Source organism: Zea mays, chromosome 5, assembly GCF_902167145.1.
Source record: "Zea mays cultivar B73 chromosome 5, Zm-B73-REFERENCE-NAM-5.0, whole genome shotgun sequence".
Taxonomy (NCBI): domain Eukaryota; kingdom Viridiplantae; phylum Streptophyta; class Magnoliopsida; order Poales; family Poaceae; genus Zea; species Zea mays.
Window position 1 is genome coordinate 161,997,643 of NC_050100.1, and position 70,771 is coordinate 162,068,413.

At 49.2% G+C, this 70,771-nt stretch overlaps 2 protein-coding genes and 1 long non-coding RNA gene across 4 annotated transcripts; 1 reads left to right on the plus strand and 2 right to left on the minus strand.

Annotated features, from left to right (window-relative positions):
* Positions 1–16,406: 16,406 nt before the first annotated feature.
* LOC100192919 (uncharacterized) lies at positions 16,407–18,492 on the minus strand. 2 transcript variants are annotated; one of them, XM_023302412.2, is made up of 2 exons: positions 18,257–18,492; positions 16,407–18,129 (listed from the first exon to the last, which is right to left on the minus strand). In XM_023302412.2, exon 2 carries the CDS (start codon positions 18,112–18,114, stop codon positions 16,636–16,638), a length of 1,479 nt encoding a protein of 492 aa, XP_023158180.1. In that variant the 5' UTR covers positions 18,115–18,129; positions 18,257–18,492; the 3' UTR covers positions 16,407–16,635. The 2 variants fall into 2 exon arrangements, with proteins under 2 accessions (XP_023158180.1, NP_001335854.1); NM_001348925.1 differs by having other exon boundaries at positions 16,421–18,126; positions 18,257–18,389.
* Positions 18,493–38,794: 20,302 nt separating this feature from the next.
* Positions 38,795–39,712, plus strand: LOC103627140 (uncharacterized). The gene is made up of 3 exons (XR_553408.1): positions 38,795–38,879; positions 38,980–39,114; positions 39,327–39,712. It is a non-coding gene; the product is annotated as an uncharacterized lncRNA (long non-coding RNA).
* Positions 39,713–41,991: 2,279 nt separating this feature from the next.
* On the minus strand, positions 41,992–45,331 carry LOC542701 (cysteine protease 1). Its single transcript, NM_001371648.1, has 4 exons — positions 44,807–45,331; positions 44,580–44,699; positions 42,616–42,859; positions 41,992–42,513 (listed from the first exon to the last, which is right to left on the minus strand). Exons 1-4 carry the CDS (start codon positions 45,269–45,271, stop codon positions 42,227–42,229), a joined length of 1,116 nt encoding a protein of 371 aa, NP_001358577.1. The 5' UTR covers positions 45,272–45,331; the 3' UTR covers positions 41,992–42,226.
* Positions 45,332–70,771: the final 25,440 nt, after the last annotated feature.

Genomic DNA, 70,771 nt, shown 5'->3' on the forward strand with positions numbered 1-70,771 from the left:
ACAGCCCTGCATGTATTTCTTTCATCAGCTCTATACCTTCAGCTCTGGATAAACATTTGAGTAATGGAGAACAGACTCCATGCTTGTATAACTCCCCTTCTATTATTACATATGGACAGGCTCTTGCCGCTATTCTCTTATTATAAGCTTCGTCATCTGAAAGGAAATTGCCCTAGAGAAAAGACATGATCTCAGTTCTCCAATCTTCGCTATAAACAAGAGATATATTGAACACTGCTCTTTCAAGAAGGTCGACCGAAGGTGCTTTTATTGTTTCAAAGAATACTTCCGAAGGTAAAGGCAGTCCCTGTGCTGCTGACTTGGCTAGCAGATCAGCGTGCTCATTTTCTCCTCGTGGAATATTCTTGACAGAAAACCCTTCGAAGGAAGCTTCAAGCCTTCGAACTGTATCCAAATATTTCTCAAGCTTCGGATCTCTTGCTTTGCAACTCTTGTCAACATGACCAGAAATAACTTGGGAATCAGTTTTGAGAACCGCCCTTCTTATCCCCATTGCCTTCAACTTCCGAAGCCCCAAAAGCAAAGCTTCATAGTCAGCAATATTATTTGTGCAGCTGAAATCAAGTTTCACTGCATAGCATGTTCTAACTTTGGAAGGTGCGATTAAAACGACAGTTGCACCTGCCCCGAAGGATCCCCAGAAACCATCGTAGAACACTGTCCAAGCTTTGGCATCTTTACTTGCTTCTTCCTCCTGAGCCCCTGGCGTCCAGTCAGCGATGAAGTCTGCTAGCGCCTGGGACTGAATCAAAGATCTATGCACATAATCAATGCTGAACTCGTTGAGTTCCGCAGCCCACTTTCCAATCCTTCTAGTAGCTTATCTGTTTCTCATAATATCCTTCAAAGGCTGTGATGAAGGAACAATTATATGGTATGCTTGAAAATAATGTCGAAGCTTCCTGGAGGCCATTAAGACAACATACAACACCTTCTCCAATTCTGTATAGTTTTTCTTTGATAAACTGAGAACTTCGGAGACGAAGTATACTGGAGCCTGCTTTTTCAATTTCCCTTCAAGATTCTCCTGGACAAGCGCCGCACTTACTGCAGAGTGCGAAGCTGCCACATACAGCAGCAGAGGAGCCCCTGGCGCTGGTGGAGTTAGGGTTGTTAAATCTATCAGATACTGCTTCAGCTCTTCGAAGGCTTTTTGCTAAGCTGATCCCCATTGAAAAACTTCGGCTGACTTTAGCACTTCAAAGAATGGTAAATTTCTCTCTGCTGATCTAGATATAAATCGATTCAAAGATGCCAGTCTTCCTGTTAGCCGTTGAGCCCCTTTCTTTGTGCTTGGCAGCTCCATCTGAAGGATAGCTTCGATTTTATTTGGATTAGCTTCGATCCCTTTTGTTGAAACCAAACAACCAAGGAATTTCCCCTTCTTTACTCCGAAGACACATTTTTCTGGATTCAGCTTCAGACCAGCTTGCCTAAAATTAGCGAATGTCTCCTGCAGATCAGTAATGTGATTTTCTTGCTTCGTGCTTTTTACTATGATATCATCAACATATGTTAGCACATTTTTGCCTATCTAAGAATGAAGGACCTTCGCTGTCATTCTGCTGAAGCTTCCTCCAGCATTCTTGAGCCTCTCAGGCATCCGAAGATAACAATATGTACCACTAGGGGTTATGAAGCTGGTTTTTTGGCTCATCTTCTTTCTTCATCCAAATTTGATGGTAGCCTGAATAACAATCTAGTAGACTCATGAGCTCTGACGAAGCTGCTGCGTCTACTAGAGAATCTATTCTTGGTAATGGAAATTCATCCTTCGGACAAGCCTTATTAAGATCAGTAAAGTCAATGCACATTCTCCATTTACCATTAGCCTTCTTCACCATAACAGTGTTGGCTAACCATTCTGGGTACTTTACTTCTCTAATGACGCCAGCACTAAGAAGTCTTTTCACTTCGTTCCGAGCACCTTCGGCTTTGTCATCAGACATCTTCCGAAGTCTCTGCTTTTTGGGTCTGAAGGATGGATCAACATTGAGCGAGTGCTCAATGACATCCCTGTTCACACCACAGAGATCATTGGCCGACCATGCGAAGACATCTTTATTGTTGAACAGAAACCTTGTCAAGGTTTTCTCCTGCTCCTCAGACAATTGAGACCCCAGCAACACCTTCTGCTCTGCTATATCTTCACATAAAAGCATGGGCTTTGCCTGACCAGCCGAAGCAGCCTTCTCCCTTCTGTACTTGTATTGCTCACAAGCTTCAGCTCCATCTATATTATGGATTGCTTTTGAATCAGTCCAGTTTCCTTCGGCCTTTCTGGCAGCTTCTTGACTTCCATGAATAGCAATAGGCCCTTGATCCGAAGGTATCTTCATGCAAAGATATGCTGGGTGAATAATTGCTTCAAAAGCATTGAGTGTCCCACGACCAATGATTGCGTTGTAAGGGTATTCCATGTCAACAATATCAAACATAACTTGTTCAGTCCTTGTATTGTTGATAAATCCGAAGGTCACTGGCATCGTGATCTTGCCGAGCGCTACAATCTGCTTTCCTCCGAAGCCACAAAGGGGATGTATAGCATCATGGATCTTATCTTCGGGCTCTTGCATCTGTCTGAAGGCCTTAGCAAATATAATATCCGCTGCACTGCCTGTGTCAACCAGACCATTGTGGACCAGAAATCCTTTGATAACACAAGAAATAACCATAGCATCATTGTGAGGGTAATCCTTGAGCTGAAGGTCCTCTTGAGAGAAGGTAATTGGGATGTGGGACCATCTTGACTTGATGAAGGGTCCTTGCACCCCGACATGATGTACCCTTCTCTGTGCCTCCTTCTTCTGCTTCTTGTTAGCTGGCTCTGAGCATGAACCGCCTGTTATCGGGAGTACCAGCTTTGGAGCCGAAGCAGCTCCAGCTTGGTTGTTGAACGAAGCCATCAGCTCAAAAAAGTGGAAGTGAGTTCACCGGAGGTGGGCGCCAATGTTGGGGACTTGTTCTCAAATGCTATGAATTAAGAACAAGGCAACATAAAATGTTAAATAATAATGCCCTTCGTTCGTTGAAGCATTATTTCCCCATGGATTTAATGAACTTCGAACGAAGGCCACGGACAGAATACCACGAAGGTCATACCTTCGTGGCCAGACATTCATCAATGCGAAATAAAATATAATATATTAAACATTAGAGGAAAAACAAATTACGTTATTCATACATTTCATAATATGAACTTAAATGTCAAAACATAATATTTAGGTACAATTATACCTTCGCTTCTGACAGAAAATAATTCCAGCGTAATGCGTTAGCGATTTATAGGATTGCGTGAATAGTGCCGGGGTACTGTTCACCTATTTATAAGCACAGGGTGCAGCCTGTGTAAAATTACATTTATGTCCTTTACAATCGACTACAATAATGACACAAAACATCATGGGTCTTTAAGTCAATCCATCTTTAAGTCGGTTTGACCCTTCGTCTTGAGATCTGTCATTATGCCGAAGCTCTATAGGTGATAGCTTCAGCTCTTGCTCCTAAGAGGATTGTTGGAACTTGCTCTCCCGAGCAAGTTGATCCAACGGGGGAGCGAGAGCAACGTAAACAAGGTTTCAATTTGAGATGGCAATAGCTCTGTTAATCTAGCCTCTCAAGGGCACTGTGCGGGGGTATTTATAGGTATCTGAGTGCCCAGCATCCTGAGTTAAGGACGCATGTGCCCTCAGGCGCCTAGGTTATTCCCGGAATATTCCCATAAAGCAGGGTTACATACTGTAATTACAAGGAGACCTTTACAAATTAGGCTTGTAATGCGCAGAGGCCACGCAGGGCCTGTTACAATGGGCCGGATCACACGTGGGCCTCCATGTTGGACGAGGCCGCGGGATGGGACGACCTCGTCATAGGCCTTCATTTGACGACGCGTGGGACGAAGGGTAAGTCTGCCAGTCGTCCTGTCTTCGTTGGTGCAGCGAGGCTGGCGAAGGCATCGAGCGAAGGGTGGCGTCTTCGCCTTCGCCCCAACATTTGCCCTCCGAGGGACCAGTTCAACTAAGTCATCTGGTGCCGAAGGCGTCGCTAGATGGTGGAGACGCTGCCCTCGCTCGAAGTGGTTCCGCGGGGGTTTTTGACATGACCGTTGATTGACGCCGCACTGTTGGATTGCGGGCTTCCCGAAGCGTCGCGCCCTGTGTATATAAAGGGGGCGGGGGCGGCGCGGATTGAAATTTACCTTTCTACGCGCCACGAAAACCCTAGCCTCCCTTTCAAACTGCTCGCTTGCTCGTCTGCCCTTCTTGCTCCTGTTCATCGGAGAACTGGCCCGCGTGAAGTAGACCGCGCGCCGCCGTCGACGGTACGTAGCCATGTCGTCTTCCTCCTCGTCTACTGCGACCACACCGACGGCCGAGGCGTCTTCTGAAGATCTCTCGGGCACTGTGGCGGCGGCGGAATTACGACCAGGTGATACAGTGGAATTCGGTGTTTCGCGGATGTCGTTGGTCCGCGTGCAAGATATGCAACGGTTGGGGTATTTTGGCGGCGGGGTTGGTCGGGTCCCAGGGGTGGAGGAGGTCCCCGAGCCCAAGGGCGAATTGGTTGTTTTTGAGGCATTTTTCATCGCCGGCCTTCGCCTGCCTGTGCATCGTTTTGTGTCGGAGGTTCTGCAGAAGTTCGAAGTCCAGGTTCATCAGTTGACACCGAACGCCATGGTGGCGTTGGCGAAGTATGTCTGGGCAACAACGTCGTATGGCGGTCAGCCTTCGGTGGAGGTCTTCGCCAAGCAATACTGTCTGCACTGGCAGAAGAGAAAAATTGGACATAAGATTGCGCAATTCGAATCGTGCACTTTCACGCCGAAGTCCGGGAAGACTTCGATGGAAGTTGTGGAGCTGGTCCCCTGTGCCCGAAATAAGTGGGGCAACTGGTGGGACTACTGGTTTTATGTTTCGGAGGCTAAAGTCAAAGATAACCCAGGGCTCCCTACCGCCATTATGTGTTCTCATTATTATGTGGCGTACCCGCCATTTGAAGTGGCGGAGGATGATGAAAATGAGAGGGCCCTTCGGATTGCTGCCCGCACGAGTAGTGGGCGCGATCTGGTTGAGGAATTCATAGGATATGGGGTGTGGCCCTTGGCGCATGGATGGGCGCTGGGCGAAGTATGCCCTCGCGAGATGCCCTCCCTGGGTGGACGGAAGGTGCGAAGTCCGCTTTTTTGCTTTGGATGTGCGAGGGCGGGATCCTGCCGCGGTTGTGCGTGAGGCGGAGGATGGAGCGGTGAGAATTGTTGGGCGCTATGTGCCGAAGACGGAGGCCCAGCGGAGTTGGGATATACGTGGATCCAACGACCGCCTGAATAGGGTCTTCGAGTTGAATTGTTTGCCGTATGGTGGTTATCCCGGGGAGGACGTCGTCGACCGCCGCGGGAAAAAACCAGCGGCTGCGACTGAGGACGACCCCGCGTCGAAGGCCGCCCCATCCACTAAAAAGAGGAAGCTAGGTACTGCGGTGGGAGAACTGGGGGTCTCCGATAGCTTTGCTATGGAGTTGATGGGGACATGCGCGGCCCCCGAGGGAAGGATGTCTTCGCCCGAGCTCCGGGAGTCTTCGGCGCGGATGCTGGAGGTTACCGGGGGTCGATGGCCCAAGCACGTTCCTATCCCTCGTGCAGCTGGCGAAGACTTCTTTACGTCTCGCATGGCTCGTGACTTGAGAGTGTTTCCTTACGGATGGAATATTGCTGTTGTTGTGTCGGCAGTGATGAACAAGGATCGCCAGGATGCTGCGCAGAAGCGTCGGGCGGTCATCAGGCTCCCCGAAGCTAGGTCGAAGAGGGCGCGGGGGACTGCGAAGGCTACCGTCCCCGGTGGTAGCCAGCCGACGCCGGCTGCGAAGCCGGCCGCCCCTGGGTCCAGCAAGGTGCCGGAGAGCGCGAAGGCGGTCGGCGCCGGCAGAACCAAGTCTGCCCCGGACGGAGCTGCGAAGGTCCGGGAACTGCCTTCACCGGGGAAACGCGTTGTCGACTTTGGCACAAATATTAGCGTGGACGACTATCTCGTTGGTAAGCATTTTTTTGACTGGTGATACGTTGCAGGATCGGGCGAGGGGCAACTTGTTGTTGTCCCGCCTGCGGTGGCAACCACGGCGTCTACCATGGTGCTTGGGGTGAAGGGTAGCGCTTTCAGCGATGGCGGCGAGATTTCGGCGGCCACTGCCGTCAAGGACGAAGCGGGCACTGTGTCCCGCCGGCTGAGGGAGGCGTCGCAGCAGCTGTCGCAGCAGCTGAGTCAAGTAAGTTGAGCTCGACTTCGGTGTTTGCCGCTTTCATGGGGATTGTGGTCTCATGTGTGTCTGTTAGGCGGCCGACTTCGTCGACCGCGTAGCGTCGGGTGCCCTTACTGCAGATGTGTCTGCCGAATTCGAGAGACTTCGGGCGCAGCACGCTGACGCCGTCCGGGAGAAGTCGGCTGCGGATAGCAAGAGCCGCAAGCTGGCGGAGAAGGTGGCCGCCCTGGAGGGCGAGAGGACGGACCTCCGGCGCCAGCTGGTGGAGGAGAGGAGGGAGGCCAACCAGGCCATCGCCAAGGCGCAGGCGGAGGCCAAATTGGCGCGGGTGGAGGGGAGTCTCGCCAGCCAGCGCGCTGAGGAATGGGAGGTGCGGTTCAACGCTCTGCAGGCCCGCATGGAGAGGGCCGAGGCCTCTACGCGCTCGGAAGTTGAGCAGACGCGCAAACAGCTCGTAGACTCATACCGCGAGCTGGGTGCGCGGACTGCTGACTTCGAGGTGCCCGACCGAGAGGCGGGCCTTCGCTTCCTCGAGTGGCTGCAAGAGGAATTGTTGGCGCTCCCGACCATCATGGAGGGATTCATGTTCTTTGCCTCCCTCGTCACCTGCGAAGGGGCTATGAATGCGCTGTCCCGCGAGGGGTGCAGTCACTATGAGGGCTTCGACCGATCCGATGAAGATTTTGGGCGCGAGATTTTTAAGGTCGAAGACCCTGTGGTGAAGGACTCCGCGGGGACCCTCTTCGACCGGATGTGGGGCCCCTACGGTCGGGAGGTGGTTAGGGAGCGGTCTGACCGAGCGAGGGATCAGGTAAAGTTTGTCTTTTGTTTCGTGTCGTTGAATGTGGGTATACGTGGGCTTGCTGAATCGGTGTGCTGTGTTGTAGATGGCGCGTGCCGAGGACGTGGAGGACTTCGGACCTCTAAACAGTGCGCAGCCCGAAGCGGAGGTCAACCCGGTGGTGGCCGAGGTTGAGGTCGACCCGGCACCGCCCCTGGAAACCGGTGAAGGCTCCCTCGCTGCCCCTGCGTCTACTGTGTCCGATGGAGGCTCGTTGCTAGCCACTGGGCCGATGGCGGAGGATCCCCCGAAGGCGGCGACAGAGTTGGCAGCGGAGGATCCCGTGGCGGCGGCTAGGTCTTCGCAGGTGGCTTAGTGGGTGTGGGGTAGTTAGAGAATTTTGTCTATGTTACTGAACCTTGGTTGCTGCGCAGGTTCAGGATTTTGGGCCTGCGCACGCAACCACTACTGCTAATTTTGTGGCGGCTTCGACCGTGGTCGCTGGAAATGAATCAGATGAGTCTACGTCTAAGTTTTCTGAGTTTGATGACTCTGGGAGTTCAGTTGTGTGGACGGAAGAGTCTTCAGATGAGGACTTGAATTACTTTGCGGCCTTGGATGTGGCTGCGGTGGAGGCTTCTCCACGTGTTACGGATGCTGAAGTTTTGCCTGGTCCGAGTGCTGGGCGTAGGCGGCGAAGGGCGGTGGCGAAGCGTAGAGTGAGTGAAGTGGATGGCGGTCGACTTCGTGTGGGCAGGGCTGGCAAGCGGGAATTGTTATCCTCGCCGGTTGGGGCGAGTGTAGGTGAGGGGGAGTTGCGAAGTCTTTTTGAGGGTGAGGAGCTTAGAATAATGCTATTTAACTATAGGGAGATGGGAATCATTCCGAAGGTTGAACCAATGTAAGGTGTGATGCCCTCACTATACGTGTGTAACTATAGTTTGTATGATGAGGCTGTGCGCCTTCGCGCATCCGGCTATGTCCATAGGGGCGTTGCACACTTGGTCTAGCACATTTATTATGTCGGTCCGGCTGCGCCTGTAGTCGGTCTTTGCGCGGACAGTTTCTTGGTGTAGACTTTTGCACGGATGTAATGCGCCTGCTATTTTGCGCGCTTGTTGAGCTAGTCCGACTGCACCCTTAGGCGACTTTTGCGCAGATAGTCTTTTGAAGAAGACTTCGATTTTGCGTGCTTGTTGTGCTAGTCCGGCTGCACCCTTAGGCGACTTTTGCACGGATGGTCTTTTGAGGAAGACTTCGATTTTGCGCGCTTGTTGTGCTAGTCCGGCTGCACCCTTAGGCGACTTTTGCACGGATAGTCTTTTGAGGAAGACTTCGATTTTGCGCACTTGTTGTGCTAGTCCGGCTGCACCCTTAGGCGACTTTTGCGCGGAGTGTCGCACGCGAGGGTAGCCAGCGCTGCCCCTCGCGTGACTTTGTATTGGTCGAATGTCGAAGACCATCGATGCGGTCTTTTTTTCGACGTAGATTTTTGCGGGGGATTTTTCGCGTGTATATTACATGGCTCCGCCTCGTTAAAAACCTCACCCCCCGGGAGGAAAAGAGTGCGGGCCAGAATAAAATTGTTTTGCGAATTACAAGGGCGAGCTGGCCCTGAGGAGTCAAAGAAAAAATTTGCGGAGATTATCAATGTTCCAAGAATGCTCTAAGTCCTCGCCGGATGGCGTTGTGAGCCTATACGCGCTGGGGGACGCCTTCGTCTTGACGATGAAAGGGCCCTCCCACTTGGGCTCTAGCTTGCCCCGGGACTCCGTCCGTGCTGTCCGGACGAGTACGAGGTCTCCTTCGTTGAATTCCCTCGGGATGACTGTGTGGTCGCGCCATGCTTTTGTTTGAGCTTGGTATTTGTTTAGAGCCTGTAGAGCGAAGACGCGGTCTCCGTCGATGAGGTCCTTCAAAGTGGGCTCGTCCACGTCGGGGACGGCTGACGGGACTGTCCGTGGTGACCCATGTTTTATTTCTTGCGGGGTCATGGCCTTCGATCCATATAGAAGGCGGAAAGGGGTGAACCCAGTCGCCCTGCACTCAATCGTGTTCAGCGCCCAGACCGCTTCAGGTAACAGGTCGGCCCACTTGCCCTTTTTGTCGTCGAGGAGCATCTTCTTGACGGCTGTGAAAATTTTGCCATTTGCGCGTTCCACAACTCCGTTGTATTGCGGGTGGTATACTGAGGCGAAGGCAAGCTTGGTGCCAATGGAGAAGCAGAAATCCTTGAAGTCTTGGCTGTCAAATTGCTTGCCATTGTCAACTGTGAGTTCGGATGGGACTCCGAAGCGGCAAACAATGTTTTGCCAGAAGAATTTCTTGGCAGTCTTCGATGTTATTGTGGATACAGCCCTCGCCTCGATCCATTTGGTAAAATACTCAATAGCGACGAAGGTGAACTTGAGGTTCCCCTGGGCCGTGGGCAGGGACCCGACAATGTCCAGGCCCCAACGCTGAAGAGGCTATGTGTGGGCGATTAGCTTCGTGAATTGCGAAGGGCTTCCTGAGCGTGGAGAAAATTTCTGGCAGGCTTCGCAGGACCTTGTGACCCGATTTGCGGCACAGATCATGGCGGGCCAGTAGAAACCTTGACGGATTACCTTTGCGGCTAGGGCCCTAGGCCCTGCGTGAGAGCCGCAAGTCCCGCTGTGGACTTCGCGCAGAATTTGGATGCCTTCGGTCTCGGTGACACATTTAAGCATGGGTTGACTGACCCCCTTCTTGTAAAGCTGGCCGTCAATTAGTGCGAAGTCCCGGCTTCGATGTTTGAGGCGCTTGACCTCATTGATGTCGGTTGGATGATAGTACCCCTGTAGGAACAGGGTTATTGGTGCCCGCCAGTCTTCGGTCATGATAAGGTTGACTATGCGGTGGCCCTTGCTGTCATTGGTTATTTGGAGCCCCTCTGGGCTGCGGACGGCTGGCGTGCCGATGACATGGTAGAATACGTCGGAGGGCAGGGCCTCGCCTCTGGCGGCTGCCTTGGCCAATGCGTCGGCCTCCTCATTCTTGGCTCGGTCCACATGCTGCAAGGTGAAACCTTTGAATTGCCTCTTGAGACTACGGATAGCTGTGAGGTACTGCATAAGTGCGGGGTCCTTTGCTGCGTAGTCTTTCTCGACTTGGACGGCGACTACCTTGGAGTCTGTTCTGATGATGCAGGTGGTGACGCCAAGTGCCCTTAGCTTGCGAAGGCCGAGGATGACAGCTTCGTATTCTGCTATGTTGTTAGTGCATCTGTCAGACTCTAAAGCAAAGCTGAGGCGTGCTGCGTATCTGTGCTTGACCCCTGTGGGTGAAGTAATGACTGCAGCGGCGCCTGCCCCCACATGGCACCATGCCCCGTCGCAATGGATTGTCCACACCTTCTCTACGGACGGGTCCGGCTGTGTTATTGGCCTAGTCCAGTCGACGACGAAGTCTGCTAGGACTTGTGACTTGATGGTTGTCCTGGGTTCAAATGTGATGTGGTAGCCGGAGAGTTCGGCTGCCTATTTAGCAATCTGGACTGATGCCTCCGGGTTTATGAATAATTCACCGAGTCCCCTATCTGAGGTGACCCGGACCTTGAATGCTTCAAAATAATGGCACAATTTGCGCGAGGCCATAACAACTGCATAGGCTATTTTTTCCAGTTCCGTCATATTACATTTGGATGTCGTAAGTACTTCGAAGACGTAATAAACTGGACATTGCCTGATTGTGCCCTCTCTGCTCTGCTCTTGAACCAGCGCTGCGCTGACCGCATGCGGCGAAGCCGCGACATAGAGCAACAGGGGTAGCAAGGGGTCGGGGCTTGTAAGAATCGCCAATTCTGACAAGTACTGCTTCAATGAAGCGAAAGCCGCTGCCTGCTCTGGTCCCCATGCGAAGTCTTTTGCGCCGCAGAGTGTTTTGAGGAAAGGGAGGCTTCGCTCTGCGGATTTGGAGATGAATCTGTTGAGGGCAGCCAACCTGCCTGTCAGTCGTTGCACGTCTTTGGCTGACTGCGGGGGCGTCATATTGATGATAGCCTGGATTTTGGTTGGATTGGCTTCAATCCCGTGGTGTGACACCAGGTAGCCCAAGATTTTCCCCTGGCGAACACCGAAGACGCACTTTTCGGGGTTCAAGCGAAGTCGTGCGTCCCGCATGTTCGCAAACGTTTCGGCGAGGTCAGCTAGATGGTCTTCCTTGCTTCTGCTGGCCACGACGATGTCGTCCACATACGTGAATATATTTCTGCCAACTTGGCCCTCGAGCACCGTTTTGGTGAGCCGAGAGAAAGTGGACCCGACGTTCTTAAGTCCCTCTGGCATTCTAATGAAGCAATACGTGCCGAAGGGTGTTATGAAGCTGGTGCTCGCCTTGTCCTCCTCCTTCATGTATATCTGATGGTAGCCGGAGAAGCAATCGAGGAGTGACATGACTTCGCACCCGGCCGCACTATCGACGATTTTGTCGATCCGAGGCAGCGGGAAGTTGTCCTTGGGGCAGGCCTTGTTAAGACTGGTGAAATCGATACACATTCGTCATTTGCCGCTCTTCTTCTGCACCATCACTACGTTGGTGAGCCACGTAGGGTAGGCAATTGGCTCGATAAATTTGGCCTCAAGCAGGCGATGTACCTCAGCCTTGGCGGCCTCTGTCTTCTCAATAGACATCTTGCGCATCCGCTGTTTCTTCGGCCTTACTGAAGGGTCAATTCTCAAGCTGTGCTCGATGATGGAGCGACTGACTCCGACCAGGTCGAGGGCGGACCAGGCGAAGACGTCTTTATTCTTGGACAGACAGCAGAGGAGTCTCTCCTCGTCATGCGAAGTGAGGTCTTCGCTGATGGTGACAGTCTGCTTGGGTGTCGCCTTGTCGAGGGGGACAGTCTTGGTCCCGTCGTTGCTTTGCAGCTGTGCTTTGTCATGTTCTTTGGCAGTTGGGCTGGCAGATTCGGGGACCTCGCGCTGGGCCGTGAGGCAGTGTACATTTCTTTGCCCGGGAATGAAGTCTCTTTCTATGTTATGCGTAGCCTGCTGGTTGCCGTAGACTGTGATGGCGCCTTGCGGACCTGGGATCTTCATGCACAGATAAAGTCCATGAATGGCTGCCTCGAACTTGTTGATGGAGCCCCGGCCCATTATGGCGTTGTACGGGTACACCATGTCGACGATGTCGAATGTGACTTACTCACTTCGGGCATTGGGTGCTACACCGAAGGAGAGAGGTAACTCTATTTTGCCGACAGGGAAGGTGCCCTTGCTGCCGAAGCCGTACAACGGGTTGTCCGAAGGCTTGAGTAGGTTGTGGCTTATGCCCATGCGATCGAAGGCATGGAGGAAAATGATATCTGCCTGGCTGCCATTGTCGACTAAGACTTTGTGCAGATCCCATCCTGCCACGCTGCAGTTGATAACCATGGCGTCAATGTGTGGTGCACTGCGCAGGTCGACGTCGCGGGCGTCGAAGGTCAATGGCACATGGGACCGCTTTGTCTGCATGACTGGACCGGTGACGGCTACGTGGTTGACGCTGCGGTAATGGTCCCTCTTCTGCCGCTTTGTGTCGAAGTCGGTGCTGGACCCCCCAGTGATCATGTGAATGACTCCGCGATACGGTTGATCGGCGAAGTCTTCTTGCTTTGGGGCTTGGGGGTGGTTGTGGTGGTGGACGTTTTGCTGTTGCTGGTGTGGGGGTGGGGGTGGGGGAGGTACGATTTGTACCTCCTGGTGATGTTGGTATGCGTGGTGCGGTGGGTGCGGAGCGGGGCCGTGGTTGTATGGCTGAGGGGGTTGCTGGTATGTGTGCACGACAACTCTAGGGTTGTCGGCTGGTTGCGCTCGTGCCATCCTATCTCTGGTTGCCTTCGTTTCTGGGCAATCTCTTGTAGGGTGGGCGCAGTCTTCGCCGTGGAACAGGCAGTAAAATCTGCGCGGCTGCTGTGCGCGTCCCCGGCCCCGACCGTGAGTTCCGTTTCCGTGGCCCTGGGGGGATACTCCTGGCGGCGAGGGGCCTCGCCAGCGGGGTTCTGGTTGGCGATGTTGTGCACCTGCTGCTGATTGTGGCCGTCCCGACCGGAGTCTGCCTGCGAGGGCCTCGTCCACGTGCGGCTGGACTGTGGAGTGTCTTTGGGTTTCCTCTGACACTCGACTTTCCGCTGGTGGAGCTCTTTGGATCTGGCGTATTTTTCAAATAGCTGATACAGCTCCTATAGGTTCTTGGGCGGATCCCTGATGCAGTGGCTGTAAAGGACGCCGGCCCGAAGGCCGCTGATGGCGTAGTGGATGGCGATCTGGTCATCAACCGAAGGCAGTTGTGACTTGAGGGTCATAAACTTGCGGTAGTACTCCCGCAGAGTCTCTTTTTCCATCTGCTTGCAGAGTGAAAGCTCAGCCAAGGCGTCGGTGTCTGGGCGGTACCCTTGGAAGTTGAGCAAGAATTTGTCCCGGAGACTTCTCCAGGAGTCGATGGACAGTGGGGGCAACCTAGTGTACCAGGTGAGGGCTAGGCCTTCGAGGGCGATGATGAATGACTTGGCCATGGTGGCGTCGTCCCCTCCGGATGATGCAACGACGACCTGATAACTCATGATGTACTGTGCTGGGTCAGTGCTGCCGTTGTACTTGGGATAGGTCCCTGCCCTGAAGTTGGCGGGTCATGGTGACACTTGCAGGTGTGGCGCTAGGGGACTTCGCTCGTCAAGGTAGTTGACACCTTGGAATGCCGCGGCGTGTGGGATGGCGTGGCCGTGCTGAGGGAAGTACAGGTCTTCGACTTGTGCGCGCTGCTGTAGGGGAGGGTCGTGTTGCAGGCCGAGGTGGTCTTCGCGCTGCATGAGTGCGATTTCCTGTTCGAGCTCCTGGGCCTTCTGCTCTTCATCGTGTATCATCTATCGCACCTTAGCTTGTGCAGACACACGTTGGCGCTTGGCCTCGAGGATTTCTTTTTGCTTCTGGAGGTTGCAGTTCTTGATGCGCAAGGCGCGCAGCTGTAGCTGCTCTTCCGCTGAAACACCGATGACTTCGCCGTCCTCGATAACGTCCGCGCCCTCCGGTGGAGCGAAGCCTGGGAGAAGTTGCGGTTGTCCTCCAGAGCTGCAGGTGCGGAGACTGCCTTCGGGAGTGGGTTGTTCGTTGCGCTGCCTCTTGTTGAGTGTGTCGTCTTCGGTGGCCTCTTGGTGGGTGGTGTCGACGAGGGCCTTGCCCTTTTTCTCGGCCAGCAGTGCTACCTTCGCAGCCTCGTCAGCCTTCGAGCTAGCTCTCTTGGGTGCCATCGCGGGTGGTTTTTCCGTAGCACGAACGGTGGGCGCCAAATGTTGGAACTTGCTCTCCCGAGCAAGTTGATCCAATGGGGGAGCGAGAGCAACGTAAATAAGGTTTCAATTTGAGATGGCAATAGCTCTGTTAATCTAGCCTCTCAAGGGCACTGTGCGGGGGTATTTATAGGTATCTGAGTGCCCAGCATCCTGAGTTAAGGACGCATGTGCCCTCAGACGCCTAGGTTATCCCCGGAATATTCCCATAAAGCAGGGTTACAGACTGTAATTACAGGAAGACCTTTACAAATTAGGCCCGTAATGCGCAGCGGCCACGCAGGGCCTGTTACAATGGGCCGGATCACACGTGGGCCTCCATGTTAGACGAGGCCGCGGGATGGGACGACCTCGTTACAGGCCTTCATCCGGCGACGCGTGGGACGAAGGATAAGTCTGCCAGTCGTCCTGTCTTCGTTGGTGCAGCGAGGCTGGCGAAGGCATCGAGCGAAGGGTGGCGTCTTCGCCTTCGCCCCAACAAGGATCTTCCGAAGGTGTTCTCTTTCTTTAGGATCTTCGGCTACGAAACATACCCAACACCATAGAAATTAATAATTATTCTGAAAATAGATATCTTTATATTAAATAAGTTTGTAATAGTTAGATGAATATGTGGTACACTTTTGAAGCAACGAAATAAACAAAAGTAAGAAATATAGCTCAAATTGTGTAGTTGCAATTGAATGTCACGAAACTTAATGAGAGATGTGTCCATTTGTGAACCACCTATATTCATACTTTTGTATACTCCTCTAGTTTTTTATATAAAAAACTAGGACCAAATTATGACTCCATGCCAAGTTTCACTATTTTTACCACATTTGGTATTTATTTATTTTGGCTTAGAAAGGCATTTAAATCATAGAAACTAGTAATTATTCTGACAAATACATATCTTTACATGAAATAAATTTATAATAGTTATATGAACACATGGTACACTTTTGAAGTAATGAAATAAACAAAGTAAAGAGTACAGCTTAAATTGTGTAGTTACACTTGAATGTCACAACACGAGAGATGTGTCTATTTGTGAAGCTCCTATAATCATACTTTTGTATAGTCCTCCCATTTTTTTATGTCAGATAAGTAGGACCAAATTATGACTCCATGCCAAGTTTCACTATTTTTAACACATTTAGTATTTATTTTTTATTTTATCTTGGAAAGTCATTTAAACCATAGAAATTAGTAATTATTTCGAAAATTGGATATATTTACATGGAATTTTTTCGTAATAGTTTGATGAACACTTGGTACATTTTTGAAGCAACGAAACAAACAAGACTAAGAAATATAGCTTAAATTATGTAGTTGGGGTTGAATTCATGAAACTTAACGAGAGATGTGTCCATAGTGAAGCACATATATTCACTTTTGTATAGTGTTCTCATTTTTTTAATCTCAAGTAACTATGACCTAGCTCGTGCCGTCGGCCATGAACCCAGCTGATGCCATGCACCTGGGAGACCCGCCCGCGCCGCGCTCGCCAGAGATCCGCCCGCCCGAGCCGCGCTCGCCGGAGACCACCCACGCCACCGCACGCCGGAGATGGATGTGGTCTCCGGAGGCTCGAGGGAGGGCGTGGTGGAGGGCGATGATGCAGCCAGCCGCTGCTAGGGATTGGAGCGTGTGTGTTGCGTCTGAGAGCCTCGGTCGATTCAATTTGGGGGAAGAGAAGGGGAACGTGTGAAAAGGCCCTACATGTACGGCTTCAGGCCCACCTGTAAGAGCGTCGACGGAACTGAGGGAACCGTAAAGGTGGGAGGGAAAACTAAGTAGAGAATTTGGACGGGATATAACTGAGCAACACGTCCAGACTAGTAGATAAAATGTAAATGTCCTAAAAATGGGAAACATGTCGGTTTTGGAGTTTTTGAAGAAATGGTCAGAACGATGTGTGTGGGCCTGTGGGGTAGGGGTGGGGGTGAGGGATGTCTGAAGATGAAAATGTGCTAGTAGTCGGGTGCCTTTGGTTTAGGGAATTTGTTTTCATCTCATGCGTGGGACCCTCCCAAAACAGTATTTTGTTTTTTCATCACATAAGCACATTTTACAGAGAGCTTGGACAAGTGACAGGACCATGCAGGAGAGTCACTTCATTAAAAAGAGAAACAGGAGAAGCGCCATCAATATGCATCAGCAATCTTCACTCGCTTCCAGAACAACAACAGCCACATTAATTAATGAAACGAAACATACGAACCCTCCACGCCTGCACAGTTGAGTAGTACTCGTACACATTTTCATGAGCCAGAGCAGTCTTTTGACATCACCTCGTTCTGATCTCTTCTCAGCCAGACATGGCAGTCTCAAACCTCCCAACCAAGGCCATCACCTTGTTCTTCCTCTCCTGGGTGGCAGCAGTAGTGGTAGACTTGCCCCTGCCCTCCTCTGTGGCTTCGTTGCTCCTCCCTTCATCCTTCGTCCTCCACTTGGCAGATTCCACGGCCTTAGTTGGCTGCGTCGTCTTCTCCTCAGCTTTGGCCTTCTCTTCTTGTGGTGCTGCTGCTGCTGCTGCTGCTACTACCAGCGGCTCGCGTTCCATAGTAGCGGCATCGTCCCTTGACTCGGCCCCAGTACTAGCAACTTCTTTTGATGCAGTTTCGCAGTCGACTTGCTTTATTATCTTGGCTTCATCCTCAGCCTCCTTCGGTTCAGTCGTCGTTTCACCGACGACAGCAGCCTCATTGAGCTCGTTCTGACCAACGGCTTCGTTTGGCTCAGCTGGTGAACAGCAGACATCTCTCTTCAGCCCAGCTTCGTCCACAGCTTCCGCCGGTTTAACAGGTTCATCAACCGCTTCTTCCATCGGGATGTTTATATCACTGCTCCCGAGCCCGACACAAGCCTTGTCGCCTGTGCTGCTCAGGTCTTCGCTGTCCTTCCCGTCACGCTTCTCCTCCAGAATGTCCCCCGTGTTCTCTTCTTGATCCTTGCACTCCTCCTGACTGGAGGAGGAGGACGTCGTCTTGCTGCTGTCGAGATCCACGGATTTCAGATCGACAGGGTCAGGGAGCCGTTCTTGCAGGTGCTCCTCAATGGAGGAGGTGCTTATGCTCTCCTTCTCGTCGAACTGCATCAGCAGCTCGTCGACCTCCTGTTCCTCGTTCTTGAGCGTCTCTGTTGGTCTCGCCGCCGGCACGCTCGTCGTCCTCTGGATGGGGACATAGTTCTCGGCTCCCGTACTCTTCTTTGCTATTACCGTGCCAGGAGGAGCACGGGCGGGAGGTGCAGCTTGAGTTTTTCCAGCTCCTGCCGTTGTTTTCTGAGGCTTCGTCTTCAGCTTTACAGAAGAAGACGCTGCTGCCTTCTCGACACCAGCAGGCCTCGTCTTCTGCGCGGCGGTGGATGGCGATTTTGCTGCCCTGCTGGCCACATCCTTAGACGACGAGGCGTTCGTAACCGCGCCGCCGGCCGCAGGCCACACGGATGTGGCACCGGGCTTCTCTGCTCTCCTTCTCGCCGCGTTTGTCTGCCTTGCGCTTGCACTTGCACCACCCACGGACGACGAAGCGGAGCGCATCGTCTTCCCGTGGCTTGAAGAGGCCGCCGAGCTAGATGTTGTTGTGGACCGGGACGAGGTCGTGCGAGTGTTGAGTGATGATGCCGGTCGGCTGGCGTTGTCTGAGACTGGGGCCGGGGATGGGGACGATCTGCGATCCGGAGAGGTCGGGACAGACCTTGCACGCCGTACTACCCCTTTGCCAGACTCGCTGGGTTTCAGGTTGACTTTATCAACCTGCTGAGGATCCTTCCTTGCGGTTGCCATTGCCTATGAGCTCTTCTGCCAACAACAACAACAAAAATGCATAAATTAATTATGCTCTTAGTCCTCTCTCTCTCTCTCTCTCTCTCTCCCTGTGCCTTTGAAACACACGCTGCCATCCCGCCAAGAAAAGAGGCGTACGTACCTCGGCGGCTGACCTCCGAGCTGCTCACACGCACCTCCAGAGAAGCCGATCAATGTCTTCAATCCATGGTCACCGATGGAATGGAGAAGGAAGGAAGAATGCTTGCGGCTACGAAGTGCCCCGCTTTTTAGGGCCTACCTCCACCCGGAGAACAATCTAGGCGGTTGCTGCGTTGAAATAGTCTGAGGAAGAGGCACTGGCTGGAATGGAACGTCTGGCCCTTGTGCTTCCGTTTGCTGTATTCGGATGGCGGTCCATAAATAGCGGGCAGAGACGTCCCTCCATTCCATTCATGGCTGTTCTAGACGTACGGCCGGGCAACCAATCCGTGTACCCTGCTGCATGTGTTGCATGTTTGACGAGCAATTGTATTCTATATACCGTGTGACCTAGCTAAAAGGGCATCTAACTGAGTTTTTGTCGAATTTAGGGCATCAATAAAGCATCTCATTCCAACATTAAAGACTCAAATCTAGATTACAGGGTAGACACATGCCTCAAACTAAGTTTTTATCGAATTTAGGGCATCAATAAAGCATCTCATTCCAACATTAAAGCCTCAAATCTTGATTACAGGGTAGACACTACGATGTAGTATATTCAAGACATTTGAGATAATTTTTTGACTAAATTTTATAGAACGAGACACTATTATAGTAGTTTTCTTCGTAGAACCCCATATTTTAATTTAAGACATCAGTTTGAGACATTGTTGGAAATGTTCTAACACAATATAAATCGTTGGACGATGAAAATTAGAGTACAGTTGCATTTTCATCGACCTAAGTTATTTTCGGTGGCCCAGCAATAACCGCCAAAAATAACTCATAATTTTCGTTGGTCGTATATACCGCAAAAAATAATACCTAATTTTCTACGGCCAAATACAGAACCGCCAAAATTTACTCTGATTTTTGGTAGCACGCGCCGAAAATAAGCCCGTTTATGGGCCGGCATCCGGTGCTTTATTTCTCTTTCTTCGCTCGCTCGCTCACTTCTTCCAGCGCACAATAGAAATTAGGGGGTGTTTGGTTAGAGGAAGTAAAAATTAGTCTCTAGTTTTTAGTCTCATTTAGTTCATTTTTTGTCAAACAATAGGACAAAAATATAAACTAAAATGATTTAGTATTTAGTCCTTTACATATGTGCTAAAAGGGACTAAACCATATTAATTCCACATTTATCTCTCATTTAGTTCAATTATACTAATAGTAGGAGAATGTTAAAGGTCATTTTAGTCTTCTTATGAGTCATTTAGTATATTCTTACTATTTTTAGGCTTTAGAACCAAACATGTTAGAGACTAAACTTTAGTCCCCTAACTAAACTTTAGTCCCTAGACTAAAGAAACCAAACATGGCCTTAGTTTATTTTCAGTCGGCTGGCAATCCAACCGACGAAAGTAACCCTATTTAGCCGACAATAATTGATGGTTTGCGGCAGTTAAAGCTAAATAGTTTTTTTAATTTATTTTCTCATATAAATCACATAAAAACTATTTGTCGGCGTTTCGACCCCGGGGGTCCCTGGACCGACGAGTAAATTGTCGCTGCGTGTCCCAGCCCAGATGGGTCGGCGCGAGATGGAACACAAGGGGGAAAAAAGGAACCGCGACTCGTGTTATCCTGCGCCCAGGGCAGATGCGCTTGCAGTAGGGGGTTACAAGCGTTCGCGAAGGAGAGAGAGAGAGGGAGCCTGTCCGTCAGCCCGTTCTCCCGCGCAGCCACCTTCTCGTACGAGGGTCCTGGACCTTCCTTTTATAGATGTAAGGAGAGGGCCCAGGTGTACAATGGGAGGTGTAGCAACGTGCTAACGTGTCCGGCAGAGAGGAGCCAGAGCCCTATGTACATGCCGACGTGGCTGTCGGAGAGGTGTTAGTGCCTTGTGCATGTGATGTCGTGGCCGTCGGAGGAGTGCTTGAGCCCTGTAGAAGCACAGCTGTCGGGGCTGTCGGGACCTTGCTGACGTCTCCTTGCTTCCGTAAGGGGCTGAGAACCGCCATCGTCATGGGAGCACGCGGGGTGCCATCATTACTTGTTTACCGGGGCGAGCCAGATGGGACGCCGGTCTTGTTCCCCGTAGCCTGAGCTAGCTAGGGGTAGGGTAATGATGTGCCTCCCTGTAACGTGGTCGGTCCGAGCCCAAGGTCGGGCGAGGCGGTGACTCCTCCGAGGTCGAGGCTGAGTCCGAGCCCTAGGGTCGGGCGAGGTGGAGACCGTCTTCCGGGGTCGAGGTTGAGTCCGAGCCCTGGGGTCGGGCGAGTCGGGGACCGTCTTTCGAGGTCGAGGTTGAGTCCGAGCCCTGGGGTCGGGCGAGGCGGAGCTTCCTATGGCGCCTGAGGCTGGACTCGACTGCTGTCAGCCTCACCCTGGCGGGTGGCACAGCAGTCGGAGCAGGGCACGCGGTGCTGTTTTCCTGTCAGGTCAGTCAGTGGAGGGGCGAAATGACCGTGGTCACTTCGGCCCTGTCGACTGAGGAACGCGCGTCAGGATAAGGTGTCAGGTGATCCTTGCATTGAATGCTCCTGCAATATGGTCGGTTGGCGTGGCGATCTGGCCAAGGTTGCTTCACTGCGAAGCCTGTACGAGCTGGGCCTCAGACGAGTCGAAGGTGCACCCATTGCTTGATGAGGCCCTCGGGCGAGGCGTGAATCCACCTGGGTCTACTGTTCCTGCCCGAGGCTGGGCTCGGGCGAGGCGAGACCGTGTCCCTTGAGTGGACGGAGCTTTGACCGGTATTGCGCCCATCAGGCCTTTGCAGCTTGTGCTGATGGTGGTTACCAGCCGAGTTTAGGAGTCTTGGGGGTACCCCTAATTATGGTCCCCGACAGTAGCCTCCGAGCCTCAAAGGGAGTGTTGGTACTCGCTTGGAGGCTTTATCGCACTTTTTTGCAAGGGGACCGGCCTTTCTCGGTTACATTCTGTTCCGGTGGGTGCGCGCGAGCGCACCCGCCGGGTGTAGCCCCCGAGGCCTCGGAGGAGTGGTTTGACTCCTCCGAGGTCTTAGTGCCTTGTGTGACGCCTCGGCCGGTCTGGTTGTTCCCTCATGCGATCTGATCGTAGCCTGGGTGCATGGTCAGGTTCCGAGTTCTCGGGCTGGTATGTTGACGCTGTCAACGGTTTGGCCGGAGCCTGGTTTTGCGAGAGCAGCCCCCGAGCCTCTGCACAGAGTGAGAGGACGGTCAAGGGCTGACTCGGATTTTATCATACGCCCCTTCGTCGCCTTTCCGCAAGGAGGAGGGGGGAAAGCGCCATGTTGCCCTCGGAGGGCGCCGAACATGGTGTCTCCAGTGAGTTGCTAACGGGTGATCCGAGTGGACGCCCGTGCCCCATTCGATAAGGGTCGGCTAGTGGCCCAGAGGCGCGCTCCAAAAGTACCTGCAGGTGAGTTGCCGGACCCGGTCCCGTTTGATAGGGTCCGAGGGCTCGATGCCTCCCTCTGATGAGATTTCATCACAGAATCGCTCCTGCTAGTCTCGGAAATGTCCTAGGGTACCTCGGGAGCGTAGCCCGAGCCTCGGCCATGTATCAGATGTACCCAGAGTCATCCGTCGCTCTGCGTGTTCTGAGGCGGCTGTCGAACCCTTCGGGGGGGGCCAGCCTTCGAACCCCAGATCAGTAGTGGGCGTGGAGCCCGAGTGGCCTAAGGCGGCTGTCGAACCCTTCCGAGGGGCCAGCCTTCGAACCTCTGATCAGTAATGAGCCTGAAGCCCGAGTGCTCTTGGGCGGCTGTCGAACCCTTCCAAGGGGCCAGTCTTCGAACCCCTGATCAGTAGGAGGCGCGGAGCCCGCTTCCTTCGCGGAGAAGGATCCCTTTTGGAGTATCCCCTTTCCCGGTCCCTGTAGCAAGAGAGAGAAAGGAGAAGAGGAAAAGGATACGAAATTTGAACGATGTGGCGCACCTTTTTTGACGTGGTCATTATGGCGGAGGTGAAGCGTCGCCCGCTTTGCCTGCCAAAGGTGTTGCCTGCCCTGCCGCGGAGTTAATGCGACGGGACGAGTGGTTCACGGGGCAGCCGTTGTGCGAGACGTTCGAGGGACGGAACACGGGCGCGTCGTCTTCACGCCGTGAGAGAAGGCTCCCCTGCTGCCCCAGGAGGGGACGTGAGCCTGCAGACGATTTGACTGCTGCCTCCGCCTGCCTGCTGCCGCCATTACTGCCAGCCCACTTTTGGCCATATCGATCGTCGCGCCTCCTCCCGCGGCTGACTGATCCGTGACCGATGCGCTTGGTTGGCACTATTGGGCTATGCGCAGGGTTGCCTCGAGTCGCGGCACTGGTTTCGCAGTCGAGAAGGCGCGGCATTAGCGTAAGTGGCGATGCGGTTTTTCACACATAGCAACCGGCGCGCCAGTTACATGACGTGTGGGCCTGGCCCTCCACGCTGGATGCGTCGAAGTCGAAAGGGTGCATCTCTGTGGTGTAGTTGCATGCCGCCTGCATGGCGGTCCGCCCTTTCACCCGCTGGTTTAGGCAAAGATGGAGGAGTGCTTGTAACCGCGGGGCGGTTACATGCTCCGCGCGCGGCGGTTTGGCTTCTTCCGTCCTGGGCCAGCTTGCATGTCGTGTGGGACCCAGCCCCCGTGTCGTAGGGGGAGGACCCTGGAGCGCGTTGGTGAAGACTTAGTCTGCGACGCCTGAGGACGCGAGCGGGGAGAGTCGCCTTTAAAAAGGGATCGACCCCCCGAGTGATAGCCATGCCTTCGCACTCTCCTCATGCATTGCGCCCTTCCACCTTTCGAGCCCCCGGATGGGGAGCGCCCGCGTTGCTTTCGTCTTGCTACTGTTGGAGGAGCGCAACTTCGTGGAGGTTGGCACCTTTCAGCCATTGCTCGGCTTCAAGGATTTTCATCAGGCAGCCCGGCTGCATCCCCTCACCAATGGTCACCCAAGACGGTGACCACCAGTTCGATGGTGGGGAGAAGCAAGCCGGGCTGCGGCCTCTGCCCCGCCCTCAGCTTCAAGGATGTTCATCATCCTTGCTGGGGCGGGGGGCGAGCTGAGCCGGAGCTCTACCTCCCGTACAGGTCGGCGGGCCACCTCCTCCTTCAACAATCAGGGGAGAGGGCGCTCACCGGCCTAGCGGAGGGGGCAGACTTCGACAACGCGGGGCCGATCGGCCGCAAGCGTCGTCAGCTCCAGCATGCCTGGTTCGCTGGCTCAGCTGGCTCTGGCACAGCTTCCGGTGCCACCTCCCACAGCCGGGCGGAGTGTGGCTATCTGCCCGCCGTACGGGCGGCTGTTGCGCCGCGCGCACCGGGGGACCGCCCAAGACGTCGCGCGCTGCTAGGGCGGCGTTCGTGTTCTTGGGTTGTCCCGCCCTCGCTCCGGCACGACGCCTCCGCGCGGAGGTCGGTGCTCGCCCGTCCGGGAGGACTCGAGTGGGGATCTGCCGGTGGGCAGGTGGCTACCGCCGTCGGTGCTGAGGTGGTGGCAGCCGGAGAAGGCTTCCCTGCCGACGAGACCGTCAGCGCCACCCGCAGACCGACCTCCGGCTCTTTGGTTTTGATAGCTTGTCCTCGCCCCTCGAGTGGGGACGCGGGCGAGGGCCTTGTCGCAGCAGCGTCTGCCCTGAGGTCATCGCTGCTGCTGTTTGGCCGCCCGGAGCGGAGGTCGTTGTCGCTGCTGCAGTGGTCGGCGGCGGGCCACCCGGAGCTTGTCGTCCCGCAGGCTCTCCGATGTGGGGGTCATTCGTACTCGCGGGAGTGGAACCGGAGTTCCATTTGTAATGGCACCTTGAGTGCCGGTGTCTATTAATTGTGGTTGTCGGGGCCTGAACATCTAGGTATTTTGGGTGCAATACCGTGTTTCTTCCTCATTTCGAGCACCAGGACTCGCCTGTCGGCTAGCTGGACCGCTTAACCAAGTGTGAGTTGCCCTGTGCGGAAGGTGACGAGTGAGGTATCCGTATCCCGGAGGCGTAGGAGTCCCTCGGCTCGGTCGGCCTTGCCACCCAAGGCCTCTCTTGTTTAGTTAAAGAAACCCTCGGCCGCTCTATGATGAGCCGGAGCCGGAGGCAGCGACGTCAGCGTGGACAGAGGCGGAGCTGGCTTGAGAAGAAACTTTGTCAATCCAGGAGCAGGGGACTCCCTAGGCCGAGGAGGTGTAGTAGCGGCGGCTGGAACTTGGGCAGGTCGTCCACTGGCGGGATCAACCCCGGAGTCGGGTTGCTGAGGCCATGAGCTGGGCTGATGTCCTCGGGGGACAGCTGGCTGAGGCTACGGAGCGGCAGGTCAATCCGTCTGCTTGAACCGGGTTCCTGGAGGAGACCCTGGCGGCGATGGCTCAGGCGCGGTGCTGACATCTTTCTTCGAGGTGGAGATCCTTCGCCCGTGTCGTCGTCCGAGGCCGGGCCAGATTCCGCCGAAGGTGGAGACGATGTCGAGGGTGCTGCTGCTCCCCCTATTGATGTCTGAACCTGCAAGAACAGTTTGTCTGTAGTGCGCGTATGTTTTTTGCGGCCGCCGAGGCCCAAACATATCATCGTTGTGTTATAAAGTTGCGTTTCTTTTCCCCTTGTTTCGAGTATCAGGACTTGTTCGTTGGTAGCAGAGTCGCTCATCCGAGCGAGAGTTACTTATCGCGGAGGGTGATGAGTGAGGTATCTGTATCCCGGAGGCGTAGGAGTCCCTCGGCTCGGTCGGCCTCGCCGCTTACGTTTACTCTTACTCGTCTGTAGGATTCTGTTATCGATATAGTCGAGAAGGCACGAAAAATCGTTTTGGCAGAAAAGTTTTCGAGCGTTAAGACTTGTTCGGTCAGCAGAATCGTTTATCCGAGCGTGAGTTACTTATCACAGAAGGTGATGAGTGAGGTATCTGTATCCCGGAGGCGTAGGAGTCCCTCGGCTCGGTCGGCCTTTCCGCTTACGTGTACTCCGTCGTTTTCAGGATTCCACTATCGAAGTAGTCGAAAAGCGAGAAAGATGTTCTGACAGAAAGACTTTTTCCGAGGAAAATTTTGACGCAGAGAGGGTTCCCCCCTTCTAGCCCCCGAGGGAGGGTCGGGCTTTGCCGAGGCAAGGCTGACCCTTCCTTGATGGTTAGACTTTATTTGTGTATGTAAAGAGAACGAGGTATATGAATGACTTGAAAACATCTTAAGGGTAGAAGCGACATAGCTGTCGTATGTTCCAAGCGTTGCTGTAGACCTTGCCTTGACTGTTGGCCAACTTGTATGTTTCGGGCTTCAAAATCTTGGCGATGATGAAGGGCCCTTCCCAGGGAGGTGTGAGCTTGTGGAGCCCTCGGGCGTCTTGTCATAGCCGAAGCACCAAGTCCCCCACCTGGAGGTCTCGGGACCGAACCCCTCAGGCGTGGTAGCGTCGCAAAGACTGCTGATACCATGCCGAGTGTAGTAAGGCCATGTCCCGAGCCTCTTCCAGCTGGTCCAGTGAGTCTTCTCGGCTGGTCTGGTTGCTTCGGTCGTCGTACGCCCTTGTCCTCGGGGAACCGTATTCTAAGTCTGTGGGCAAGATAGCCTCGGCCCCATAGACTAGAAAGAACGGCGTGAAGCCCGTGGCTCGGCTTGGCATCGTCCTCAAACTCCAGACCACCAAGGGGAGTTCCTTCATCCATCGCCTGTCGAACTTGTTGAGGTCGTTGTAGATCCTCGGCTTGAGTCCCTGCAGAATCGTGCCGTTGGCACGCTCTACCTGCCCATTCATCATGGGGTGAGCTATGGCGGCCCAGTCCACCTGGATGTGGTGGTCCTCGCAGAAGTCCAGGAACTTCCTGCTAGTGAACTGGGTGCCGTTGTCGGTGATGATGGAGTTCGGGACCCCAAAGCGATGGATGATGTTGGTGAAGAACGCCACCGCCTGTTCGGACCTGATGTTGTTTAGGTGTCGGACCTCAATCCACTTGGAGAATTTGTCGATAGCGACCAGCAGGTGCGTGAAGTCCCCGGGTGCCTTCTGCAAGGGACCGACGAGGTCCAGACCCCACACAGCAAACGACCAGGTGATGGGTATTGTTTGCAGGGCCTGAGCGGGCAGGTGTGTCTGCCTTGCGTAGAATTGACACCCTTGGCAGGTGCGTACAATCCTAGTGGCGTCGGCCACCGCGATTGGCTAGTAGAAACCTTGTCGGAAGGCATTTCCAACGAGGGCTCGAGGCGCTGCATGGTGACCGCAAGCCCCGAGTGTATTTCTTGCAATAGCTCCTGACCTTCGGCGATGGATATGCATCGCTGGAGGATGCCTGAGGGGCTGCGGTGGTAGAGCTCCTTCTCGTCACCCAGTAAGACGAACGACTTGGCGCGCCGCGCCAGTCGCCGAGCTTCGGCTCTGTCGAGGGGTAGCTCTCCTCGGCGGAGATATTGCAGGTACGGGGTCTGCCAGTTTCGATTAGGCGTGACTCCATTCCGCTCTTCCTCGATGCGCAGTGCCTCACCCTCGGCGGCCGAGGGTGCCTCGGGCAGGGCCGAGGCCTCCTTGGGCTCGGACGTGTCGTTGGTCTTGACGGAGGGTTGATGTAGGTCTCAGGAGAAGACGTCCGAGGGAACCGTTGTCCGCCCCGAGGCTATTTTAGCCAGCTCGTTCGCAGTCTCGTTGTATCGTCGAGCGACGTGGTTGAGCTCGAGCCCGTACAACTTGTGTTCCAGGCGCCGAACCTCGTCGCAGTAGGCCTCCATCTTCGGGTCACGACAATGGGAGTTCTTCATGACTTGGTCGATGACAAGCTGCGAGTCACCACGAGCGTCGAGGCGCCGAACCCCTAGCTCGATGGCGATGCGCAACTCGTTAACCAGGGCCTTGTACTCGGCCATGTTGTTTGATGCCGGGAAATGGAGGCGCAGTACGTAGCGGAGGTGCTTCCCAAGGGGTGAGATGAAGAGCAGGCCCGCGTCCGCTCCTGTTTTCATTAGCGACCCGTCGAAATACATGGTCCAGAGTTTCGGTTGGATCGGAGCTGCTGGAAGCTGGGTGTCGACCCATTCAGCCACAAAGTCCGCCAGGACTTGGGACTTGATGGCCTTCCGAGGAGCGATTGAGATTGTCTCGCCCATGATCTCCACCGCCCACTTTGCAATCCTACCCGAGGCCTCTCGGCACTGGATGATCTCCCCCAGGGGGAAGGATGACACCACAGTCACCGGGTGAGACTCGAAGTAGTGTCGCAACTTTCGCCGCGTCAGAATTACCGCGTACAGTAGCTTCTAAATTTGCGGGTAGCGGATTTTGGTCTCGGACAGTACTTCACTGATGAAGTAGATAGGCCTCTAGACGAGCAATGCATGCCCTTCTTCTCGTCTCTCGACCACGATCGCGGCGCTGACCACCTGAGTGGTTGCGGCTACGTAGATCAAGAGGGCTTCTCCGGCAGCGGGGGGCACTAGGATGGGCGCGCTTGTAAGGAGTGCCTTTAGGTTCCCGAGGGCTTCCTCGGCCTCGGGGGTCCAATTGAAGCGCTCGGTCTTCCTTAAGAGGCGGTACAAAGGTAGGCCTCTTTCGCCGAGGTGCGAGATGAAGCGGCTTAGAGCCGCAAGGCATCCCATGACCCTCTGTACTCCTTTCAAATCTTTGATAGGCCCCATGTTGGTGATGGCCGCAATTTTCTCCGGTTTGGCCTCGATGCCCCGCTCGGAGACGATGAACCCCAGGAGCATGCCTCGGGGGACTCCGAAGACACACTTCTCGGGATAGAGTTTTACGCCTTTCGCCTTGAGACACTTGAATGTCGTTTCAAGGTCAGTGAGGAGGTCGGAGGCTTTCCTCGTCTTGACTACGATGTCATCGACGTAAGCCTCGACCGTTCGGCCAATGTGCTCTCCGAACACGTGGTTCATGCTCCTTTGGTATGTCACGCCTGCATTCCTTAAACCGAATGGCATAGTAATGTAGCAGTACATGCCAAAAGGTGTGATGAAAGAAGTCGCGAGCTGGTCGGACTCTCTCATCCTGATTTGGTGATACCCTGAGTAGGCATCGAGGAATGACAGGGTTTTGCACCCAGCAGTGGAATCCACGATTTGATCGATGCGAGGCAGAGGGTAGGGAACCTTCGGACATGCTTTCTTTAGACCAGTGTAGTCTACACACATCCTCCATTTCCCACCTTTCTTTTTCACAAGCACAGGGTTGGCTAGCCATTCAGGATGGAATACTTCTTTGATGAACCCTGCAGCCATCAGCTTGTGGATCTCCTCGCCTATGGCTCTGCGCTTTTCTTCGTCGAATCGGCGCAGAGGCTGCTTCACGGGTCGGGCTCCAGCTCGGATATCCAGCGAGTGCTCGGCGACATCCCTCAGTATGCCAGGCATGTTCGAGGGACTCCACGCAAAAACCTCGGCGTTTGCGCGGAGAAAGTCGACGAGCACTGCTTCCTATTTGGGGTCGAGCTCGGAGCCGATCCGGACTTGCTTGGAGGCGTCGTTGCTGGGGTCGAGAGGGACAGACTTAACCGCCTCTGCGGGCTCGAAGTTGCCGGCGTGGCGCTTCGCATCTGGCACCTCCTTGGAGAGGCTCTCCAGGTCGGCGATGAGGGCCTCGGATTCAGCGAGGGCCTCAGCATACTCCATGCACTCCACGTCGCATTCGTACGCGTGTCGGTACATGGATCCGACGGTGATGACCCCATTGGGGCCCGACATCTTGAGCTTGAGGTAGGTGTAGTTAGGGACGGCCATGAACTTAGCGTAGCATGGTCTCCCCAGCACTGCGTGGTAGGTTCCTCGGAACCCGACCACCTCGAACGTGAGGGTTTCCTTTCGGAAGTTGGAGGGAGTCCCGAAGCAGATGGGCAGATCGAGTCGCCCAAGGGGTTGGACGCGCTTCCCAGGGATGATCCTGTGTAAGAGCGCCGCACCGGCCCGGATCGTGGACAGATCGATCTGCAAGAGCCCGAGGGTCTTGGCGTAGATGATGTTGAGGCTGCTGCCTCCGTCCATGAGGACCTTGGTAAGCCTGACGTTGCCGATGACAAGATCGACAACGAGCGGGTATTTCCCTGGGCTCAGCACGCGGTCGGGGTGGTCGCCTTGGTCGAAGGTGATGGGCTTGTCGGACCAGTCTAGGTAGACTGGCGCCGCCACCTTCACCGAGCAGACCTCCCGGCGCTCTTGCTTGCGGTGCCAAGCCGAGGCGTTCGCCACTTGCCCACCGTAGATCATGAAGCAGTCGTGGACCTCGGGGAACTCCTCTGCTTTGTGGCCCTCCTTCTTGTCGTTGTCATGGCATTTGCCACCTTCCGCTGGGGGCCCGGCCTTATGGAAGTAGCGCCGAAGCATGACGCACTCCTCAAGGGTGTGCTTGACGGGACCCTGATGATAGGGGCACGATTCCTTGAGCATCTTGCCGAACAGGTTTGCCCCTCCGGGAGGCTTCCGAGGGTTCCTGTGTTCGGCGGCGGCGACAAGATCTGCGTCGGCGGCGTTGCGTTTCGCTTGCGACTTCTTCTTGCCCTTCTTCTTCGTGCCGCGCTGAGCGGACGCCTCGGGGACGTCTTCCTGCTGGCGTCCCTGAGGCTGCTTGTCCTTCCGGAAGATGGCCTCGACCGCCTCCTGACCAGAGGCGAACTTGGTGGCGATGTCCATCAGCTCGCTCGCCCTGGTGGGAGTCTTGCAACCCAGCTTGCTCACCAGGTCACGGCAAGTGGTGCCGGCGAGGAACGCGTAGATGACATCTGAGTCGGTGATGTTGGGCAGCTCGGTGCGCTGCTTCGAAAATCGCCGGATATAGTCCCGCAGGGATTCTCCTGGCTGCTGGCGGCTGCTTCGGAGATCCCAGGAGTTCCCAGGGCGCACGTATGTGCCTTGGAAGTTGTCGGCGAAGGCTTTGACCAGGTCGTCCTAGTTGGAGATCTGCGCAGGAGGCAGATGCTCTAGCCAGGCTCGGGCGGCGTCGGAGAGGAACAGGGGGAGGTTGCGGATGATGAGGTTGTCATCGTCCGTTCCACCCAGCTGGAAGGCCAGCCGGTAGTCCGCGAGCCACAGTTCCGGCCTTGTTTCCCCCGAGTACTTGGTGATGGTAGTCGAGGCTCGGAACCGGGGCGAGAATGGCGCCCGTCGTATGGCCTAGCTAAAAGCTTGCGGACCGGGTGGTTCAGGCGAGGGACTCTGATCCTCCCCGCTGTCGTAGCATCCCCCACGCCTGGGGTGGTAGCCTCGGCGCACCTTCTCATCGAGGTGGGCTCGACGGTCGCGACGGTGGTGCTCGTTGCCGAGGCGACCTGGGGCTGCAGGCGTTACGTCCTGCGTGCGCCCGGTGTGGACCGAGGCCTCCCGCATGAATCAGGAAGTCGCAGCGCGATGCTCCGGGGGGTACCCCTGGCTTCGGGAGGCAGAGCTTTCGGCCCGTCGGACCGCGGCATCCTCCAGGAGATTCTTGAGCTCACCCTAGATACGCCGCCCCTCGGTGGTGGATGGCTCCGGCATTGCTCGAAGTAGTATTGCTGCTACAGCCAGGTTCTGGCCGACCCCACTGGAAGTTGGGGGCAGCCTTGCCCTGGCATCGTCAGCGATGCGGTGCTAGACGTCCTGGGCCAGATGACGCGCTTCTCCGGCTGGTGCTCGGCCTGCCCACTCCTGCCCGATGTTCTGCTGGAGCTGGACAAGTTGGCCTGCTTCCTCGTCGAGCCTGGCCTGCATCTCGCGGATTTGCTCGAGCTGTGTGTCCTGACCCCGCAGGAACTGGGACCACAACTAGCTCCCGAAGGATGTCAACGCGAGGCGCAGGCCTAGGGGGATCGCCGTCCTCCGGCATACCAAGGTGGTTGCCTTCGTCGAGACCCCCTAGATCGTCGTGGAAACATTCGCGACTTGGGCCACAGTCCTCGTCGCCGAGGCTGTGGCCACCATCGGAGTAATCGGAGAGGCAGTAGTCACATGCGGCCATGAAGTCTCGCATGGCACTGGGGTTACTGAGCCTGGAGTCGGGCTCGTCATCTTCCTCGGAACCCGGGGGCCCATAGGTCGAGACGGTCGTCAGTCGGTCCCAGGTTGACCACATATGGTACCCCAGAAGGTTAGGATATGCCTTTATGAAAGCGTCCACCAAAGCGGGGTCGCTTGGTGGGTCGAAGCTGAATCTAAAAGGCAGAGGGTGGAAAACGGACGATACCTCTTGATCGATGGGTGGTGACGAAGTCGCGTCGGGGACGGACTGCACCGTTATCTCAGGTACGGGGCTAACGCCCAGCAAGTCCTTCGCGAGCGTGCTGGCGTCATCCGTCTGCTTGGATTTGGCGTGTTGCGGGGAAACGACGCTAGTCTTCGTCTCAGACGCGAGGTCAACGCCCGACGTGTCCCCCGCTGGGGCGCCAGCGTCGTCGACTCGCTCGACAGCCAACGAGGTGCCGCCTCCTGCTTGGCCATGGTTGCCCCGCCTCCTCCTCCGTCGGCGGGGAAGGTGACGGGACAGACCCGGATGCTGCTCTTCCGCCACGCGGGGAAGACGTCGTTGATTCCGCCGCCGTCGGGCGGGCTGGCGGCCGTCGTTGTCGTTGTCGCGCGGCGGAGGAAGGAGTACCATGTCGTAGCTGCCGTCGAGGGACATGAACTCGAGACTCCCGAAACGGAGCAGCGTCCCAGGCTGGAGAGGTTGCTGGAGACTACCCATCTGGAGCTTGACGGGAAGCTGTTCGTCAACACGCAGCTGGCCCCTACCTGGCGCACCAACTGTCGGCGTTTCGACCCCGGGGGGTCCCTGGACCGACGAGTAAATTGTCGCTGCGTGTCCCAGCCCAGATGGGTCGGCGTGAGATGGAACACAAGGAGGAAAAAAGGGGGGAACCGCAGCTCGTGTTATCCCGCGCCTAGGGCGGATGCGCTTGCAGTAGGGGGTTACAAGCGTTCGCAAGGGAGAGAGAGAGAGAGAGAGAGAGAGAGACAGAGAGAGAGAGAGAGAGAGGGAGCCTGTCCGTCAGCCCGTTCTCCCGCGTGGCCACCTTCTCGTACGAGGGCCCTGGACCTTCCTTTTATAGATGTAAGGAGAGGGCCCAGGTGTACAATGGGGGGTGTAGCAACGTGCTAACGTGTCCAGCAGAGGGGAGTCGGAGCCCTATGTACATGCCGACGTGGCTGTCGGAGAGGTGTTAGTGCCTTATGCATGTGATGTTGTGGCCGTCGGAGGAGTGCTTGAGCCCTGTAGAAGCACAGCTGTCGGGGCTGTCGGGACCTTGCTGACGTCTCCTTGCTTCCGTAAGGGGCTGAGAACCGCCGTCGTCATGGGAGCACGCGGGGTGCCATCATTACTCGTTTACCGGGGCGAGCCAGATGGGACGCCGGTCTTGTTCCCCGTAGTCTGAGCTAGCTAGGGGTAGGGTAATGATGTGCCTCCCTGTAACGTGGTCGGTCCGAGCCCAAGGTCGGGCGAGGCGGTGACTCCTCCGAGGTCGAGGTTGAGTCCGAGCCTTGGGGTCGGGCGAGGTGGAGACCGTCTTCCGGGGTCGAGGTTGAGTCCGAGCCCTGGGGTCGGGCGAGTCGGAGACCGTCTTTCAAGGTCGAGGTTGAGTCCGAGCCCTGGGGTCGGGCGAGGCGGAGCTTCCTATGGCGCCTGAGGCTGGACTCGACTGCTGTCAGCCTCACCCTGGCGGGTGGCACAGCAGTTGGAGCAGGGCACGCGACGCTGTTTTCCTGTCAGGTCAGTCAGTGGAGGGGCGAAATGACTGCGGTCACTTCGGCCCTGTCGACTGAGGAACGCGCGTCAGGATAAGGTGTCAGGTGATCCTTGCATTGAATGCTCCTACGATATGGTGGGTTGGCGTGGCGATCTGGCCAAGGTTGCTTCACTGCGAAGCCTGCCCGAGCTGGGCCTCGGACGAGCCGAAGGTGTGCCCGTTGCTTGATGAGGCCCTCGGGCGAGGCGTGAATCCACCTGGGTCTACTGTTCCTGTCCGAGGCTGGGCTCGGGCGAGGCGAGACCGTGTCCCTTGAGTGGACGGAGCTTTGACCTGTATTGCGCCCATCAGGCCTTTGCAGCTTGTGCTGATGGTTTAGGGTTTAGGGTTTAGGAGTCTTGGGGGTACCCCTAATTATGGTCCCCGACAATATTCATTCACAACACAAAAAATGATTCAAGTACCATTTAATTTATAGCTTGTACAACATAGGCATAAACAACCACATAAACATCCATAGTTTAAGTCAAATCACCACAATCATAAGTATTATATGAAAAAGGAATCTTCGATAGTTGTCGCTCGAATTATTGGAGTTTTGCTCGCTACCTCTAAAAGGGTTACCGAAAACTAAATTTATAAATGCAATTCTAGCATCCTTCGAGCCCAACTACATAGGCCAAAATGTGCTATTAGCAACGATTAATCGTTGACATAGAAAGATCGAAAAATTTTACGAAAATAACAAGCACTGAACACATTTACTCTCCAGGTGTTGTATTCGCGCTAGTGGAGTATGGTAAATCTAAGGCCCTTGTGTTAGGGATCCCTGTGTGTAATGTATAAATGAAGTCAAATGAGCAAGCTTAGTTTGAATTGGTCAAGCTTAGATTCAATATACTATATTTTGCTAGTTTGAGTAAATTTTACTAAAATACATCAAGTAGGAGGATAAATGTCAAAACTTAGTTATAATTAGCCAAAATTAAAAATAACGCTCTACGTGTCACTAGTTTGAGTAGGTTTTTCTAAAATTCATCAAGCAAGAGGCCAATTGATCAAACTTAGTTTGCTCAAACTAAGTTTAGACTTTATGAAGAAAGAATACTATGTTTGACTAGTTCAGCTAGATTTTGCTAGAATCAATGTACTTAAAATGTATAGCTTGCATGGACTGCACAAGGTCCTAATGGTACCCGTCCCATTGCAGTAATGGTGGAAGTTGAAATTGTAGAAAGATAATGTTCATCCCCTACTGATGCAACGTTGCCGGCAAGTGCAATGCATCAACGCGTTGAGCATTCTTAAATACTTAGAATGGCAACAATTAGAAACTAGCCTTACATGAATCATGGTCTGTTGTTATGATATGAACAAAGCATAGTATTATTGTTATTCTATTTGGAATTTGTTTCATTGCCTTAGCTCCTCACGCAACCTTGTAACCTCCAACTCATGCTCTGACTGGCGACGACTGATAGCGCTAAATTGTTAGGAGGATGATGATCTTGATCTCCGAGATCTACCTCTCTAGAGTCAATAAGTATATGAAAATGGAGTACCTTCATAATGAATCAACAAAAACTTAGAACATAATTTTAGTACTTTCACATATAAAAAATTATCGTTGCAAAACTCACTTCTCTTAATTCTTAAAAAGCATTACTGTGTCATAAAAGATGTTGCAACATCATAAAAATGCTCATATAACAACGTATTAAGTATAATAAATATTGTGACGTCATAAAAATATTTGTGCGATAGCTTTAATTGCAAATATAACTCTAACAAAGATATCTCTACTACTAACTATTAAGGGCGGTGTGTAGACCGCCCCCGCCCCCGAAAACCACGCGCGCCTGCTCCACGGCAGCTCGACCCCGGTAGCCTGACCTCCGTATTCATCGCCGCCACAAACCGCCCCCAACCCCGCCCGCTCGACCTCCGTATTCGTCGCCGCCGCGCCGCAAACCGCCCACCAACCCCGCCCGACCAACCTCCGGAATCGTATCCACGGCGCGATTCGACTCCGCCGCGCGCTCCCTACGCGCGCGCGCCGCAATCCCCGTCGCGAACACCGCCCTCCTCCCCCGCTAATCACCACGCCGCGCACGCGCCGCCCGAGGTGCAGCCGTGCCATTCCCTCCCACCGGAGACCATGCCCTTCCCCACCGCGGCATGGCGTCCCCACCGGATCCGGCAGCCGCCCCCATCACGCGCGATGACCGTGCCCCCATCCCACATCTCCCTCCTCCCCTCCCATTCCCCGCCTTCTTCCCTCGCTCCTCCATCCACCAGTCCACAGCCCGCCGCTGGAGCCCAGCCCGGCCATAGCCTCGTGCCCCCTCCCCCACCGCCTCCGGCTGCTGGAGCCCAGCCCGGTCACGGCCTCGTGCCCCTCCGCCTCCGACAGGCACCACCATGGTCGTGCCCCCTCCGCCTCCAATAGGCACCACCACGGTCGTGCCCCCTCCGCCTCCACAGGCACCACCACGGTAGGAAGATGAAGACCCCAACGCCTCCGCCTGCATGTCTGTAAAGGGGTAAAATCCGCAAAACTCATCCGATTTCAATTCGATTCGCCTACGGTGCTCGCGACGGAGGGAATGGCGAACTCCTTCTCCTTCCCACCGATGAAGACGACGGAGATCGTGGAGGCGCTTCACAGCTACGGCATCTTCCTCGGCCTCTTCCTTGTTAGCATTGTCAGGTATGCCTCTGCCGCTCCCCCTCCCTAGCTGTCCTGTCTCACCAAGGGCAAATTCCGACGCCAGTCAAGTCAAGGCGGCGCTTCCCAAGGAGCCACCAGCCCATGACCCCATCCGTTGTATTCCTCGCTTCCACCGGCACCGCATCTGCTGTGGCAACGACTCCTCCATCGCACATGTCGTTGTCCCTGGAGGCGAAGCGATCTGGACTCGAATCTGTCTGTCGCCTCCGCCTCCTCCATCGCACGCCGACTCCGCCACTCCAGTCCATCCGCGCACATCCACCTCCACTGCCTGCCTCCGTTTGGTTTGACTTCTTCGACATCTGGGCGCTCTGCATCGTCGTCTTCTCGTAGATGGAGAGTGAGTGCCTTCCTTGCATCCTCCCTCTGCCCCTCGTTCCCCTGGACAGGCTCCATCCGTGTAGAGTACGGATCTCATCTCACCCGGTCCCGGTTCTAGCGACCTGATCTACACATTCTTGATGAAGATTTGGAGATCCAACAAGGAGGTTCATGTGTTTGCTTCCTGTGGATTCATGAGTTTGAGCTGGATAAAAGTCAGTTTGAGCTGGATAAAAGATAACTTATGTACATGTGTTTTCCCAACCGCGCCGGTGCCCATGCGCTTTTGCACCAAGGCCTCTGATCCTTTCTGGAGTTGCGTGCCTATAGCCTGAGTCTAGGAAAAATCATGTGCTAGCCCCTGTGATCTATAGTTAATTGCACTGGAGAAGGTGCCTGAATGTAGCTGGATAGAGGTGAAGAAGAAGCTGTACTCATTTGTTTCAGTTGATAACAAGAAACGATAGGTGGAGGAGCTGCAAGCATTGATTGGTGAATTTGTGACACAGATGAAAAATGAGGGCTATGTTCCTGACATAAGATCAGTTCTGTATGATATTGAAGAAGAGGAGAAGGAGAGGATTTTGCTTGGCCACAGTGAGAAGTTGGCTGTTGCTTTCGGGCTTATCAAGACTGGCAGTGGAGAGGCTATAAGGATCACAAAGAATCTCAGGCTTTGTGAGGACTGTCATTCAGTCACCAAGTTCATCTCCAAATTCACAGATCGGGAGATTGTTGTGAGGGACGTGAACAGATTTCACCACTTCAGGAATGGAGTTTGCTCGTGCAGAGATTATTGGTGATGATGATGCAAACTCCTTGTTTTAGTTACCTTCACTGATTATACTGGATGATAACTGAAAGTAGGAGCTGTTGTTTCTTCAAACCATTGTGTACAGCCTAACATATTTCATTAGCCTAGGCATGGTGATAGCTTTTCAGGAGGGGCATCAGATTGATCAACTAATCTAGAGAAAAGTGGAACTCATACCTGACAAACAGTTTTGACACACTTGTGAAGATGCCTCTTTTTTACATGTAAAGAGATCGAACTCGAGACTGATAGGTTGATTATGATGCTTAGTATCTATGCCTCGTTTATATGACTGTGACTCGGGGCACAACTATGGAGAGGGTTGGCAAAGCACCAACCTCCATCCTTCTCGACGCTCTCCTGGAAGACTACAGCCAGGTACGCTGCCCATCCTTTAGTAGCACGCAAGATCCAGTACTTTACTATTAGTGGTGCTCTCGCAGTAGTAAAGGGGATTTGCAATGTCCAGTACTATTAATGGCGCTCTCTCAGTGATAGCTTTTTTATTTGCATCTTCCATCAATAGTTGTGTTCTGGTGTCATACCGTCATAAAAAACAGGAATGAACTCTGACCTCTCTCAGGGCTTAAAGTTTGACACAACTAGATCAATTTCAGATCATCTATCTTTCTTGAGTCATTGTTTGTTTTATTGAATTTAGAATCAGCATCGTCACAGTCAGTAGCCCAAAATCACGTCGCAAACCTCACCGTCACACTTAATCATGTGCTTCTCAATTCTACGTTTTCCATTTTTTCATACTGAAACCTAGGTGGATGTTTTCTTTATTTCAATTGGGTAATGGAGGTGGATAATGTTGGTATGGGTTGTTCATTTTTTTCACTACGATTCTAGATAGTAGTTCTAATTACAGGTGAGGACCTCAGGATGATTTATGTCCGAGCAATAAGTACAGTGCCTCTAATGGTCATTTCATTAGATTTATTATATGCAAAAATAATAGAGAAAAATTTAACTGCAAGGTTCGATTAGTAAACATAATAGAGAAGAATTTTTGCTGATTACTTTGCCGTTGATTTTGTATAAACTGAACCAATGAAAATAAGTTGTGTACAAGTGCATTCCACTATCACCATTTTGTATCTAATTTTATAACAACTGTGATCTATTTCCAACGGTGATAATTAATAAGTCGTTTTTCTCACTACGTTTCTAAATAGTAGTTCTGATTACAAGTGAGGAACTCAGGATGATTTATGTCCCAGCAATAAGCAATAAGTATAGTGCCTCTAATGATCATTTCATTAGATTTATTATATGCAAAAATTATAAAGAACAAGGTTCATTAAAAAGATTTTTTGTTTTGTTGATTACTTGTCGTTTATTATTAGCTATTTATGTGCATCTGTAAGAACGTGGGCGTTCACATCCTCCGTTCCTTGTACATCGTGATCCGAGTCGAGGAGATCCTGAAGCCACTTGTGGAAATCAAGGATTCCTATTTATTTAGTGAGACATTTGCAGTTCATTTTGTCTGAATTAAACAACATTTGCAGTTGAGGTTAACTGAAATACGTGATTTTGTATAAACTGAACCGATGAAAACCAATTTTATTAGGCTACTTAGTAGCAGGGATATAAATTAATATAAAGAATGGAAGTTGTTAACTTCTATTCTGAAACTTCTTGTAGTTATCTAATGCGCTGGCTGGCAGATCTAGGAAGAATATGTAAATCTGAAATTTTCTGTGAGAGCATGAGGGGAAGCGTCCTATGTAGCTAAATACTTTTTTCTTCTCTATTTCAGTTCTTCTAGCAGTTGAACTTTTCTAATTGAAGCTGCAAAAGGAACTTCGATAGATCAGCATTACGAGGCACAGTTCTGGTTGATTTCCCCACTTAAGGTGCGCGAACTCTGTAATCCTTGGTTTTTTTCCGACCATGAATCAGCTGAATTGTTATTTTTTTATCATGTATTGTTAGGTAAAGTAATCATGCCCATACCATTTAGGTTATTCTTAGCATGCCCATACCATTTAGATTTCATTTTTTCGACCATGATTCAGCTAAAATTTCCTAATAAAACTATGGTGTTACTGTCATGGATGCATTTTCCTGTTAAAGAAAAAAAGATAATACATTATTACAAAAACAACTTGAAAGGGAAGCATGCAGCGTTCTTATATGAGATGTGCAAGTTCTACAGAGATTGGCATGCCAATTCTGATGGTTTTCATGGTATTTGAAATTAATAATATACTACTGTTATATGCTTTTGCCAATTACCATCAAATATGAGAAGAACCACACTTCTGACAGAAAATCGCTTTCTGTTCAGGAATTTTCCTTCATGATCCTGTGAGCTTCACTGCCGTACTTCATCCAGAGTACTTCACATTCAAGAAGGGTGTGGTGAGAGTAGAGACCAGGGCATTTGCACTGGCCACACTTTGATGGATCAGGGATTGAAAAAGTATGTTTTTTTCTCTGAGTAACTCATAAAAGATTGACCCGTCTGATGTTTTTTAGTTTCAGCATTCTTACATACACATTGATATGACATAAATCTCACCAAATTACTTTATAACTCTTGGAGTAAGCAAACCAAGGCAAAAGTTGCCCCACATGATCTATATGTTTCAGCAGATTTCACACTTGTTTCTTCTTGTTCCTCCTATGCTGCAGGTGGAATTCAGAGAAGCCATGGTCAGGGTATAAACCGATTTCTGTTGCATGGACGGTTGATGTGCCAAAGGTCATCAGCATTATAAAGAAGCTGCTCATGGCACCATGAGCAAAGTACAACCATTTAACGACTTGTCGACATCAGCGCTCTCTGATGTCCAAGAAAATTTGACGAGTACAGACCCTCTTTCTCAGCTGCACTGTAATTAGTTCCTGGACGTAGGATGGTTCCTATTCCTCCAATAGTAAGAGGAACCTTTCATTGTGAAAGGTCATGCAGCAGTCTCGAATACCATGAAGCAAATTCTGGCATACGACATCATGTCTCACACATTTGTATCAATACATTTCGAACCAATAAAGTTTCCCTCACTCTTTACTGTGCACTTTTCTCAAAGATCACAATCTTGTTGTAATGTGCCTCTCATGTAAAGCAAATTAGTGCCAACAAGGCATATGATAATTTTGATACAACATTCTTCTGTCTGACACTACTTTCTGATCAGTTATTTTTCTCATTTTCATTGTCAATGTAGATAGATATTACAGAGCGCTTTAATTGTAACCGGCGACAGATCACAAGAGTTGCATAACTCAGATATTCAGATAGGCTACCAGATAACGCAATCACACATTTTTCTCTAATACATCTGACAATCCAGTCGACAGATAACACATTAACATCCTTTTGCAATTACCATTAGTAAACATTTTTTTTGAAACCGCCGGCAGGACTCTGCATTGCCTGTACTACTATAGAAGGGTGTTTCTCAAAAACAAAGTACACAATATTTAAGGGAGAATAAAAGAACTTAGCCAAGGATGGTTTGGCCAAGGTGAGCCACTCGAAGCACAAACTTGGCAAAAGGCGCCTAAATTGTACCAGAAGTCTTGCTTCATCTTTTATTTTTCGCGAAGAGAATGTGTGGTGGCATGGCTATTATGCATAAAATTCACATAAAAGTAAATTCAACTTCAAGCATGAATAGAAAGTAACATATGAGCAATTCTATGTCCCTACCTCATCAAATATGACTGTGCCATCGCAACACACGGGCACTGTACTATGTAGAGATGAAATAGCTAGATTAAGATAACAAAATTTATACATGACTAGGATCACAAATGGATTACAAAACATTTTCTAATAACAGTATAACACACATATATAACTTGTCGTGATATTATATATTTCCGTTGCAACGCACGGGCACTCACCTAGTAAGTATAATAAAACCATACGATATCTTACTAAATGCAAATAAATATTATCACATTATCGAAAACACTTATCACATTATCAACGTTATCAAAAACAGTTACGTGACAGATTATTCATTACAAATATAACTCTAACGAAACTCTCATGGAGATCTCATAGAACCTTCGTAGAGATCTCAATAAAGAAACTTATGTAACAACTTTTTAAATACAAATAGAGCTCTAACGAAATTCCCACACAGACACTTATATGGTAAATAAAACTCTTGGTGTGTTTGATTGGACATATAAGAAGGGATGAAAGAGGACGGCCACAATTTCTATAATGTTTGGTTGAGAGTCTATAATGTTTGGTTGAGAGTCAAGTGAGGTCGAGATAAACACCGGATTAATTTTTTGGTGGCGGCGTGATCCAAAAAATTGAGGGGACGGTGTTGTCCCTGCCCCGTCCTACTTTGACCTCAAACCAAACACACCCTTAAAGGACACTTAGGGTTGTCTGGGAGGGCTCCCAAACTGGCTTGGGCTCCGGCTCTTAGAGGAGCCCTCTCAAATAGTCTAAAAAAAGAGCTCCCAACAAAGAGTAACGAGAAGCTAGAAACAATTTTTATAGAGAGGATACAGAGCCAAAAAAAATTGGCTTCTAGCGGCTCCTCTTCTCACTCCCTTTCTCTCGCTTTAAGAGAAACTGTTCTATCAAACGACTTGTTAAAAAACACTGACTCCTATAGAAAAATTGTTCTTAAGAGAAGTCAGAGCGGAGTCATTTTTAGAGCGGCTTCGGCCGTGCCAAACAGGAACTTATATGTCATTTTATCTAACAAAAACTCCCAATTAGTGAGCTCTTGCATCAATAACTTTAGCTCTAGTTCCTGTGAAAAAATAGCTTCTTACGAAAATCAGCAGAGCAGACCCGTTGATAATTTTTTTAAGGAGATGTTGAAGGAGACTTTGGCCTTGTTTAGTATAGCCGCTGCTTATTTAAAAGAACAGTTTATCTCATAAAATACTAGCGTCCTGTTGGTACGGGCCTTTGAAAGAGTCCTCCCGGTTTATCTAACAAAACTCCCACACAAACACTTACATAGCAGCTTATTAAACACTCTCTCTGTTCTAAATTAAAATTTATTTTAATCTTTTAATAGTTTATACATTAATTAATATGTGTTATATATATATGTTTAAATTCATTATCATCAATTTGAATATATATATATATAAAGTAATTGCTAGAACGACTACTAATTTAGAACTACTAATTTAGAACGGAAAGAATACAAGGCAAATGAGAAATCCCACTATGCAAATGAAAACTCCCACTGGCCGTAGGATCTATCGGGCTCGGCAGTATGTTTGAGTTTTCACAATCAGGTTATGTAAGCTACAGATCAAAACCCATAAGCACATCAAACAGACAGAGAACAGAGCACAACATAATGTTATGTACATATTATTCAAATGTTGTCGATTAAAAAGCGTATACAGCTGGTGATAACGTTGCTACATCCAAATAGCGTGTAGCATGCCTAGCAAGCCAAACATATTACCTTACAGCAAGCATCCCATTGCCGCTTCACACATCTTTGCTGCCTTCGATACATAAACAGCACAAATGGATTACTAGCAGGGATTATAGTTCTACAATATATGGAATCACGATTATCACCGCTGACCAGAGTCTACTCCTTCGAGGCGTGGACTGCGGACACGGTAGAGACCATGGAATCGACGCCGCACTTGTTGCGAACGTTGGAACCCCTGCATATCTTGTAGTATCCGTTCTCCCCCCAGTTCTCGCCCCACGAGTTCTTGATGATCCAGTAAGGCTTGTCCTTCAGGCGAATGGGGGCGAAACCAGAAGCACCATATCCAACAAGGAGAACACCATGGTCAAGGTGCCTGCCACAGATGTATGGGCATGACACGCCTCCGATGTATGTCTGCATGTAGGCAGCATTGATGCCGACTGCGTGGAACAGAGAAATTGCATCAACTGACTGTTCTATGTATTTTGATAAGGTGGTCAGATCTATTGGGGCAAAAGATTCTTTCGGTCTTTTTTACTTACTTGCCAATGGCCCATGTTTGATGAGGTTAGCAGAAATTTGAGCCTCGTCCACAGACACAACACTGAAGTTCTGAACTGAAGCAACAATCTTGGACTTGTCAAACTTGCATTTGCCATCACTCCCAGTGTAAGGGTAATCCTTCTCACTCTCAAGGCCACCGGCCTTCTGGAGATAACTGAATGCCGTCGTCATTAGCCCACCATTGCAACCCGAATCACATGAATCAGGCTCCGATGAATCACACTGCAACATTCACAACAGGAATGGGGGATAGTAAGTTTGAATTAATGTGAGCTAAATAAGGTAACAGTTAACTTCAAGACAACTATGCAAATCCTACTGTCCAAAACCTACAAATATATGGGTCCCGTCTCATGGCATTAGCTTCACACATGTGCAATACTCATGCACTGCAAAATCACTGTCACATTCAAGATAAATTAGCAAAAGCCTCATGCAAAATGAAAAATTTACATCACTGGATCAGATATTGGTTATATGATATCATAGTTATTAAGGCGGTACGATGAGATGTGGCGAGCCACCCTTTTGAGTCGACTACGCGACACCTAGGCAATCATAAGGCGAGGTGAGGCAACGCCATAAGAATATGAACTTCAGTACTGCATTGTGGAGAAGGTACGAAAACGAAAAGAAAAAATAGAAGGGGAAGAAACTCAGGAAGTCCAGTCCAAAAGACCACCTAACAACCCATATAACCTTCCCTAAGCACGACCTAGTGATGTCACTCTCCGGAGACCCTTCCATCAGGTGCCACCTCTCTCCCTCCCTCCTCCCCCTTTCTTTATACATCCCCCTACCCCCTCCCGTTCACATCTGTTGCTGCCGCCATCACCTCTCCTCCAGTCCTTGCCGCTTCCCCTCCCCTTCCCCCATGCTGGTGCCGCCCCCTTGCGATGACTTGAAAACCATGTACAGTGAAATTGCATCTTGCTGATGAATGTAGCGATAGTCTATGCATATAACGATGATTCAAAAACTTTGCATTCAAAATAGCCAAATAATGTTCCAGAAGATTGTCAAAAACGCCTACCCAGGCTGAATAATGGATGGTTATTACAATAGTAAGCCAACTCATTGCAATCCCATGTTCCTAGGAGCAAGCCCCACTCAGATAGTCAGCTGTTCAAGAACAAACCTAACTATAGAACTGACACATGAGAAATGAAATGTCAAATCCTAGGATGTACAATATTATCACCATGCTTTTGTTCAAATTATACCCCACTGTTCGGAACTTATGAAGTCAGATTCCACAAGGCCCCGAAGGCTCACAGGTTCCGAACCATAAGAGCTTAGTTGTGAAGACAAGATGTATGATCTACAAAGACTATAACTCTATAAGACATACAAATAACGCCAGCAGCTCCATGGTCAAGTGAATCAACCTACTCTATCAGTAAACTAAGACAGTAATTTGTTATCCAAACTTGAATCACTGTGGATTCACCCCTCAAGGAGTAAGCAACTCCAAGAGCCTCACTATATCCTTATGTCAATTAGATCTCCAAATATTGTTATCATCTATTCCTTATTTCTAGCTAGCTAGACAAAGATGGAGAACGGGCAGGCAACCACAAAGTGTGCAGAAGATGATGAAAGGTGAGTTTTAAAAAAGATGGTCGGAGATGCTCTACCATCTCAATATTGTACCACTCTTTTAGCCGCTAATTTTATTTTGAAAAATTATCATGAAACCTTTCCATTCTTCCAAACCCCCGTTTTCCTACTCAGACTCACGGTAGGTGCACCACTGCCCAATCGGAAAGGAGGAAAATAGGAAAAGGACATCACACTAGCTTACAAAACATGGGCTATGGCCGGAAACCCAGCCTTCCTAGCACATGTGACCATGAACCAATCCCATAAAAAAGTACGATAATAGTAAGAAAACTATGAATTTAATCTATGGATGAAAGAAAAGGGCAGTTTCCTTCCTCACCTCGTGGTCACAGTCGACGAACTGCTGCTCCGAAAGCACCTCCAGCTTGCCAGTTGCGAGGTAGTGCGCACCCTCCAGCGCTCCAGACGCGCTGAACGACCAGCACGACCCGCACGAACCCTAAACAACAGCCGGGGAAAGGAAATTTAGGACCCAAACAGATCGCTGAGTACTATGAAAGAACTGCTCCGATCTGTGGATCCATGGTCAACAGATTGGAAACCGACCTGGTTCTTGACGGGGCCGACGGCGCCGTGGTCCCTCCAGTCGAAATCGTCGGGGAGACCATCGGTGGGGAGCACGGGCGCCTCGTGCGCCGACTCCCCGAGTTCTCTGAGGAGAGCGCGCCGGGACTTGCGGAGGCCGAGGTAGGTCCGGCGGAACTCTGCCGGCGTGAGGTCGGAGAACTTAGTGACGCCGTGCTCCGCCGACGGGTCCAGCAGCTGGTGCCGGCGCGCGCGGCGCAGGTTGGCCTTGAAAACGGACAGCCGGTACGCGTGCTCGTCGGCGTCCTTGTAGGACTTGCCGAACCGCTGCACGAAGCTCAGGAAGTGGGACTCCGCGTTCAGCTCCAGATCGTTGTCATCTCCACCGGGAACCACCTGCCGGATCAGCGGGTCCTCCGCGTCGACGGCGGCGGCAACCGCGGCGGCCGACGCGAGAGAGAGGAGGAGGAGAACGCGATGAGCCATCGGGGGATTCCTTGCTTGTCTGGTTTGGATTGGGTTGCTTGGTTTCGGTTCCCTTCTCCCCCGCTACTGTCACTTTATACTAGGAAGTAGTTGTTGTTTAGATATTTTTTTGGAGGCTTCATAAACCTCTAGATGGTGCGATTTTTCGTGTAAACCCCCAATTATAGTGATAATATCAACCGCGCTCCAAAGATATTTTGTGATGATCCGATCACAGGGGATAAGGGGCTACATGGGGGCACGGCCGTCCCCTAGCAGCCCACACTACATGGCGGTTTCTTTTTCTCACCCCTTGTTGTTGGCGTTCACCTCTAAACACTTTTCATTTTTGTTTTCCGTGCACCTTAGTAATCGTTAGTTAGAAGAAATTTGATAATAGATAATGAGTAGGTATCGAAAATGTTGGGAACTTGTTCTTAAATGCTTCGAATTAAGAATAAGGCAACATAAAATATTAATGGTTAGGGGTCTTCGTCCTTCGAATCATTATTTCTCATAGGATATAATGATCTTCAGACGAAGGTCATGAAGCACGTACCTTCATCATCATATTATATATTAATGAAAAAAGAAGCATATGAAACATGAGGAGTAAAATGAATAGTTATATAACATCATTAATATATCTTTTTTATATCATTATAAATGAACATGAATTACATTGAATTGTATTTGTACCTTCGGCTTGACAGAAGGCAAAGGTCCAAGCGTGACGTACGAGTGAATACAATCCAGCGTGAACAGTACAGAGGTACTGTTCACCTATTTATAGGCACAGGACGCAGCCCGGTCAGAATTACATTTATGTCCTTGGCAATTAGTTACAACCATGACACAAATTATCATGGACCGATTGGTCTTTTCCTCTTTAAGTCGGTGCAGCCCTTCGTCTCAAGGCATGTCGCTATGCCGAAGCTCCCTGGATGGTAGCTTCGGCATGTACCTTCGCGTTGTATGTACTGATCTTCCGAAGATGTTTCTTCTTAAAGGACCTTTGGCGATGAAGTAGTCTCCCAACAATAGCTCCTTCGCGGTGCTAGATCGTTTTTTGTAACGAGCTTGATCCGTGAAAAATCTCCAAGGCTTCGGAATGCCGTAGATCCAAAAAACACCTTCCCTGAGCTCGTTGTCAAGAAACGATTAAAATATTCCAAGCACGAGGTGGCCCACCATGCGGCGGGTACGCACGGTCTGGCGATTCGCCTCCCAAGCGTCGAGTGGTCCACCGTTCAGCGGGTGCGGGTAACTGTTCAGCGGGTGCAGGCAACTTGGCCATTCACCTTCCCACCTGCAGCACTATATAAAACAGAGAGGTAGGTGTGAAGTTACCACAACATTCATTGTCATTGCAGTGTTGTGCTGTTGAAAAATTTAACCATAGTCGAAGCTTTTTCACTGCATTCTTGAGCAAACCATCATCTTTAATTAGCTTCGTCAAAAGAGGGAGCTTCGTCAAAAAACTGTAAAAAACATCAGCTTCGTAAAAACTGCAAAAAAATTCATCATCAGATGGCCAGAGTACGCTCGACTGCAAGGGTGATCCGTGAAGGAGAGGAGGCCAAAGCCACCGAGACAACCCCGATCTCCAAAGTCATGAGACAATCGGGATTAGTTGTGACGGAGGGGGCCATTGATGAAGGTGCACCTACTGCTGAAGCTGAACAAGCTGATATCGAGGAAGAAAATGTTGATGAAGAAGAGGAAGACTATAACACTCTGATCCCAACAAAACCCAGCCACTTGGATTTTGAAAAATCTACTGTGTCTGAGGCCGACGTGCCCATGATGATGAAGCTGGGTTACTTCGGAGAAGCTGAGAAGAAGCTTATTCATTTTGCCGGAGAAGAAACCACTCCTAAGCTGAAAGATGACGAAGTAGTAGTTTTCAAAAGCTTTTTCAGAGCAGGATTGTGGTTTCCGCTTCACGAGATGATTGGAGAAGTTTTGGATAATTATGAAATCTATCTTCATCAGCTGACCTCTAACGTTATCGTTAGGCTCAGCGTCTTCATCTGGGCCCTTCGAAGCCAAGGAATGGACCCAAATGCTGAAGCTTTCTGCCGAGTGCATGAATTGCATTACCAAACGAAGGCCAGAGAAGACGGGTTACATGAAAATTTCAGTTGTTATAACTTCATGTATCACAAGGATACGAAGGCTCCGGTGCTCAGCTATCGTACCAAGTGGCCAATCGACTGGAAAAGTGAGTGGTTCTATATCAAGGCCGATGAGAAGAAGAGGGAGAAGTTGAAGACGATGGTCATGAGCCCACTGAGTTTAAGCTTCGGACTGACTAGGCCCCTGTGCCGCATGACGTCGGGGTCACCATGCCAACAAGCTATAGCAGAATTCAGGGTGGTGGCTGAACAGATCAGCACTAGAGATCTAGTGTAAGAATACCTGGCCAACAGGGTATCTCCAACATTGAGTGAATGGAGTATGCCGAAGCTGAAGGGAACAAGGAAGAAGAATGAACTTGTTCGATTGCCCTATCGCTTCAAATTTGAGAAACAATTCAAAGAGCTTTGCCAAGAGTGGTTGTAAATGATTGAGACTATGTGCAACGAAATTTTGGGCAATTATACTAAAAAAGAAGACCAACTGATGACTGCAGCCTTCGGCACCCGACCAAAACGAAGGTTGAATCGGGTAATGGATGCTTTGAACTTTGAATGCCCTAACTATGAACAACTAAGCAAGGGTACCGAAGGGCCAAAGAGAAAAAGGGTTGTCAGCGTTCTGAGCAGACATGCTGCTAGGATGGTAAAAGAAGACGAAAAAACTTTGAAAAAGAGAAAATCCAGTCCTGAGCCGAAGATGGCAACCTAAAAAACTTTGAAAAAACTAAGCTTGACGGAGACTGATGAAGCTGCTGCATAAAGCTTTAGAGACATTTGAATTATCTTTGTAAAAGATATTGTAATTTAGGAACCAAACATTACTCTGTAAATTTGTCCATACCTTGTAGTATATTTTTACCTTTTCATCCGTGTGTGAATTGCTTTGATGTGGACGAAACTTGTATCTTTTGAGCCGAAGGCGAAAAATACCTTCCCTTCTTTTCGTTCACAACAAAGCATATCTTTGCTTCTTTATACTCATCGAAGCCTTGTCATCAAACCGAAGCATCTGTTTGTACTCTATGTTATGATGATGATGATCCTACAAATGTTTAAATGAATGTGTATGAATGCAATGAATGATGTGATGTAATGTGCAAATGAATGTCCAAGCACACGCACATGAAGCCACACCCAGACTCTGCATCCCCTTAGGAACGTCTTTTGAGCTTCTTCACCTTCTATTTCGGTGGTATAAATTCTGCATCCCCTTAGAAACATCTTTTGAACTTCTTCGCCTTCTATTTCGGCGGTATAAGTTCTGCATCCCCTTAGGAACAACTTTTGAACTTCTTCGCCTTCTATTTCAGCGGTATTTGGCTCTATATTCTCTTAGGAACGACTTTTGAGCAGAAAACTTACGCTGCACTCCCTTAGGAATGACTTTTTGTAGCTTCGTCATGCTCTGCATCCCCTTGGGGATGACTTTTGAGCTCCTCCCTATTTTTCCTCTTTTTTTCTCTGCACTCGATGGTGCGTGTTCAGATTTTACATTTTACATCTTTTTGGGGGATTTGGCTCTCGTGGAGCTAAATAAGAAAGGAAAAATTACAAGATATGGCCCCATTAAAAACCTTTCTTCCCTTTGGAAAGGAAAAGGGTGCCATAGAAAAAATGAAAAAAGATTACATCAAATTACACGTAATATCGCTGAAGCTCATCCGCATTCCAAGATCTGGGTATGTCGTTGTCGTCCATATCCTTCAATCTGTAAGAACCGGGCCTCGACGAAGATACCACCAGAAAAGGTCCTTCCCATTTCAGCTGCAACTTGCCTATTGTGTCCGGATTGGCTACTCTCCGAAGCACCAGATGCCCTGGTTTAATATTTTTCAACCGAACCTTTCTGTCACGCCATTTTATTGTTTTGGCTTGATATTTATTGATGTTCTCCACAGCCTGAAGTCTGGTCCCCTCGATAGTATCTTTTGCTATGTGATAATCAGCTTCGTCTTCTGCCGAAGCCGCTGTTCTTATTGACCCTGCTTTAGCTTCTTCTGGAGTTATAGCTTCGTCACCAAATAATAGTTTAAAAGGTGTAAAACCTATTGATATTGAGGTGGTTGTATTATGGCTCCACACTACTTTAATCAACTCATCTGGTCACTTTACTCTGGGTGGATTGAAGATTAGCTTCATTATTCCCGTCATTATAATGCCATTTGCTTTTTCTACTAGCCCGTTTGACTCCGGATGCCTAACTGATGCAAAATGAATCTTTATGACAATTTGGTCACAGAAATCCTTGAACGTTTCGGCGTCAAACTGTGTTCCATTGTCCACAGTTATAGCCTTCGGCACGCCGAAGCGACAAACAATATGTTGCCAGAAGAATTTCTGGACTGTAACGAAAGTTATTGTAGCTAGAGGCTTTGCTTCAATCCACTTAGAAAAATATTCTACAGCCACCACAACATATTTCAAATTATCTTGCACTGGTGGAAGTGGACCTAACAAATACAGGCCCCATCTTTGCAATGGCCAAGTAGGATGTATTAGCTGGGTGAGAGATGAAGGTTGTTTCTGGTCTCTTGCACATTTTTGACAATTTTCACATATTTGAACTAGCTTTACTGCATCCGAAGCTGCCTTCGGCCAGTAAAATCCTTGTCTAAACACTTTTCCCAGCAAGGGCCTAGACCCAATATGAGATCCACACAGACCTGCATGTATCTCCTTCATTAATTCAATATCTTCAGCTCTGGATAAACACTTGAGGAGTGGAGAACAGACTCCATGTTTATATAATTCCCCTTCTATTATCACATACGGTGTTGTCCTTGCTTCCATTCTCTTATTATAAGCTTCGTCATCCGAAAGACAATTACCTTGAGGAAAGATATAATTTCAGTCCTCCAATCTTCACTATATACTGGGGAAATTGCAAGAACTGCTCTCTCCATAAGTTCAACCAAAGGTGTTTTTATTGTTTCAAAAAATACTTCCAAAGGTAGAGGGAGCCCCTATGCCGCTGATTTGGCTAGCAGATCTGCATGCTCATTCTCTCCTCTTGGAATATTTTTGACAGAAAAACCTTCGAAAGAAGCCTCCAACCTCAAAGGGAAATGTGCCCTTGGGCAATTTCTATAATGTTTTGGTGATTAAGTGCCCAACACATTTAATTAAGTTCTTATGTGCTAAATAAAGTGAGAAGTGCAAATCAAGGAAAAAGGTATGTTTCTAGACTTGGTAAATTGTTTTATGTACTAACATGATTATCCAAGTGCTAGAAACAGTGACTAAAGAAGAGAGGAAAAGGGAAGGACTTGGCTCTGTGCAGCCAAGCTTCAGCTCGGTCTGGCACACCGGACTGTCCGGTGGTGCACCGTACAGTGTCCGGTGGTGCAGGCTGGTTCGCGGTGAACTCGCCGCTCTCGGGATTCGACGGCGGCGTACGACTATAATTCACCGGACTGTCCGGTGGTGCACTGGACTGTCCGGTGAGCGAACATCGCCAGCGCCAATGGTCGACCGCGAAATCTGCGGGTGATGCGTGGCAGCTCCAACGGTCGGTGGGGGGCACCGGACTGTCCGGTGCGCCAACGAGCCCAGAGCTGCAACGGTCGTTTGTGCCCGATTTGGAAGGAAATCCCGCACCGGACAGGCTATAGTAGTTGTCCGGTGGCGCACCGGACTGTCTGGTGCGCCACTCGACAGAAGGCAAGGATGGCCTTCCAAGTTTGTCTCCAACGGCTCCTAGCTGCCTTGGGGCTATAAAAGGGAACCCTAGGCGCATGGAGGATATACCCAAGCATTCACTAAGCATTCTAAGACTCACGCACTCCGCCTCCGCGCAATTGATCGACTGTGTTAGTGGTTTGAGCTCCGTTTGAGTCGTGAACTCACTATGCTATGTTTCGAGCTCAAGTCTTGGCTTGTGTGCGTGTGTGTGCTGCGGATTTGTGTCTTGTGTGTGTTGCTCTTCCCAACCTTACTCCGTGCTTTCTTTGTGATCTCTATTGTAAGGGCGAGAGGCTCCAATTTGTGGAGATTCCTCGCACACGGGAACAATACTCTAAAGTAAACACTGTGGTATTCAAGTTGATCATTGGATCACTCGAAAGGGGTTGAGTGCAACCCTCGTCCATTGGGACGCCACAACATGGAAGTAGGCAAGTGCTACTTGCCCGAACCGCGGGATAAAAATCGCGTGTCTTGTCTTGCTTTCTCTGTGATTGTTGTGTTCACAAGAACTCGCTTCAAGCTACTTAGCTGTACTAACACTTATAACTAATTTTTGTGGCTATTAGTGTTTGATTTTTACAGGTACCATCCGTAGGGGATGAAGATTATGATGCAGACGAAGTCGCCCAAATCCGGCACTTTAATTCCCAAGCAACTACTATACTCCTCACCTCTCTAATTCGAGAGGAGTATAATAAGGTGCAAGGGTTGAAGAGTGCCAAAGAAATTTGGGACGTACTCAAGACCACACACGAAGGAGATGAGGTGACCAAGATCACCAAGCGGGAAACGATCGAGGGGGAGCTCGGTCGGTTCATGCTCAACCAAGGAGAGGAGCCACAAGCCATGTACAACCGGCTCAAGACCTTGGTGAATCAAGTGTGCAACCTCGGGAGCACAAAATGGGATGACCATGAAATGGTCAAGGTTATTCTAAGATCACTCGTTTTTCTTAACCCTACACAAGTTCAATTAATTTGTGGTGATCCTAGATACAAGCTAATGCTCCCGAGGAGGTTATAGGAAAGTTTGTGATCTTTGAATTGATGATCAAAGGCTCCAAACAAATCATCGAGCGAGGCGCCACCTCCACACCCGAGGTGGAACCCGTCGCATTCAAAGCGATGGAGGAGAAGAAAGAAGAGTCTATGTCAAGTAGGCTCCTCATCGACGCCTCCAAGCTCGACAATGAGGAGATGACGCTCATCATCAAGAGTTTCCGCCAAAATCCTGAAGCAAAGGAGGGGGAAGGATTACAAGCCTGAGAGGGAAATGTGCCTTTGGGCCATTTCAAGTATATTTTGGTGATTAAGTGCCCAACGCATATTGAGTGAGTAACTATATACCAAATGATGGATGAAGTGCAAATCGACAAGAAGGTATGGTTCTAGACTTAGTACATTGGTTTTTGTGTACTAATATATTTGTCTAAGTGCTAGAATCAGGAAAAAAAGGATTGGAAAAGAGTTGGCTGTGTACAGCCAACTGCTGCTCAGTCTGGGTGCACCGGACTGTTCGGTGGTGCACCGGACAGTGTCCGGTGCGCCAAGCTGGGCTCTAGCGAACTGGCCACTCTCAGGAATTCGTCGGCGACGTACAACTATAATTTACCGGACTGTCCTGTGGTGCACCGGACTGTCCGGTGAGCCAGCGGCCGCCAAAGCAACGGTCGGCCGCACAATCCGCGCGCGACGCGTGGCCCACGCCAACAGTCGGCTGGGGGCACCGGACTGTTCGATGTGCACCGGCCAGTGTCCGATGCGCCAACCAGCCCAAAGATCCAACGGTTGGCTGCGCTAGGAATGGAAGGAGATCCGCACCAGACATGCCACAGTGGCTGTCCGGTGGTGCACCGGACTCTCCGGTGCACCACCCGACAGAAGGCAAGAATTGCCTTCTTTGTTGGGTTCCAACGGCTCCTAGCTGCATTGGGGCTATAAAAGGGACCCCTAGGCGCATGGAGGACACACCCAAGCATTCCTTGATCATTCCTAAGCACCAAGACTCCATTCTCGCGCATTCGATTCTTTGAGATAGTGACTTGAGCACCATTTGAGTAGAGAACTCCTCGAGTTGTGTTGTGAGCTCAAGTCGTGGCTTTGTGTGTGCAATTGTGCTCGTGCTTTGAGTCTTGTGTGTGTTGCTTTTCCCACCCTTACTTCTGTGCTTCTTTGTGATCATCAATTGTAAGGGCGAGAGGCTCCAAGTTGTGGAGATTCCTCGCAATCGGGAAAGAGTATAAGAAAGAAAAAACATCATGGTATTCAAGTCGATCATTGGATCACTTGAGAGGGGTTGAGTGCAACCCTCGTCCATTGGGATGCCACAACGTGGAGTAGGCAAGTGTTATACTTGGCCGAACCACGAGATAAATCATCGTGTCTCTTGTGTTTGTTTTCTTTGTGACCATTGTGTTTCACAAGAGCTCGGTCCTTAGCCACTTGACTCCATTGTGCTAACACTTAACCAAGTTTTGTGGCTACAAGTTTTAGATTTTTACAGGATCACCTATTCACCCCCCTCTAGGTGCTCTCAATTGGTATCAGAGCCGTTCTCTTCACGCAAGGGACTAATCGCCCAAAGAGATGGATCCTAAGGGAAAGGGGATGGTGGTCAACGACAAGACAAAGGAGTCCATCGTCAACGAGCCAAGAGATGATAAGCCCTCAGACTCTGGCTCGAGTCATAAGAAAAGAGACGGGAAGAAGAAGAGGCGCATTAAGAAGATCGTCTACTACGACAGCGATGAGTCTTCTTCTTCCCAAGAGACGACGACGACGAGAAAAAGAAATCGGTTAACTCAAACTTTTCATTTGACTATTCTCGTATTCCGGTTAACTCCAATGCTCATTTACTTTCAATTCCACTTGGGAAACCTCCGCACTTTGATGGAGAAGACTACTCATTTTGGAGTCACAAAATGCGTAGTCACGTGTTCTCTCTCCATCCAAGTATTTGGGAGATTGTTGAAAAAGGAATGCTTTTTGATAGTACTGACAACCCCGTTTTCATTAATGAGCAAATCCACAAAAATGCACAAGCTACCACTGTTTTGCTAGCATCCTTGTGCAGGGATGAGTACCACAAGGTGAGCGGCTTGGATAACGCCAAGCAAATTTGGGATACCCTCAAGATTTCTCATGAGGGGAACGACACCACCATGATCACCAAGATGGAGTTGGTGGAAGGCGAATTGGGAAGGTTCGCAATGATCAGGGGAGAAGAGCCAACGCAAACGTACAACAGGCTCAAGACCCTGGTCAACAAAATCAGGAGCTACGGAAGCACTAGATGGACGGACCACGACGTCGTCCGACTTATGCTCAAGTCACTCACCATTCTTGATCCTCATCTTGTGAACTCAATCCGTGAGAATCCTAGGTACACAAAGATGACGCCCAAGGAAATACTTAGAAAGTTTGTAAGCGGGCGTATGATGATCAAGGAAGCAAGATACGTTGATGAGGCATTGAATGGCCCAATGCCCATCTACGAGCCTCAAACTGTTGCTCTCGAAGCAACAAGCAGCAGGGAGGCGCTACCTAGCAAGGTAGCACAAGTTGAGGCGGCCAGGCTAAACGAGGATGAGATGGCCCTAATCATAAAGCGCTTCAAGACCGCATTGAAAGGACGCAAGGAGTACTCAAACAAGAACAAGGCAAAGGGAAAGCGCTCCTACTTCAAGTGTGGTAAGACTGGTCATTTTATAGCAAATTGTCCCGATAACTCTAGTGACCAGGAACAAGGGAAGGGCGGAAAAAAAGAGAAGCAAAAGAGCTATAGGAAGGCAAAGGGCGAGGCACACATCGAAAAGGAATGGGACTCGAACTGCTCATCTTCTGATTCCGACGACGAAGGACTCGCTGCATCAGCCTTCAACAAGTCCTTTCTCTTCCCCAACGAACGCCACACCTGCCTCATGGCCAAGGAAAAGAAGGTGAGTGTTCGAGATTCCCCCAAGTACTCTACTTCTAGTGATGAGGACTCTAGTGATGATGAAGTAGATTACACTAGCTTGTTCAAAGGATTAGATAGAGCTAAAGTGGAAAAGATTAATGAGTTGATTGATGCCTTGAATTAAAAAGATAGACTGCTAGAGAGACAAGAGGACATTTTGTATGAGGAACATGACAAATTTATTAGTGTTCAAAAGTCTCTTGCCTTAGAAATAAAAAGAAATGAATTACTATCTTCTGAGTTATCTACTTGCAATGAAACTGTGGCTAGCTTGAAGAGTATTAATGATGATTTAAACGCCAAGCTAGAAGTAGTTAACAAATCTAGTTCTTGTGTAGAGAATGTTGATGCTTGTGATGAACATTTAATTTCCATTTCCAAATTAAATGATGAAGTAGCAAGTCTTAATGCTCAACTTAAGACTTGCAAAAGTGATTTTGATAAATTAAAATTTGCTAGGGATGCCTACACTGTTGGTAGACACCCCTTAATTAAGGATGGGCTTGGCTTTAAGAAGGAAGCCAAGAACTTAACAAGCCAAAGGGCTCCCATTTTCAACAAGGAAAAAGGGAAGACCCCTATGGCTAGTTGCAGTCAAAAGAATCATGCGTTCATTTATGATAGAAAAGTTTCTAGGAATACTCATTATAACAGGAGTTATGGTGCTTATGATTCACATGCTATGATTACTTCAAGTTCTACTTTTGTGAATGATAGAAGTAGGCCTAGGAAGGGAAATGTTATTCATCATGTGCCTAAGAAAATGCATAATGAATCTGCTACTATTTTTCATGCCTGCAACACTGATTTTGTACTTTCATGTAAAAATAAGAAAGTGGTTGCTAGGAAGTTGGGGGCCAAATGCAAGGGAGATAAGACTTGCATTTGGGTCCCAAAGGATATTGTAACTAACTGTTGGGGGCCTTCGTCCTCCGAAGGTCCTCAAAAACATGATTTGACAATGTTTTCCAAGTGAATTATATGAACAGGTATTTTCGGATTCAGAATTATGGATATGGAGCACGACCAGGACGAAGGGTGAGCCAGACGAAGGTCGGGGGCAGCCGAAGCTGTACGCAGGGAAGCTTCGGCGCGATGGCACAAGGGGGAACCGACCTTAAGATGAAAAGACTTCGGGGTCCTCAATAGATTTCCATAAACCGTTAACAAATGTAATGGACATGGATGTAATTTTACGTGGGCTGCGTCCCGCGTCTATAAATAGATGAACAGTACTCCCGTACTGTTCACGCTGACTTGGCATTCGCTTTTGCGTCACGCTCGTACTTTTCGCCTTTCTCTCAAGACCGAAGGTACATTTGTAATTTGAAAACATTTCTGTTTTTCCATGTTAATAAAATAGAAATGATTCTATGATGATGCTTATATTATATTTCGTGCTTTACGTGAGTCCTTCGTCATTACTTGTTATGTTTACGAAGGTATGTCTCTCTTGACCTTCGTCCGAGACTCATTATTTCCCGAAGGGATATAATGCTTCGAAGGACGAAGGACCCTAACACTTAACACTTTTTATGTTGCCTTGTTCTTAACTCTTAGAGTTTGAGAACAAGTCCCCAACATTGGCGCCCACCTCCGGTGAACTCACTTCCACTTCGAGTCTTCGTGAACACCTTCGGAAGCTATAGACCTTCGCCATGGCGCCGAAGAAAGCTTCAGCGGCTGGGGCTACAGCACTACAACCGCTGGACCACAACCAGGAGACCGTCTCTCTTCGGGAGGCCAGAAGCCAGAAGAGAAAAGCTGTTAGCCCGACGCTTGAGGAAGAAGAGCTAGACCAAGAAATCAGAGAGATGGAGATGCTACATCAACAAGTGCAGAGGAAGAAGGAGAAGATGGCCCGCCTAGCTGAGTTGCAAAGGCAAATTGACGAAGCTTCTGAGGAAGTTCGTCATCTCACTCACGATGAGCAGAACAGAAGGCCTCATCAGAAAGACCTTCATCAGGAGGGCTTCGTCAACGAAGACGACTGGTATGATAATTTCCATCAGGGAAATTTCGTTTTTGATGATGCTTCTCCTCTGTCTGCTGAGCTGCAGGCTACTCCTTGGCCTCCATCCTATAAGCCACCCCAGCTCCCCATGTTTGACGGCCACTCCGACCCGAAGCAATTCTTGATGAGCTACGAAGCGACAGTGTCTTCGTACGGGGGCAACGCTGCAATCATGGCGAAGTCTTTCGTCATGGCCGTCAGGAATGTTGCTCAGACCTGGTATTCCTCCCTTCGGCCAGGAACAATCACTTCATGGCAGAAGCTGAAGGATATGTTACTGACCAGCTTTCAAGGATTTCAAACGAAGCCGGTTACAGCTCAAGCCCTCTTCCAGTGTATTCAGGATCACGAAGAATACCTTCAGGCGTATGTCCGAAGGTTCTTACGATTGAGGGCGCAGGCACCTACGGTGCCCAATGAAATCGTTATCGAAGCCATGATTAAGGGGCTTCGTCCTGGACCTGCAGCTCAATACTTTGCTCGGAAGCCTCCTCAGACTTTGGAGAAATTGCTCCAAAAGATGGATGAGTACATTCGTGCCGACAATGACTTTCGCCAAAGAAGGGAGGAGGCCTTCAGATTTTCTGAGATGACCAGGGGCTTTGGAGGAAGATACTACCCGAGGCATGTCCGTTCCATTCACAGCACTCAGAATGATGATAAGGGGAGTCAGCAAAACAGGCCACAGTGCTCCTCACAGGCTTCGGGGCAACAACAAACTTCCTTTCGGCCACCAGCTCCAAGAGGCAGAGGCGCCAGGGGCTTCGGCGGAAGATTCGGAGATCAGCCAAGGAGACTGTTTTGCCTATTTTGTGGAGAGGGCAAGGGCCACACCACTAGGTCGTGCCATGTTACAATCCAGAAGCAAAAAGAACTAGCCGAAGCTGCATCTCAACAAGCTCAGTCGAAGCAGGTTATGCATACTGCTTCGTTTCATCCGCCTTATGTCCCACAATACATAGATAACCACCCTGCGGCTTCTGTAGCTTCGGCAAGTCAACCTCAAGCTTCCTGGCAGCAGCTTCCACCTCCACCTCCATTGCAGCAAGGTCAACAGCCAGAAGGGAGTCAATACGCTCCACAGCAGAGGGACTTCAGAGAACAGTCCGAAGCTCGCACAGTCAACAGCACTGTGCCAGAGTCGAAGCACATTTATTGAAATATCCTACCTCTGATAGCAGTCTTTTCTATTCAGTTTTATTTTCTGTGAAGCAAAAAACATTGATAGTTTCCATGTAATAATTTCGTTGTCTCCACGAGAAAAATTTATTTGATTCACAGGCCTAAGTTGCCGAAGCCTAAAATTTCTTCCGTTACCAAGAAGGACCTTCGGACTAAAAATCCTTCGGAGTAACAAAAAGTCGTTCTAAGGAACGCAGAGTAAGTTTATAAAGTAACAAAAAGTCGTTCCAAAGGGAGCGCAGCGTAAGTTTTCTGCTCAGAAGTCGTTCCTAAAGGAATGCAGAGCCTACAGCGAAAAATCAACGCTGATACCGTCTAAGTAAAAGACGAAGAAGCTCCTAAGGGAGGCTTACAGCGAAAAGTCAACGCTGATACCGTCTAAGTAAAAGACGAAGAAGCTCCTAAGGGAGGCTTACAGCGAAAAGTCAACGCTGATGCCGTCTAAGTAAAAGACGAAGAAGCTCCAAAGACGTTCCTAAGGGAATGCAGAGCTTACGAATATATTTTATGTGTATCTTCGGAACAAATGTCACATGCATAACATAACATCATCACATCATTTTGCATAGCATAAGCATCATACATCATATCGCATTTGGCAAGAGAAGGGGACACTCTAAACCTTCGAAGGGATGCTTTGAAAAAGTAACATTGAAATTGTATAGCTTCGGAATACAGTTTCGGGGAATATTTTCACGAAACATGGGCGAACTTTATCAGATCAATATCAAAGTTGCATAGCTTCGGAAAATAGCTTCGGAAAATGTTTTCACGAGGCATCGATGTCATTCATCAGAATAATTTTGACGAAGGCTATCTTCTTCACGACGCATGAAAAGAAGGGAAGGTGTTTTTTCGCCGAAGGCTCAAAAGTGGTATGTATTTAAAGTTTCATGCATCGTAAAGAATTCAATAATGAAAAGAGACTTGTATATTACATTCAAATCTACAAAGTGTTGCATAGATTACACTTTAAATGTTTTTTCCAAATAGCACCTAATCTTCCCTCAATACTGCTTCGGCGGCTTTATTCAGAAGTTGGTCAACGACCTTGTCCATGATAGTTTCGGCCATTTGATTAATTTCTTCATCCCCTTTTGTGTGGGGGTCGGCAGATCGTCCAACAGCTTCTGAGCGTAGAGAACACTTCTTCAGTACTTTTACAAATCGCGAGCAAAGTTTAAAATGAAAATTACAGCGCAACAAGAACGACTAGTTGGTACCTAACTGTCTTTCGGGCTCCCTACTCCTTTCGGCAGCGTCTGCTACTCTTCTAGCATCGTGAATGCCTTTTTCGCTTCTTTCAATGATCTCTCGTGCCATTCCTCGGCCGCCGTCGTTCCAGATATCAGTAAAAAATTTGCCTCCAACTGCGCTCGCTTCGGCCGAGGGGTCCTTGATGTCTTCGGTAGATAAGGTAGCTTCGGATTGAGCCAAAAATTTTACATGTTCGCAACCTTTCTTCTCCAAGACGGAAGCAATTCCTCTGGCGCCCGAAAAAGCACATATGTCGCCGCGACTGTTCAGAATCTCTTCGAAGGCCTCTGCTTCGTGGCTAATCCATTCCAGCGGACCTTCGGGATTGCCTCGAGAGAAATTCTCTTCGCTGGAAAAAGCGCCTACGCTGGCGAAGCTGGATTTAATTTTATTAACACATTCTACAGATTTCGCATAATATTTCCCCTGAGATGTGCGAAGCTCCTTAACTCTTGATTCCAATTTGCTGACCATGAAATCACTAAGTTCTCGTTTCGTTTCCTCAAGAGCGCGATCCTCTTCGGCTCTGGCCAGCTGTTTCTGAAGATCTTTTATTTCGAGTTTTTGAGCTTCGGCCTGGGCCTTTGAAGCAGCTTCGTTTTTTCTCACTTTATCTACCAGTGTAAGCAGAATCTTATCTTTTTCCAAAGCTTCGTTTCTCAGTTTGATAACTTCGGAGCGTAAATTATTAAACGCAATTTCATAACTTTCATCTTCGGCGCTCTTTTGCGCTCTTAACGCGTTGCTTAGGATCAGGCCCTATATGAAAAAAGAATTCATATAAGAAAAAAGGAATGAGTTGCGTAAAAAAAAAAGGGGGGTTTTTTCTCAAGTGTTTAATTCCCGTACCTTCAGGCTGTTGTACGCAAGGCTGTCTGCGAGATCCTCTTTCGTCATGGCACTTAACCCAGCTTCAAGCTTCGGAAAGCCTAGGCTTCTAGCCATCTCTCGGCAGACGGATAGCTCTTTGTTATCAGGCAGGCAGTATAAGAAGTCATCTTCATTTGTTCCATTGAATATTACTGCCCCCTTCGGATATTTCAGCTCCTTTGCATAATGATTAGCTTCATGAATTTCTCCATCAGATAGCTTTTTTCCCGAAGCATGTCGTATGATGTAATCACACATGCTGGCAGGCGCTTCGGGGATGGCAGTGTCAGTCTCTTCAACTAAAATTGGTTCTGGTATTTTTATCGCTTCGGCTTCCAAAGTTTCTTCCTTGAAGGGCTCTGAAGGCCCAGCTTCAGCTTCAGTTTGTTGTGTCGGAGCTTCAGAGGAAGCTTCAGCAATTTCAACACTCTTTTTTGGAGTTGTGCTTGAAGACTTAATTGTCTCCAAGACATCTAGTACATTTACCATTCTTTTCCTTTTTGGGGTCACCATTGGAGCCTTTTGGATTTTTGCTGCTTCAATATTTATTGCAGGACTTAAAATTTCTGAGGTTTTTTCCTTAGTCACATTTTTCGCTTCTTCCATTTTTTCTGTCGATGGTGCTTCGGCCATCTCTGCAATTTCTGGCAATAAGAGTGGCCGTTCAGCTTCAGCGGCCGAAGGAGTTCCTCCAGTATACTCAGGCACCGAAGCTGGTTCAATATGGCGTGGTCGGTGTGTGAAGACCTTCAACCTTTTTCCTTTTGGTTCTGGCTCGCTAGGAGCGGTTCCAGCTTCTTCTTTTTCAGAGGTTATGTTTTTCCTTTTTTGCCTTCGGATGGGATAACAATAATCAGGGTAGAAGAACCCGATTGCATCAAACACTCGGTTCAGTCTCTTCTTTTTTCGGCCTCCGAAGGCTGCTGATAGTGCAGTATTTTCAGCCTTCGAGAATGCCCCAAGTAATTCATCACTTAATGTTTCAATGCTTTTCAGCCAGTCATCATCAGGTTCAATAAATTTATCTGCATATTTGAATGTGTATTTTAATCTGACTAGTCCGCCTTCGTCGGACTCTTTGATGGTTTCTTTCGGCATTTCCCACTTTTCTGCAAGGGGCCATACCCTGAAGGCAATGTGCTCCTGGACCAAGTCCCTTGACCCAATGAAGGAGCAGACTGCGCCGAAGGCTCTTTGGCATTCTTCGGCTGCCTCATCCATTTCAACCTTCGGCCTTCGAAGCCCGAAGCGTTGCCAAATTGGGTACATAATGATACTTTTGACATTATTTTGCGCTGTTAGATCATTTTTCACATAAAACCATTCAGACATCCAGGCTCCGGGCCACCTCTTCCGAAAGGTTGGCACAGGGTAGCTTGACCCGGAGCGGGCGCCGAAGCTGTAGCACCCAAAGTTGTTGTGGTATTGCTCCTTTCCCCAGGGCTTCGTCTCGTACAATAACTCGTGTATGTTGCAGAAGCTTTTAGCGTTTGGTTCCAAACCTTGGCTTCTCACAGCCCAGACAAAAATCCCCATTCTTATAATAGCTTCGGGAGTGAGTTGATGAAGGTAGATTTGGAATGTTTTCAGTACCTCAACAACAAAATTGCTCAGGGGGAATCGAAGCCCAGCCTTGAGGAGGCTTCGGAAAATCACAACTTCATCTTCTTCAGGGGTGGGAGAAGTCTTTTCCCCGGCATCAGCTCTCACAATAGATATGTCTCGGAAGTATCGCCCCCTCATATTATCAATGTGACTCTGCTTGATGGTTGTTTTCCCAAAAACTGAGTGACTTGGTCGCCACGGTCGATCTTCGGCCTCTTCCCCATCACTTTCCACATCATAGCTGTCGCTGTCATCAGTATCTTCGGACAAACCTTCGAGAATCTCCTTCGTGATTTTCTCTGTATTAGTCTCTGCCATCGCTATCAGGAACCCCAGATTCTTCTCCTCCTCGAGACTCAGCTTCGTCTCAGCAGGGATCTTCTTGTCTTCAGACATCTTCGGAAACACTAAAAATTTGTTCCCGAGGCCGAAGCTTCGAAATCAAAAAGACCAGCAAATCTCAATGAGCAAGAGCTAAAAATTTTTAGTGGGCCGAAGCAAAAGGCAAGCGTGTGTACCAAATGAATTCACGATGTGTTCTTATTTATACGCCTAGGGCGTTGAAAGTTAAAAGGCCCCGCTTGTCAGTGAATGTTGCTATTCTAGCAAAGGGAAGGTGTTTTTTCGGACCTTCGGCTCAAGGCCTTCGTCCATATCGCAATCTGAATTTATTATTTACAAATTAATATTGCGAGGGGCTACTGTTGGGGGCCTTCGTCCTCCGAAGGTCCTCAAAAACATGATTTGACAATGTTTTCCAAGTGAATTATATGAACAGGTATTTTCGGATTCAGAATTATGGATATGGAGCACGACCAGGACGAAGGGTGAGCCAGACGAAGGTCGGGGGCAGCCGAAGCTGTACGCAGGGAAGCTTCGGCGCGATGGCACAAGGGGGAACCGACCTTAAGATGAAAAGACTTCGGGGTCCTCAATAGATTTCCATAAACCGTTAACAAATGTAATGGACATGGATGTAATTTTACGTGGGCTGCGTCCCGCGTCTATAAATAGATGAACAGTACTCCCGTACTGTTCACGCTGACTTGGCATTCGCTTTTGCGTCACGCTCGTACTTTTCGCCTTTCTCTCAAGACCGAAGGTACATTTGTAATTTGAAAACATTTCTGTTTTTCCATGTTAATAAAATAGAAATGATTCTATGATGATGCTTATATTATATTTCGTGCTTTACGTGAGTCCTTCGTCATTACTTGTTATGTTTACGAAGGTATGTCTCTCTTGACCTTCGTCCGAGACTCATTATTTCCCGAAGGGATATAATGCTTCGAAGGACGAAGGACCCTAACACTTAACACTTTTTATGTTGCCTTGTTCTTAACTCTTAGAGTTTGAGAACAAGTCCCCAACACTAACCTTGTAGGACCCAACAAGAGTTGGGTACCTAAGACCTAAGCCTAATTTGCCTTGCAGGTTTATGCATCTGGGGGCTCAAGCTGGATTATCGACAGCGGATGCACAAACCACATGACGGGGGAGAAGAAGATGTTCACTTCCTACGCCAAGAGCAAAGATTCTCAAGATTCGATCATCTTTGGAGATGGGAACCAAGGCAAGGTTAAAGGTCTAGGAAAGATAGATATTTCCTCCGAGCATTCCATATCTAATGTGTTCTTAGTTGAATCGCTCGGGTATAACTTGTTGTCCGTTAGTCAATTATGTAATATGGGTTACAATTGCTTATTTACAAATATAGATGTGTCTATCTTTAGAAGGATTGATGGTTCATTAGCTTTTAAGGGTGTACTAGACGACAAACTCTATTTAGTTGATTTTTCGAAGGAGGAAGCCGATCTAGATGCATGCTTAATTGCTAAGACTAGCATGGGCTGGCTGTGGCATCGCCGTTTAGCACATGTTGGGATGAAGAACCTTCAAAAACTTCTAAAGGGAGAACACTTGTTAGGTCTAACCAATGTTTCTTTCGAAAAAGATAGACCTTGTGCAGCTTGTCAAGCAGGTAAACAGGTGGGAAGTACTTATCACAGCAAGAACGTGATGACCACGACAAGACCTCTAGAGCTACTTCATATGGACCTCTTCGGACCCGTCGCCTACCTTAGCATCAGGGGAAGTAAGTATGGTCTTGTTATTGTTGATGATTTTTCCCGCTTCACTTGGGTATTCTTTTTGCAGGATAAATCAGAAACCCAAGGGACCCTTAAGCGCTTCCTAAGGAGAGCTCAAAATGAATTTGAACTCAAGGTGAAAAAGATAAGGAGCGACAACGGGTTCGAGTTCAAGAATCTTCAAGTGGAGGAGTACCTTAAGGAGGAAGGAATCAAGCACGAGTTCTCCGCTCCCTACACACCACAGCAAAACGGTGTGATAGAGAGGAAGAACATGACGCTTATAGACATGGTAAGGACGATGCTTGGAGAATTCAAGACGCCCGAGCAGTTTTGGACGAAAGCTGTGAACACAGTTTGCCACGCCATAAACCGGGTCTACCTTCATCGTCTCCTCAAAAAGACGTCGTATGAGCTTCTAACTGGTAACAAACCCAACGTCTCGTACTTTCGTGTATTTGGGAGTAAATGTTATATTCTAGTGAAGTAAGGTAGAAACTCTAAATTTGCTCCCAAAGCTGTAGAAGGGTTTTTGCTAGGTTATGACTCAAATACAAAGGTGTATAGAGTCTTCAACAAATCATCGGGTTTGGTTGAAGTCTCTAGCAACGTTGTATTTGATGAGACTAATGGCTCTCCAAGAGAGCAAGTTGATCTTGATGATTTAGATGAAGATGATGTTCTAACAGCCGCAATACGCACCATGGCGATTAGAGATGTGCGACCACAGGAACAAAAAGAGCAAGATCAACCTTCTTCCTCAATAATGGTGCACCCCCAACTCAAGATGATGAACAGGTTCATCAAGAAGAGGCGTGTGATCAAGGGGGAGCACAAGATGATCAAGTTATGGAGGAAGAAGCACCACAGGACCCTCCAACTCAAGTCCGAGCGATGATTCAAAGGAATCATCTCGTCAACCAGATTTTGGGTGATATAAGCAAGGGAGTAACCACTCGCTCTAGATTCGCTAATTTTTGTGAGCATTACTTGTTCGTCTCTTCTATTGAGCCTTTCAGGGTAGAAGAGGCCTTGCTAGATCCGGACTGGGTGTTGGCCATGCAGGAAGAGCTCAACAACTTCAAGCGAAATGAAGTTTGGACCCTGGTGCCACGTCCAAAGCAAAACGTTGTGGGAACCAAGTGGGTGTTCCGCAACAAGCAAGACGAGCACGGAGTGGTGACAAGGAACAAGGCTCGACTTGTGGCAAAAGGTTATGCCCAAGTCGCAGGTTTGGATTTCGAGGAGACTTTTGCTCCTGTGGCTAGGCTAGAGTCTATTCGCATTCTATTAGCCTATGACGCTCACCATTCCTTCAGGTTGTTCCAAATGGATGTGAAGAGCGCTTTCCTCAACGGGTCAATCAAGGAGGAGGTGTACGTAGAGCAACCCCCTGGCTTTGAGGATGAACGGTACCCCGACCATGTGTGTAAGCTCTCTAAGGCGCTCTATGGACTTAAGCAAGCCCCAAGAGCATGGTATGAATGCCTTAGATATTTTCTAATTGCTAGTGCTTTTCAAGGTTGGGAAAGTCGATCCAACTCTTTTCACTAAGACTTGTGATGGTGATCTATTTGTATGCCAAATTTATGTCGATAACATAATATTTGGTTTTACTAACCAAAAATCTTGTGAAGAGTTTAGCAGGGTGATGACTCAGAAATTCGAGATGTCTATGATGGGCGAGTTGAACTACTTCCTTGGGTTCCAAGTGAAGCAACTCAAGGATGGCACCTTCATCTCTCCAACAAAGTACACGCAAGATTTGCTCAAGCGGTTCGGGATGAAGGACTCCAAGCCCGCAAAGACTCCAATGGGAACCGACGGACATGTCGACCTCAACAAAGGAGGTAAGTCCGTTGATCAAAAGGCATACCGGTCTATGATAGGATCCTTGCTTTATTTATGTGCTAGTAGACCGGATATTATGCTTAGTGTATGCATGTGTGCTAGATTTCAATCCGACCCAAGGGAGTGTCACCTTGTGGCCGTTAAGCGAATACTTAGATATCTAGTTGCTACGCCTTGCTTCGGGATCTGGTATCCAAAGGGGTCTACCTTTGACTTGATTGGATATTCAGACTCCGATTATGCTGGATGCAAGGTTGATAGGAAGAGTACATCAGGGACGTGCCAATTCTTAGGAAGGTCCCTGGTATCGTGGAGTTCTAAGAAACAAACTTCCGTTGCCCTATCCACTGCTGAGGCCGAGTACGTTGCCGCAAGACAGTGTTGCGCGCAACTACTTTGGATGAGACAAACCCTCCGGGACTTTGGCTACAATCTGAGCAAAGTCCCACTCCTATGTGATAATGAGAGTGCAATCCGCATGGCGGATAATCCTGTTGAACACAGCTGCAGTAAGCACATAGACATCCGACATTATTTTTTGAGATACCACCAGCAAAAGGGAGATATCGAAGTGTTTTATGTTAGCACCGAGAACTAGCTAGCCGATATCTTTACTAAGCCTTTAGATGAGAAGACCTTTTGCAGGCTGCGTAGTGAGCTAAATGTCTTAGATTCGCATAACTTGGATTGATCTATAGCATACATGTGTTTTATGTCTTTGATCATGTTCCTTTATGCATTTTGTTGTTTATGGTGCTCAAGTTGTGCAAGCAATCCCCGGACCTCAAAAGTCCATGTGTGAGTGATGCACATATTTAGGGGGAGATGTGCTACAACTTGACCCTTTGAAACTAACCGTGTGCTTGAGTTTACTCAATCTAGACTCAAAGGTGGATTGAAAGGGAAAGGTGAACTTGGACCATGCAAGACTTCCACTGCACTCCGATGAGAGGGTAATTTACTCCAAGTTCATATCCTTGCTCTTATTGCCTTTTTACTAGTAATTGACGATTTTGGTGAGGCAATGGGGTTTAAGGGCCAAGATTGATCCCGTTTTGGTGCTTAATGCCAAAGGGGGAGAAAATAAGGCCAAAGCAAATGGATCAGCTACCACTTGTGAAAAAGAGTAGAGTTGGATCAGCTACCACTTGTGAAAAAGAGTAGAGTAGAACTTTTTGTGAAAAAGAGTAGAGTAGAACTTTTGATTTGTCAAAATAACTCTTACTATCAAAATTTGGTCTCTTGTGGGGAGAATGTTTGATTGTGGGAAAAAGGGGGAGTTTTTGGCTCTTGATCATTTTTACTCTTGGATTATCTCTCTTTGAGTCTAAACATGTGTGTTTAACTTAGAGATAGGAAAATGATTTTGATTTGCAAAAACAAACCAAGTGGTGGCAAAGAACAATCCAAATATGTCAAATCTTGTCAAAGACTATTTTTGTTCTCAATTGCATTGATGTTGCACTTCTATTTGTTGCTTTTTGATGTGTTGGCATAAATCACCAAAAAGGGGGAGATTGAAAGGGAAATGTGCCTTTGGGCCATTTCAAGTATATTTTGGTGATTAAGTGCCCAACGCATATTGAGTGAGTAATTATATACCAAATGATGGATGAAGTGCAAATCGACAAGAAGGTATGGTTCTAGACTTAGTACATTGGTTTTTGTGTACTAATATATTTGTCTAAGTGCTAGAATCAGGAAAAAGAAAAGGATTGGAAAAGAGTTGGCTGTGTACAGCCAACTGCTGCTCAGTCTGGGTGCACCGGACTGTCCGGTGCGCCAGGCTGGGCTCTGGCAAACTGGCCACTCTCGGGAATTCGTCGGCGGTGTACGACTATAATTCTTCGGACTGTCCGGTGGTGCACTGGACTGTCCGGTGAGCCAGCGGCCGCCAAAGCAACGGTCGGCTGCGCAATCCGCGCGCATCGCGTGGCCCACGCCAACGGTCGGCTAGGGGCACTGGACTATCCGGTGTGCATCGGACAGTGTCCGGTGCGCCAACTAGCCCGAAGATCCAACGGTCGGCTGCGCCAGGAATGGAAGGAGATCCGCACCGGACATGCCACAGTGGCTGTTCGGTGCGCCACCCGACAGAAGGCAAGAATTGCCTTCCTTGTTGGGTTCCAACGGCTCCTAGCTGCCTTGGGACTATAAAAGGGACCCTAGGCGCATGGATGACACACCCAAGCATTCCTTGATCATTCCTAAGCACCAAGACTCCATTCTTGTGCATTCGATTCTTTGAGATAGTTGCTTGAGCACCATTTGAGTAGAGAACTCCTCGAGTTGTGTTGTGAGCTCAAGTCATGGCTTTGTGTGTGCAATTGTGCTCGTGCTTTGAGTCTTGTGTGTGTTGCTTTTCCCACCCTTACTTCCGTGCTTCTTTGTGATCATCCATTGTAAGGGCGAGAGGCTTCAAGTTGTGGAGATTCCTCACAATCAGGAAAGAGTATAAGAAAGAAAAACATCGTGGTATTCAAGTCAATCATTGGATCACTTGAGAGGGGTTGAGTGCAACCCTCGTCCATTGGGACACCACAACGTGGAGTAGGCAAGTGTTATACTTGGCCGAACCACGGGATAAATCACCGTGTCTCTTGTGTTTGTTTTCTTTGTGACCATTGTGTTTCACAAGAGCTCGGTCCTTAGCCACTTGATTCCATTGTGCTAACACTTAACCAAGTTTTGTGGCTACAAGTTTTAGATTTTACAGGATCACCTATTCACCCCCCTCTAGGTGCTCTCAAAGCCCCACTCCAAGAAAGTTTGCTACAAGTGTAGTAAGCCTAGTCATTTTATTGCTAAATTTCCATTATCTAGTGATAGTGACAGGGGCAACGACAAGAAGGGAAAGAGGAGGGAAAAGAAGAGATACTACAAGAAGAAGGGCGGCGATGCCCATGTATGCCAGGAGTGGGACTCCGATGAGAGCTCCACCGACTCCTCCGACGATGAGGACGCCACAAACATCGCCGTCAACAAGGGTCTCCTCTTCCCCAACGTCGGCCACAAGTGCCTCATGGCAAAGGACGGCAAAAAGAAGGTAAAATCTAGAGCTTCCACTAAATATGCAACATCTAGTGATGAGGCTAGCTCTAGTGATGATGAGGATGACTTGCTCACCCTTTTTGCCAACCTAAACATGCAACAAAAGGAAAAATTAAATGAATTGATAGGTGTTATTCATGAGAAGGATGAACTCTTGGATAGCCAAGAGGACTTCCTTATTAAGGAAAATAAAAAGCATGTTAAGGTTAAAAATACTTATGCTCAGGAAGTAGAAAAATGTGAAAAATTGACTAGTGAGCTAAGCACTTGCCATGACACTATTTCCAACCTTAGATTTGAGAATGCTAAATTGATTGCTAAGGTTGAGAAATTAAATGTTTGTGATGATTCTCTTGTCAAACTTAAAAATGATAATAGTAATTTGATTGCTAAGATTGACAAGTTGAATGAATCAATTGCTAGCCTTAAGGTTGAAAATGATAAATTAATTACTAAGGCTAAGAATTTAAATGTTTGCAATGATATTGTTTCCAATCTTAGAAATGAAAATGAAATATTACATACTAAGATTGATGAATTAAATGCTTGCAAACCCTCTACATCTAGTGTTGATCATGTTACTATTTGTACTAGATGTAGAGACATTAATGTTGATGCTATCCATGATCACCTAGCCTTAATTAAACAACAAAATGATCACATAGCTCAACTTAGTGCTAAAATTAATGAGCATGACCTAGAAAATGAAAATTTTAAATTTGCTAGAAGCATGCTCTATAATGGGAGACGCTTTGGGATTAAGGATGACATTGGCTTCCAACAGGGAGACAATGTCAAGCTTAATGCCTCTAAAAGATTGTCTAATTTTGTAAAGGGCAAGGCTCCTATGGCTCAGGATAACGAGGGTTACATCTTATATCCTGCTGGTTATCCTAAGCACAAAATTAGGAAAATTCATTCTAGGAAGTCTCACTCTGGCTCTCATCATGCTTTTATGTATAAGAGTGAGGCATCTAGTTCCAGGCAATCCACTCATGTTAAATTTCCTAAAAAGAAATCTCCTATTGCATCAAATGAACCTAATGTTTCATTTAGAACTTTTGATGCTTCTTATGTGCTTACTAACAAATCAGGCAAAGTAGTTGCCAAATATGTTTGGGGGCAAACACAAGGGCTCCAAGACTTGTGTTTGGGTACCCAAGGTGCTTGTTTCTAATGTCAAAGGACCCAAGACCGTTTGGGTACCTAAGAACAAGGCCTAAACTTGTTTTGTAGGTTTATGCATTCGGGGGCACAAGTTGGATCATTGATAGCGGGTGCACAAACCACATGACTGGGGAGAAAAGGATGTTCTCCTCCTACGAGAAAAATGATGATCCCCAAAGAGCTATCACATTCGGGGATGAAAATCAAGGTTTGGTCAAAGGACTTGGTAAAATTGCTATATCTCCTGACCATTCTATTTCCAATGTTTTTTCTTGTAGATTCTTTAGATTACAACTTGCTTTTAGTTTCTCAATTATGCAAAATGGGCTACAATTGTCTTTTTACGGATATAGGTGTTACTGTCTTTAGAAGAAGTGATGATTCAGTAGCATTTAAGGGAGTATTAGTGGGTTAGCTATACTTAGTTGATTTTAATAGAGCTGAACTCGATACTTGCTTGATTGCTAAGACTAATATGGGTTGGCTCTGGCACCGCCGACTAGCCCACGTTGGGATGAAGAATCTTCACAAGCTTCTAAAGGGAGAACACATTTTGGGACTAACCAATGTTCATTTTGAGAAAGACAGGGTTTGTAGCGCATGTCAAGCAGGGAAGCAAGTTGGTGTTCATCATCCACACAAGAACATCATG

What these genes read in the sequence shown, in the direction of transcription:
- LOC100192919 (XM_023302412.2), bottom strand. Translation starts at nt 18,114, where the DNA reads ATGGCAACCGCAAGGAAGGATCCTCAGCAGGTTGATAAAGTCAACCTG.
- LOC542701 (NM_001371648.1), bottom strand. Translation starts at nt 45,271, where the DNA reads ATGGCTCATCGCGTTCTCCTCCTCCTCTCTCTCGCGTCGGCCGCCGCG. An exon ending in TCGGCCCCGTCAAGAACCAG is followed by an intron (nt 44,700 to 44,806) that starts GTCGGTTTCCAA and finishes GCTGTTGTTTAG; the next exon opens with GGTTCGTGCGGGTCGTGCTG. An exon ending in CAAACATGGGCCATTGGCAA is followed by an intron (nt 42,514 to 42,615) that starts GTAAGTAAAAAA and finishes TGTTCCACGCAG; the next exon opens with TCGGCATCAATGCTGCCTAC.